Source organism: Ambystoma mexicanum, chromosome 8 (assembly GCF_040938575.1).
Source record: "Ambystoma mexicanum isolate Mex_15411 chromosome 8, UKY_AmexF1_1, whole genome shotgun sequence".
NCBI lineage: Eukaryota > Metazoa > Chordata > Amphibia > Caudata > Ambystomatidae > Ambystoma > Ambystoma mexicanum.
In genome coordinates, this window is record NC_090929.1 from 1,169,201,974 (window position 1) to 1,169,274,062 (window position 72,089).

Below are 72,089 nucleotides of genomic sequence, written 5' to 3' on the forward strand. Positions count from 1 at the left end.
TTGGAGAAGCGTCTGACCCTCAGAGAGTTGAAGGTGGAAGAGCAGAGAGCTCAAGAAGGAAGATATTTTGGAAGAAAAAGTTGGAGCTAGATTGGTCCCAGGCTCAGAAAGCCTAGTGGGCAATGCAGAGGGTCTTGAAGTTGATCCTTCCAGCCACAGGGAGCCAGTGAAGAGATTGAAGAGCCGGAGAGATATGATTCCTGGGCTTGAGGCCAAGGACAAGTCTTGCAGTCCTGTTCTGGATAAGTTGTATAGGTTGAAGAGTAGAAAAAGGAAGATTTAGAAAGAGTCTGTTGCAATAGTCTAGCCTAGAGACAACCAGAGTGGAGACACTGACCTTCTGGGGGAAAGTGAGAAAAGGTATACAGTGCTAGTGAACAGAAACGCTGAGTGGACTCCATTTAACTGTTGAAATTTTTAGCACACAATTGGTACACGGTGGACAGGGACAACATTCAGCACAGTCAACAGGAAGAGTTATATTTAGGACAATTTATTTCCATTGATGGTATGAGGGTCATGACTGAGCCTGCAGCACCCCACAGCCAGTCACAGTTAATGAAATGCAGAAATTCCTAGGGTTGTGGAATCACTACAGGGCATGGATCTTTGATTACACCATGTGCACAAGACCATTATTACAAGGACTGAAGGAGGCCCAAAAGGTACAAAGCCCCATCATATTTACAGAAGAGATGGCCACATGCTTCCAAGAACTTAGACATTATCTGTAATGCCCACTTTTTAGCAACCACCGACTACACACAATATTTTTGTTTTCCTATTCAAATGACAGCCGTGTTGAAACAGAAAAATACTATGTGTCACAAGCCCATGGACTATTATAGTGGGATGTTGAACTCAGTGATGCAAGATCAGTTCCCATGTGAGCAGACTTTGGCGGTGGAGGCTTTCACCATTGATTGATCAGCCATGATTATGATGTGTTGCTCAGTACCTCTATATGTGGAACATACAGTATTCGCAAATCTTGAGCGTTGCACATCCACACTGACTACACAGAGAGCTTCCGCATACGAAGTGATTTGATCAAGCTCATCCATTCACATTGTTAGGTGTAGAACTGTCAATCCAGCAACTTTTCTCACTGAACCAATTAATGAGCGTGACAAAGTTCATGCTGCGCTACCGGACCCCGAGGATGACATACCTAAGGTGAGGGACTATGTTCCTAAGGAGGGGGAAGTATTTTTCATGTATTAATCAGCAACCACAGACCAAGAGACGGGAAAAAGGCACCGGGGCGGCAGTGGTCCGGCTAGTAGATGGAGAGTGTGCAATATTGGTTCAGAAGAGCTTGCCCATGCATTACTCTGACCACGCTACAGAGTTCATTGCCCTAATTGAACCGCTGAAAGCATCCCAAGGGTGCCGATTGACAAATCACTCTGATTCAGCATATGTCACCAGCACTGTACATTCAGGATTATCTCGATGGAAGAGGAGAGGGTTCCGCAGGGCTGATGGGTCCCCTGTGCAGCATGCAGCACTATTAGACAGATTGATGTATTCCCTCTTGCGGCCCACACTTGTCACTGTGGTCAAGTGTGCCACCCATACTAACAATACAGACCCAATTTATCTCTGCAACGAGGCAGCAGATCAGACAGCCAAAGCATCAGCGTACCTCCCAGTGCCAGACACTGTAATCTATCCAATAGTAGCAAGTTTGCAAGTACAATTATTAGTTCCATATACTGCTGTACCAGTCACTAATATTATTGAACTACAGGGGCAGCCATTCCAGGAAAAGAAAGAGTTGTGGCCAAAAAGGGGATTTATGCATTGTCTACTGATCTTATCTGGAGACATGTCATCAGAAGTAAAGTAGTGATGCCCAAATAGTTGTTAATGGTCGCTTTTGATCAACTGCATCACCCAGTGCACGTGTCTAAGCAGCATATTACTGCAGACCTTCAGGAGGATTGGTTTGTTCTGCACCTGCAGGAATTATTGAATGTCTTTGAAGCTAATTGTACAACATGTCACATTACCCCGAGCAAGTGGACCATTCCGTGAGCTCTATATAGATTTTGTTGACATGGGGGAAAGATGCAACACCTACAGATACCTCATAGTCATTGTGTACCTATTCTCTCGGTAGGTTGAGGCAAAGCCATATGCACATCTGGATGCTAAATCAGCAGCCACATTTTTAGTTTGAGGATTCTTCCCCACTGGGGAGTATGCAAAGTACTTAAACCTCCCAATGGAACTCACTTCAACAAGCTATTCAAGGAGATTGCTGCATTGTAAGGCATTTACCATCCTCAAGTCAATAGGACTGTTGAACGGATGATCACACTTCTTAAGGGGAAATTGTCTAAGTTGTGTTAAGAAGAACTAGGTCCACTGTTTCCCCTGGCTTTGCTCAGTTTGAGAACACAGCCCTGTAAAGATTATCAGCTCTTGCCTCGCAAAATTGTGACAGGGTGGAGAATGTACATGCCACTTTGAGCTACAAGTAGTGCATCAGATGCACACAAGTCTGCAAGTATTTTGGGGAGTAGTTTCGGGATATTTTCATCAGTTAAACAGATGCATGTATGTTCTCTCTTAATAGATACACCAAAAAGAGAAGAGCTGGAGGACAACACAGCACCCAACAATGTAAGCTCACCACCCCTCCAGCTCCTGCCTGTAGACACCATCTATGTCAGGAACCTTGTCCAGCCTTGGAGTAAACCAAGATGTAACTGGCCCTATCCTATCATGTATGCAACACAATGTTCTGTCAAGTTAAAGGAGCTGCAGTATTGGGTTCACCTTTCTGATCTCCAGAAGGCACCTCATATAGCTCTCCCTTTCCAGTTCCACAGGAGCTCTCAGAATAAAGATATAACTATTTTAGTATGACTGCCAGCAATTGATGTTTTAAAGCAAGCATTTCAAGTAGAGAATGTGTTCTTCTTTCAGGAATGTGTATTCATTCAATTGTATAATACATTAGTTTGAGTGGTAAGGAGGCATGAAGAATACTGTGATCACTGCATGGTTGTCTCCTTCTCTTTCTTTGCAGGTTTCAAACCACAAGCACTGTGTAACAGTTCGCAGTGTATTGTGTATATACTTTGGGTCCGTTTATATGGTGGGAACATATAAAGGGGGGAGTAGAGGGTGTAGGAATATAAGCATCCCCGTACAGATTGGTGATGGATTTCATTCAAATATTGTGGGTATTGATATTAGCAAAAATGGGAGAGGGGGGTAGGTACACCCAATCTAGTTGCAGAGTCTTGATTTATTATGCACATATATTCAAGTGTTAAACTTGGCACATTTGGTGCTGGTCACATGGGAAAAAAGCCAACACGTGATTCGACCGTAGTATTTATCAAGGTTATGCATGTGTGGTGATATGCAAGTGTAAGTTTACATGTAGGTACATGGTTCTAAATCACGGCAGACCAATTTGAATACAAGAATGCATTGGTGAACCCATACATGTAACATATATGCATAGTGAGAGTGAGGTGAAAGTGATGTAACAGTAAGGTGTGTACATAGCCAATCATTCATCATTTAGGCAGATTGAATAACGTCCTTTTGGTTAATTACATACATAGTAATGTTGTTCGCACCAAAGATGAGAGGGACTGAGGGAAGAGAAAAATGGAAGAGGTGGTTAGTTCGAATTAACTATACTGGGACAGTCCTAGTAAGTAGTAAGACTATGGTTCTTACCGGAGTAAGGATGGTTGACGGTCCTTCAGTAAGGAAGCTGGATAGCCACTGTAAGAATGGGAAGGTAATACCAATTAGGTATCACATGTATACTGGGTCTACGTCAAGATTTTTTTTAAACATGTGTGCGTGTTGAAAGCTGGTGTTGCAAGTATCCAGAGGGTCTGGGTTGGCTAGGATGCTAGACAGCGTGAGAAGGCCTTTAAATGGTGATCTCATGGTGTCTGGGTGGTGTCTCAGTGTACTTGTGGTGTCGGTGGCAGGCTGGTGTAGTGACCGGCTGGTGGTGTGCTATGATGTGGCTTAGCGTGGTCAGGCATTTGGTTAGACTCTACACTGGTAAGACAAGTAGTCATTGCATACAGTGGTGAGGTGGCAGGGTATGGTGGGTAGCATTGCTGGCTACACAGCATGGGCACAGCTGGGACAGTGTGCCATTGAGGCAGCTGCGGATGGTTGAGGTATCAAGGACAGCTATGTATATAGGGTGAATGTCACACCATAAATAGTGCGTGTGAATGCAAGATGGGCCTGACCCCAGTGTTACAGGGATATTTGTGCCCCATGCCGGTGGCCTAGTCTCAGCGATGGTAAGACTCAATTATAGTAAGACAGGTAGTCATTGCACATGGTGGTGTTGTGTTGGGGGGTGGTGGGTGGCAGTGCTGGCTGTAAGGAAAAGGAGCAGCTACGAGAGTGTGCTGCTCGCAAGCGGCTTTGGCAGGTTCAGGTAGCAATTTCCAGCGTATATACACAAGGTGATTGTTTGACTGTCAATAATGTGTGTGCATGCAAAAAGGTCAGACCGCAGGGTTGCAGGAATTGACATGCCTGTGCTAATGGCATGACTTAGGTCCGCTATGCACAATTGGTGTGTTAATGTTGAAGGGCAACAGGTGGTGTTGGCTGTGGTCTGAGCAGCCATGCTCTGTTTGATAACGGGCTGGTGTAAGTATGGAATCAGTTGGGAGAGAGACCAGAGCCACAGGGGGGAAGCTTGTTTGCATTATTGGCTTGCCCCGTGGTCTAGTCCGGTCCGGTATGTGTTGCAATTTCCACAGAATGTGGTGTCAGATTGCCGGCATAAACACAAGAGCTCGGCTGAAACGCATAGTGTAAGTTCGGCCATGTGGAGATTCGGAACTGGGGTAAGTCGGACAGAGGGACGGTGAGTCTGTGCCCAAGCTGCTCAAGGCTAGCAGCATGGGGGCATGGTAGGGCTTACCTGGGTAGCCGTGTGAGTAATTGTGAAAGTGCTCTGCAATACGGCAATCTTTTGACAACTAGAACTAATATCAGTAGAAGCCATGGTTACAATCGTTTAGATCAAATTCAATGATACAAAAAGGGGACCCGCACAACAAGTCAAGAGTGCGTACACTCCAGGAGCCTGCAGCGGACACCATGCCCATGAGAAGAGAAACAAGAGGTACGAGAGGCAGGAATAAGAAACGTGACAGACGAATATGATAGTGCTCTAAGACTAACATGGTCACAACCGAACTACAACAGAGACAACACAGACACTGAATCTAGTACTCAACCCATCCAGTCATCCACAAACCAACATGGATACACGCATGCTCAACAAAGGGCTCTCTTTCGCCCGACAGCTTCAGCCGACCTTATTGAAGCACGAATAAGACCTCAATACAAGTCCAGCGGTAACCCTGCTGGTGCTACTGGCGGATTGCTTCTGGACTTGTAATATTTACCAGTGCCTAGCCTGCCAGAATCACTGGGAGATTACAACCCCAGCGTTTCAGGAAGTCAGGCACCAGTAAATGTTAATCCCCATTTCAGTCCCATAGGACTGAATGGGAATGGGGACCACGGAAGCACTGGCACCATTAACAAGTCTGGTGCTTCCGTGAAACTCTGCAGGTTGGTGTTGTTCATCCCACCAGGTCTGACCCTGGCCGGGAGAGTTGTACTATGCTGTTCCAGTAACAACTGTGCCAATAAGCTTACCGGCACCATTGTTACCAGACCAGCATACTTGGAATGAATATACAAGGAAATTCAAACTTTTTTGCAAAAAAAAAAATCAATTGCCGTTCTGACAACAAGACCCAAACACCAATCAGCAACATTGACATGGAAAACCTTGACCTAACGCACTTGCGTTTTAACTTGGAGAATGATGAGGGCTCAGCTATGTAAGTGATTTCAATCAGGCACACACCCAAGTCTCGCCCAGCATATAGTGCGCAAATGAATCCGGTATTTATTTTTATCTATAAGTTCAATATTCTGAATGATATACTCATATCACACCCTTCTCAAAATACCCCCAACTTACACTGAACCAGGAATCAGGCTAGTTGTACAGGTATTTATTTGTTTTTTTACTTAGAATTTAAAGCACAATATATATTTTAATAGATAACAACAATCACCAAAGGGGTGAAAGGAACAATTAATAATATATTTAATGCACTAGGAATCAAGTAATCAACACAAAAGAATGCAGCCAAGAAAGGAATATTTTTGGGTTGGTTTAGAACAGGTAGCACTATGGTTAGGGCTTCCCCCTGCAACACCACTCAACCCACCAATAGGCAATCTAAATAGATGTGAGGAGAGAACAGGTATTCAGAAATAATGCAGACCAAACAGAATATCACTCCCACCTCCCCCCCCCTTTAACACAAGAGAAAAACGGATTTGACTTTTCAACTGTCAGGATGACTTTGAAATTGACTGAGCAAAAACACACAATATGTTAATAAATGCTTCAATTATTATAAATTCCTATGGGAGCCACTTTGAACAGATGCAAGCAAACAAAAACAATGATTTAATCAAATGAAAACAATTGGAAACTCAAAGTCAAAGTGGGAAATAATTTAAAGCTATTCAAACATGTAAAACTTTTGTTAAAGGTAAATTCATGGCAAACTTTTACTTATGCAATTTTTGACATAACGGGTCAACCACACTGTCGCACACTGTAGAATTGTGAATGTAGCTCAGAATGTCAGGTACAAGTGGGAGTTGAAATGTCGCTTCTATCTCAAAAACTGAGGGAGTTATGGAGGTTTTAGTGAGAGGTGTTTTTCGAAAATAAAGACACAAATTTGGAAAAGGACTTCAGTTTTGAATCAGAAAATATAGCTTATGCTTTTACTCAAGGCTATAGCGTTCAGGCTAGGCAACCAAGTTGGGACAAAGAAAGCTCTGTGACTGATTCATGATTTCAGTAACAGATCCCCATCACCTTCCCTGGCGGCACCAGTCCAGAGACTCAAAGTGGGACTTATGGATCAGAGTTACACAAATAAAGATGACTATGAAAATGGCGCTTTAGCAACTAGACAGAATAATATACCACTAAAGATTTTGACACTGTTACTGGTTAGGAAAGTAGGGATAGTTCAGATATCAGAATGGAACAAGATAATGCAAGATATACAATAGTTCTCTAGCGTCCTATTAATACTCACAATCCACTGGGATTTAAGATTTTGGACAGTCTCGGTTCTGGTCAATGTATTGGGTCTGTCAAGGAAAGACAGCACATCAGGCACAGGCCGGTCACCGGAACTGCACAGGATCTGCCCTTCTTGAGTTTCAGGATGCTAGTTTCAGGATGCTTTCTCACACCACAGCGCTTCACTGGGTTGTGAGGATAAGTTTGAACATTGAGGCTCTGCTGACAATGGTTCAGCTACTGCTTGGCCTGGTCCTTGTCATCTGGATCTGGAGGATGTTAAATGCTGAATGTTGAATGCTTGATCAGAGTGCTTTGCTGGAATCAGAAGAGTGAGTGCCTATGTGTTGTCAGCTTTCTCTATTTATCCTTTCAAATGACATCACAAAAATGGGTGTATGGGACGGCTTAACTAAACTCGCCCCTGTAAATCGGGATTGGATCAGAGCGTCATCTCCGCCTTGCATTCCAGTGATTGGATCCAAGACAGATGATGTCACATTTATGGTTTGGCTTTTACCATCCTTAGAAACCTCCCCTAGCCACTAGTATCAAAACCAAATTTTGTCCTAAATACATATTTATACATTTGTAACCTCTATGAAAATTACATGCAAGGATTCCATATTTTATGGAGTACCTGTTCATCAAAATCCCGCAGCTGTGAGATCTTGTTTCGCCTTTCCGCAGCATTTTGTCCATTTCACCATGAAAACATTTTTCAAACTTTCTCCAAATTTCCACAAATATATGTGTTTACCATAGGAATGTGTGTGCAAAGCTTAACAATTCTAGCATAAATACAGTTCCCATAAAACCACATGTATTGCCATTCCTGTTCTGAATATGCTACACAGCTCCATCACATCTTGAAATGTAGCACCAAAAATTAGACTAACATATTTTTATATTTTTCACCATTCCTGATAACAAGTAATGAGTCTCTAAAAATTGATCATTATATGTTCTTAGAAGCAAATGGTCTGTCTTTTGTCTCTCCCTGGAGCTCAAAAAGTAGCCCCCACCTTTGGGAACCTTCTGCAAGCAAAGTTTACATCCTCTTCACATGTCCATTTCCTGGCCTGGAGAATCTGCCATTGTTCAGTCTCTGGCTACAGACAAAAGTCTGTCCTACCCCACAATTATCATATGCCAGAGAGTATCTGCTGAGAGGAAGGCCTTCACCTTGGGTGGAAAAACCTGTTTTTCAACTTCTGGCAGGCCCAGTCAGGCTGATTTATTCTTAGTTTCTTGACTTAAAATCCAGCATAAAACAAACGTGTTGCATCAGATGACCTAGATAAATTACTTTCTTAAATTTAAACCTGTGGGATCAAAAACAACTGATATCTGTGTTTCTTTCAGCAACAATCCTTTATGTTTGCTAATCTGGCAGGCTTTTAGTTTAGGTAACTTTAAAGTAAAGTCTAATCAGGAGAGCCCATTTGTGCTGCACTCAGATTTTTGACAGGAGCTGTCATTCACAGGTAGCCCAGGGTACTGCACACAGATTTTTGACAGGAACTGTCATTCACAGGCAATCCAGTTTTGCTGAAAAATGTTTTGCTCTTAACCTTTCAGGACTTTGGGCCTCATTACACGGAAGGCGGTAATCCAGGGTGCTATTAGCACCCTGGACCATGCCGGTAAATTACCGGCACCGCCTTGGCGGAAAGGGGATTTACCGCCCCATTCCAAGGTTGGAGGGGCGGTAAATCCCCCTTCCGCCATTGCCCTTCCCCATTCCCATTTCTGCCCCATAGGGCTCTATGGGAATGGGGAAGGCGCTAATTACGGCACCGCAATATTGCGGTGCCGTAATTAGCTCCGAGGTCCCTTAGCGGGTTGGTACTTAACGCCTGCAAGAAGCAGGCGTTGATTCCTCCAACCCGCAAAGGGACCTCGTAGTACGGCGGTAAGGGTTAACGGTCACCGTTGCCATTAACGGTGACCGTTAACCCTTACCGCCGTCCGTGTAATGAGGCCCTTTGTACATTCACAGTGCATCCTTAAGTTAAATGAATTTTAGCGCCAAGCAAGATTTTGAGTGTTGAGAAGTGTTGTGTACAGGCATTTTGGAGTTTTAACAACAAAGTAAATGTCATTTACTGGTGAATTTTGGAGTTTCACTTGCAAAGCGCTGCTTTTCCATCTGCACTCCATGTTCCTTGTCATGGGTCCCACTGGCACTTTTTCTAAAGCATGTGCTCTGTTCCACCGCACATGCACCATGAATGGCAGGTTGTGCAGCCATCTCTTTGTGTGTTGAAACACGGTTTTGGAGGTTTTGGCATGCACAAAGGTTTTGCTGCCATTTTAATGTTTCTTGCACCATAGATAACAGAGTGATGCCACATAGGATAGCGGAGTGGGTCAATACATCCCACAGGTACCCACTCCAAAAGAGATATTTTGAAAGTCCTTAACATTGAGGAACATAATCTCAAAATGCACAAACTTAAGAAGAAATCCAAATTCACGCCAAACTTACAAGGTGATAATACCATCGATATATTCCAACAAGCAGTCACCCGGGACTTACATACCTTGGAGGACAAAATTAGATTCAAACATGATACTAGACAGGGCAACCTCGCGACAGAAGAATACCAAGCTTTGAAACTAAAGTGACAGAACATGGCTATCATAATCAAGGAGGCCGATAAGGGTGGAAACATAGTATTTCTGTACAGATGTGACTATATTATGATGGCACAAGCACACCTGTCAACTCCCAAGCAACCCAACAAACAATATTGCCAAATTAGCCAATGATTTTCTCAAGAAATGGCATACACATGGGCTCCTAACAGGCAAGGAGCACACGTACCTCCAGCCCAAGCACCCCAGAATGCCCACTATCTACTTCCTGCCCAAAGTACATAAAACATTCACCAATATGCCTAAAGGGCGAGCGATACTTTGTGCAATTAGATGGATAACAGACCCCTTCGGCAAATATATAAATAACATTCTTGCCCCAGAAGTTCAGAAAATACCAACATATCTGAGAGACACAATGCATACCCTACTCATCTCCAGAAGGTTATCTGGGAACCACGCTATTTACTAGTGATGCTGGATGTCAAAGCATTGTATACAGCTATTGATCACAACCTAGCCATCAGGGCCATAGACTTTACCTTTGCCAAAGCATCTGCTTCATTCTTCTCACTTGGAAGTTGCAAAATAATTCCTTGAATTCTCATTGATGAACACAATTTACCTTTTCAACCAAATGTACCATAGACATACTAACGGAATAGCAATGGGAGCAACATATGCTCCCGTCATGGCAAATCTCTTTATGAATCAGTATGAATAAGTCCATGCCCTTTCAAATTCATACTTCAACCACCTAATCTACAAATGGCAACCTTACATTGATGACATCCTCATGATTTTGACAGGTACACTGGACTAGCGGAACCATTACAAAGAATACCTCAATAACAACAACTTTAGACTGGAACTAACAGGCACCTCCAGCAATAGCTCCATTGACTTTTTGGATATTAATATTGGCAGTGACAACACTGAATTGACAACCACGACTTAAAGAAAACCCACCAAGGTTAACTCTGTTCGTTTTGCCACCAGATGTCATCACACATCATAAATCATAACATCCTCAAGGGCGAATTCATTCGAGCCAAACGGAACTGTAGCAAAAATGAAAGCTTTGTCACTGAATGCAAACTTCTGCACCACAGATTTTTGGAAAGGGTATACACAGAACAAGCAATTGACTCTGCAATTACCATGGCAACCAAGAGAGCACGCAGCACCCTACTGATGCCAAAAACCACTCCAACAAATGATGTTCCTGATGAAAAAAATCAGATCCATTACAAGATACCAGGACAACCATCGGGTTCAGAGAATATTACAAAAACACTGGCTCCTCCACAATATAGATATGGATATCAAGCAGTGTATAGCTGCATAGGTCACTTCTAACATTCACCAGGGCACCCACCTTCAGGACATTGCGAAGTCCATCATACATGGCACCTATCACACCTACCAAACAATCCTGGCTCAATTCCAAGAAGCTAACTGACTTTCACAAATGTGGAACTTTCAATATGTGTCCCCATGTGAGGAACTCTAAAACACTTTTTTTCAATGACACCATGGAACACCAAGTCACAGAATTAATTAATTGTAAATCAACAGTTGTTTTTGATGATATCATCTGCACTTGCAACCATAAATACATGGACACCACGATACGTGAATTGAGGACGAGGATCAGAGAACACCTTGGATTACTCTATTCACAAGATGTGAGATAACCTCTAGCCCTACATTTGCAAGAAAGACACCAGATCGACAAAAAGGATGACATCAAATTCATGGGACTCAAAACTATCCAGCCTGATCCTAGAGGAGGTGACAGAGAACTTAAACTGAGGCAACGTGAAGCAAAACGTATCTGCAGATACAGATGTGTCAGCTTGGGCTTGAACTCTGATCACAAACTGAATGTATTTCTCTAAAAATGACCATACGTGTCCCTGTAATCATTCGCCTTCCTACTTCCGTACCATAATGCTGGTCCCATACTGTCCCAGCACTGTCAATTCTAATGCCATTACTATGTGTTCAGCCATGGCCTCCGTAAACATGGTTCAGGTTAATTACTCAAGACACTAGTGCAACATCTAGCACTTCTTTAGTCAAATAAATCACCTCCACCATGTCAGACCTTTCGCAATTAGCAACCAAATGGCAAATTATTATGCAACTTCTTAAGGAACCAGTGCCCGACCAGGTCTTACCTTAGCCCAATACCTTAGCCCAATTCACGCCTTCAGCCATTAGAATCATGGCCTCCAGTCAACTAACGGCCAACACCTCCTTGGCCCTATTCAACCCTGCAGTAAGCCTGCTTCCGGTACATATCTCTATGACATCAGCTCCATCATTGACTCTCCCATTCTCCCACCCCTTTCCTGTGTGGCCTATGACTTCTGCTATTCTGTACACTTGTACAATTCCTATTGAAGTGGTCACTTCTATCACTTGGAGCTAATACATTCTCTATGTTACCAATTCGACCCATGACACCTGCTTTTCTGTACACGGTGTAGATTCCTGTTGAAGAGGTTACTTTTCTCACATGAAGCTAATACTTTGGCTATATCACCTAGACACCAGAAAAATTCCCATGGTGGCGAACCAGCAAACATTGTGCATCAAGCAACCCTAAGAGCAACCTAACCTGGCCCCTGTTATTGAGAGGTCCACGGTTACAGCCTATCCTTGCCCCTGCACGAGCAAGCAGCCAATCAATGGCACACACTTTGAAGCCAATTGGATGCACACCAATCTAAAACACTTCCTCACACTTCAAACCGAATTGATTGATTGCTGTATAGCAGAGCTTGTCCAACATAGACCATGCGGCTACCCAGGTAAGCCCTACCATGCCCCCATGCTGCTAGCCTTGAGCAGCTTGGCCACAGACTCATCGTCCCTCTGCCTGACTTACCCCTGTTCCAACTCACACTATGCGTTTCAGCTGAGCCTTTGTGTTTTATGCCTTCAATCTGACTCCACATTCTGTGGTAATTGCAACACGTACCGGACTAGACCACAAGGCCAGCCAATAACATATACAGGCTTCCCCCCTGTGGCACCGGTCTCTCACACAAATGATTATGTACTTATACCAGTCCGTTATCACACGGAACACGGCTGATCAGACCACAGCCAACACCACTTGGTGGCCCTCAACATTAACACATCAATTGTGCACAGTAGACCCATTTATTTATTTATTTATTTATTGTTTAGTATTTATAAAGTGCACAGCAACCCATGGGCATTGTGGCGCTGTTCCAACAGAGAACTTGGATTGCATGTGCATACATGATACATGTGAGATTATGGTACAAACTTAGTTACATTTCATTACAGAAGCAGAAGTTAGTTAAAATGAGTGGTTTTAAGAGTTTTGCGAAAAAAAGCTGTGAGGGATGTCTCTGCTCTGAGTGTTAGGGAGGGAGTTCCAGAGATTAGGTGCAATGTGGGGGAAACCAATGCCTCCTGCTTTAGCTCTGTGAATGTTGGGGATGTATAGTTTATTGGCATGGTCAGATCTTTTAGGATGAGACAAGATGTCTCTGGCAATGGTTTCTGAGAGGCAGGGAGGGGCGGTGAGGTAGAGGCATTTGTGCGTTAAGGTAAGGGTCTTTAAGGTGATCCTTTCTTTAACGGGAAGCCAGTGGGCATCTCTCCTGGCTTTTGAGATATGGTCTCTCTTTGGGATTCTGAGGGCAGCTCTGAGAGCGTTTATTTTTTACAGTTGGAAAGCGGTTCAAATTTTTTGCGGAGGTGCTAGCCAGGAGGACATGCCAATAGACTAGTCTTGCCCCAAGGGTGGCTCTAGCTAACGATAAACAGTTGTGGTTTGAGAGGAAAGGAGCTAAAACGTTAATGAGTTTGATGCTGTGAGTAGATGCAGAGGCAATGGCGCTAACTTGCCTGGACAAGCAAAGTGTGTAGTCTAGCTAGACCCCCAACGTTTTGACGTTGATAGTGGAGTTGTGAATGGAGAAGTTGCAATATTGTTGGTTGAGTTTGGCTAGTGTTTCTTTTTGGCCCAGAATGATTATCTCTGTTTTGTCTCCATTAAGGCACAGATCATTGGCTGCCATCCAGGCTTGGATGATGGAGTAGATCCTGGAGAGTCCTGTGGAGTCTTGGTCATAAGAACCTGAAATAGAGTCAGGAGTACTTGCGTATCATCGGCATAGTTTGTGTAATCTATGCCGAAGGAGTCTAGTTTGCCAAAAAGGGGTTTGGTGAATAAGTTGTAGAGTGTCGGGGCTGTGCAAGAACCATGTGGGACTCCACAGTTGATGGTGGAGAGTTCTGTGTTGGCTAGGTCAGAGAAGACCTTCATGGCTTTGCCTTCCAGGAAGGAGGTGATCCATGAAGAGGCATTGTTGGAAAAGTGTGCGGCCTGGGTGAGGTGTGTGGTGAGAGTTTTGTGATATAGAAGGTCAAAGGCGGCCGAGATGTCCAAGAGAAGGAGGAGAGCTGGTTTGCCTTTGTCCATAATAGTGGTAATTAATTAATGAATGCCATTGACACCGGGCATGGCAATTCCTGCAACCCTGCGGTCTGATCATCTTGCGTGCACATGTACTATTGAGAGTCAAACAATCACCTTATGTATATAAACTGAAAATTGCTACCTGAACCTGCCAAAGCCGCCTGTGAGCAGCACACTCTCCTAGCTGTACCTTTTCCTTACAGCCAGCACTGCTGCCCACCACATCCCAACACCACACCACCACGTGCAATGACTATCTGTCTTACTATATTTGAGACTATGCCACCGGAACAGGGCACATATATCCCTGTATCCCTAGGGTCTCACTATCTTGCCTTTATTTATGTTGGGACATTCACCCTATGTATGTAGCTGGCCTTGCTACCTCAACCATCCGTACCCGCCTCACTGGCACACTGTCCCAGCTGCGCCCATGCTGTATAGCCAGCACTGTTGCCCACCACACCCTGCCACCTCACCACTGGGTGCAATGACTGCTTGTCCTACCAGTGTAGAGTCTAACCAAATGCCTGACCACATTGCTCACATCATAGCACACCACCAGCTGGCCACTACACCAGCATGCCACTGACACCACAAGTATCATTGAGACATCACCCAGACACCATGAGATCACCATATACAGGCCTTCTCATGCCGTCTAGCATCCTAGCCAACCCAGCCCATCTGGATTCTTGCAACACAAGCTTGCAAAATGCACACAACATGTTTCCAATGTTTTCTTTACATAGACCCAACATCCCTGTGATACCTAATCGGTACTTACCTTCCCATTCTTACAGTGGCTAACCAGCTTCTTTACTGAAGGACCATCAACTTTCCTTACACCGGTAAGAACCATAGTCTTACAACTTACTAGGACTGTCCTAGTATAGTTCATCTGATCTAACCACCTCTTCTATTTTTCTCTTCCCTCATTTCCCTCTCATCCTTGGTGCAAGTAACTTTACTATGTATGTAATTAACCAATGGGGACTTCATTCAGTATGCATATATGTTACATGTATGGGTTCACCAATGCATTCTTGTATTCAAATTGGTGTGCCGTGATGAACAGCCATGTATCTACATGTCACCCTACACTTGCACATCACAACACATGCACAGCCTTGATAAAGACTATGGTTGAAACACGTGTTGGCTTTTTTCCCATGTGACCAGCAGCAAATGTGCCAAGTTTACCACTTGAACTTATGTGCAAAATAAATCATGTCTCTGCAACTAGATTTGGTGTAACTACCCCCTCTACCTTTTTTCAACCATCGATACCCACAATATGTGAATGAAATCCAGCACCAATCTGTATGGGGTTGCCTATTTTCCTACCTTTGACTACATTTGGGAATCAGTGAGCTTGTCCCAAGCAAACCCTGTACCCGGGAGCAGGACCAAAATCTGCCCTAAATTTAGACCTTGCATAGCACAAGGGTCTGCCTTTCCTCCTAGCTCACAACCTCCGGTAACAGGTGTAGTGGGTGTTCACAAAATGATATACCACCATCATGGAGAGGCATTTGTTCACTAATTCCCCTGCATTCAGCTGCCTTAGTGCTTCCTGATGCACACTTGACTCTAGTAAATATGCCAAGAACACAGTCATTCCAACCCCCACAAGTAAGGCAAAAGAAATGCCCAATCAGAAGAAGCTGCCACAAACAATTTAATTACCTGTCTGAAGAATTTTCCAAACTGCTTAAAGCAATTCCAGGCAAGTATAGCCTCTATACAAAGACAGAAACATTATTTGCCTCCCTTTTGTTGCCAGGTATCCAGGATGCAACCAACACCAAATCGTTCCAGATAGTGCAGTGGGAAATGGTCCAAATGATGAATGATACAGAATCGGTACATGATGGACTTGTTGTCGACCATGGAAGGGGATGTCTGTGCACAAATAGGCTTGTCGTGTTGCATGTATCTTCCCCCCAAATGATGCAGACACAGGGTCTTTATCCCACACAATAGGGCCCTAAACAAGTTGTAGACAGGAATGGAGACAGAAGAAGTACTGGAAGCTGATGATTAGTTCGACACCATGTTATATGATATGATATGATATGATATGGCATTTGTAACACGCCTATACACAAGTGTTTCAAGGCGCGACGAGGCAGGGAGGGGGAACAAGGGGAAGATAGACAGAGATCCTACTAGGCCAGGTGTCATTTAGATTGAGCAAGTGCAGGGGTAGGGGGAAGGGAGAAGTGCAAGGGGAAGGGGAGGGGGGAAGTGCAGTACAGAGTAAGTAGAATAAAAAAATAAATAATAGGGCCAGCTGGTGGCAAGTGCAAGGTAAGTGCAGACAAGTTCTGGGGAGGGGGGGCTGTAGGGATACAGAGACAGTCCCGCAGTGCAGGGGTTGCCAGGGAGGCAGTGCAAGTGGAGAGTGGCTGGGCCAAGGACCGAGGTCAGAGAGAGTGGCCCAGCTGCAGATTCAGTGCAGTTTGAGTGAAGAATTTAGCAGGGGAGAGGGAGAGAGAAAGCAGAAGCAAAGAGGAAGGTTTTGAGGTGCTTGCGGAACCGGAGATGGTTCTCCTGGGCCCAAACTTGGCTAGGAATAGCAATGAAGATATTGGACCCTATCATAGTGTTACTGCTGCTAATTGTATGGATGTGCCAGATGGTCCGTTGATGTTGCACCAAGAATCTTCAAAACAGTGCCATGATGATGGTATCGACAAGAGCACATGGAGCATCTCCTATTACAAAATGCCAGTATGCACAAACAGACTGTCCAGCTAGACCGTGCATGGTGAGAATTGAACATTCTATAGATGCCACCAATGGCATTAACTTCACCGCCACCGGATCTGAAAAATTATGTGGACCACTGGGTCGGATTAGCTGGGTATAGTGATTCTATTTACCTTACTTGTACCCCAGAGAAATATGCCCAAGATGGGGAAGTGTATGTCATGTGCGCAAAGTATGGGTTCCCAAGGATGATGATAATAGAAGGGAAGCTTCTGCGTTAGTTTATGGAGCATTAACTAAAGTGGGGGAATGTTTGATTGCACATACAGCTCCCACCCACAGCCAAATGATTCAGGCTAAGAAACATCTATTGGCACTCGAGAAAGTGAAGGTGTGTGGCTGCAGGGGATGGGGAACATAGTTCGAAGCAACACATGTATTCCTAAAATAGTTACAGAGGTTTCTGCAGGCCCATGTATAGGGCATGGGTGATACTGTGTGGCAGTAGCTAAATATAATGTGTAACGATGATGATGTAGACACGGTACTAGGGTACATGAAATACTGAAGTATTGCCATATTGGAAGTGTGGCCTGCCATTTTTAATTCCCTATTGGAGGTGTATCAGTTTGGCATAACAAATAGTTTGAATCATTTTCCCTTTTCCAAATATCAGAAGTGAAGCTGACAATAGTGGCATTGTTTAATTGTATCCAGCTGTAGGCCTGTGGAACCAGAATGGAATGTGAACGGCAGAGCGAAAGTAGGGCTGCACCCTTCCAGAAGGACATATCCATGTGAACCAGGGTAGAGGTCTCTAACTACCAACATGCTTGGTTTGGATTTAGGGACCTATTCCCCCCCACCCCCCAGGACCATGGCTGTCCTATTTGAACTGCCAGGTGGCAGGAAAATCGAGTGCATAAATCTATCAACATTGGGCCAGTTAATGTGGTCCCAGAGAGATCAAGGAGGTGTACCGTGGGTGGGCATCTGATAATGGGGGAGCGATGAGCTGAACATCCTGTGATTTGTGATACCAAAACCAAGAGGTGATGCCATGGCTGGAACGCCTATGTGTATGGCATCAAGAGAATCACACTATTATTTAAAACAGCCAATTTGGGAGGGGGTGCTGTTGCCCACGGGAGAAGATGGCCGCTCCTGTGTGAGCTCCGGAGTGAACCAGGGCCGTAATGCAAATATAACTGTTCAACGGGTCCAGTTTGTCTTCTATGAAACATTGATTGAATGGCAATCACTACTGAACGGGACTGCGAAACCTGGAAGCCAATGGTGAACGACTCTCCGAGATAAAGCATTATACGAACTCCACGGAAAGCGGGGAACGGAGCCTGAGGTCGAGCCAGAACTCAAGGGGAGGAGCCCGGCGGAAGTAGGCACGCTCCGCGCCCAGGACATCGGACGCCCATTGTTATCGGGGCCTGTTGCGTGTGCTCTGCTCCTCGTAGAGTGCCTGCCCGGACCCCCCGCTGGCTTCTGCCATCCCCCCCTTCAGGCACCGCTGAACAGCCGGTGCTCGGCCCGTACCCGGCGATGAGGATCCACCAACGAACTGCTGGAGCGGTACCCCCTCGGCGAGAACAACGCAGATAAGTGGGACGGTGATAGGTAGGTGGCAGCACTGCACTAGGTACGAACCCCCCGGCCCCCGCAATATATTTGGGGTGAATTACAAACATACATGGCAGACAGAAACATTTAGAAATAATTTTGGTTGGTGCGTGGTGTACAGTGTATACGAAGGCGCGAAGTGAGGCCTTTCAGGGACACTCCAGAGCAGTATCCTCACAACTAGTGACCAGGGGGCTTTTGCGACAGACCGGATCGAGCTCCTAGCACAGCACTGGTGCCGCGACACCGAATACGCACTACCTGCAACAAGCATGTTGACATCGACCCCCCACCACTGATAAGACTTGCCGCGAAGCGAGTGCTGTGTTAACCTGATCAGGCCTGCTGTGGGCTGTGCAAACCAGGAGCCACGACCACACATTGTAATTGCGGCCATACGCCGATCAGAGAAGGCAGAGCCTGTTAATCCTGCTGAACAACTGATCAAAAAAGGGGATAATGCCCAAGAATTTTGGTCATAAGAAGAACAAGGGGGCTATCGACAAATACACCACGACTATCCAGAAGGATCCAACACCCGAGATGGAGGAGGTAACGATCCCGCTCGACCAGCAGGCTCCGCCAACCACATTGATGGACCCGCAAGCGGTCTTCCTCGCAATGCAACAGGGTTTCGCAGCACTGAACGACAAACTTGATGGGATCACCGCAAACGTGGCGTCCATTAAAACAAAATTGGACAAAACGACAACACGTATAACGGAAGCAGAAACAAGAATATCGGGCACTGAAGATGCCCTTGAAGCCCTGAAAAGTACGGTATCCACGATGGTGATCGAACTAGGAACGGTGAAGACTAAATGCGAGGACTTAGAAGCGAGGTCAAGACGCAACAATATTCGCATAGTGGGTGTGCCGGAGGAAGCGATGAAGGGCTCCATGGAAAAGGGAGTTGAGGCCCTCCTGTGCACACTGCTGGGGGACCCTGGGTGGTCACCAATGTTCATTATTTAGCGGGCTCATAGGTCTCTGGCCCCGAAACCGAAGCCGGGAGCATACCCTAGACCAATCATAGCCGTGTAATGAACTACAGGGACAGGGACCTGATACTGAGGGCAGCAAGGGAAAAGCAGGAGCTGAGATGGGAAGCCAATGTTATACGGATCTTTCCAGACTTTTTACTGGTGGTGCAACAAGAAAGGAAGCAATTCAATGGGGTTAAGAAACTGCTCCGGGAACGGCAGGTTCAGTACGCCATGCTTTACCCGGCAAGACTTAAAATTCAATATCAAAACAAGATCCACTTCTTCATCTTTCCTGAGGAAGCCGCCAGCTTCATAGAGACACATATCCCCACTACTTCGAGGAACACTGAAGTTAATGAACAGGAATAGCCTTCACAGGTGCACATTAACAGAATGTTCAACTAATGATGCATGAGTCCTGTAACATCGGCTCCCCCATTTGGGGGCAGCTCTACGTGGGGGCGGGAATGTCTCATTAAGTGTGATATGCTGCATTGCAATGTCCCCCGCTGACAATAACAAGTGTGAGAGCAACATATGGAACCGGTTACCCTTATTCAAGGTTTAGAAAGGCATAGGTCCTGGGAATTGCTGCATGCCCCCCTGTAGCAGGTGCACATGCAGTTGGAGGGGGGGAAAGGTTGGGATCCTAAAAGCACAGTTGAAGTTAGGGGAACTGTGAGGGTGGCGGGAGGGGGAAAGTTTGACACGTTGGGCGGGAGTTATGTTATGGTGGGGAAGAAAGTAAAAAGCACGCAGGTAATGTACACTGGAAACTTTGAAAGTATTGTAAAGCAATATTCGCAAACACACATTCACAATCATTTTGTGTGTAATGGCTGAAACAGGCATTGATGATATTAAAGTAATGAGCTGGAATGTTCGAGGTCTAGGCTCCAGAGTTAAGAAATGGAAAATTATAGTATACATTAACAGACAGACTCCCAAGATTCTCTTCCTACAAGAGACGCACATTGGGCCACAACAGGAAGGGCAGCTGGTTCCAAATTGGGGAACACACCAATATTACACAACTTACTCGAAAAGAGCTAGAGGTACAGCAATCTTGTTACACAAGACCTTGCGGTTCACGTGCAGAAAAGTGGAATGTGATTCTGGGGGGAGATATGTGTTAGTACATGGTACTCTACGAGATAAAGAGATAGTCCTCCTTAACATATACGGGCCGAACATAGATGACCCGGAATTCTACTCTAAATCTTCGGGAAACTGGCAAACTACCCCACAGCCCATTTGATATGCGGGGGGGACTTTAACATGATTCTTGATGTGAATATCGACCGTACTTCGACACAATGAGAGCACTGTCCAAAGCAGCACAGACAATTATCACTCACATGGCAGATTTGAGACTGAAGGATGCATGGAGGACACTACACCCCTCTGTGAGAGGGTACACATATTACTCGACAGTACACGACATGCACTCCAGGATAGATGTTTGATTGGTGGATAACACAGTATTATCATGGGTCACAGACACACAGAAACTCCCCAGGACATACTCAGATCATTCCCCCATACTAATGGCATTGCGAATACCCGGCGCCGCGGTAGGCAGGCCCCCATGGCGATTCAAACCGGCTGCGCTATGAGATCTGGTCTATAGAAATGCAATGGACCAGCACATACAAGTATACTTTGATCTCAATGAGAACTCTGTGTCCTCTCTCGCGATATTGTGGCAAGCATTTAAGGTGTATATAAGGGGCGCATCCATATCAAAAGAAAGTGGCATCCTCAAAGACATTAGGAATAGATTGCAACGACTAGAAGCGCAAATAGCATCAATTCAAGCCCAATATGTGCTTACTCCAACACCGCAACTCACTTTAGATATAAAGAACAAGCTAGACGAATATACGGACAGAGCGGACCAAGAAATCTGCTACTTTGACAAACCGGCGGCTGCACGCCGCTACGAAGAGAGCGAACGCCCGAGGAGGTTGTTAGCCAGAGCACTGAGGGGAGAAAGGGGATCAACAGATATCCCATGTATACAAACAGCGGACGGCTTGGTCACCACCGATCAGGGTAAGATACTTGACACATTTCACGCATTCTATGAAGAATTTTACTCACCTCAATCCGACGCTACGGATGCAGAGATTGAACATTACCTCTCCCAGATCCCAACGACATTACTGGTGGAGGATACCAGGGCGTTGTTGGAGACTCCGATAACTGAGGCGGAAGTTGTGGAGGCAATTGAGGCACTCCCCAACGGGAAGGCCCCTGGCACCGATGGCCTTAGTGCAGAGTTCTACAAGGAGTTTAAACATCTGTTAGTACCCAGACTACTGGCGATGTGGCCCTAGGCCCTAGATAGGGGAGAGCTCCCCGAGACCACAAGAGAAGCAGTAATAACGCTACTGCTTATATCAGGGAAGCCCCCGGATGACTGCGGGTGTTACAGACCTCTATCATTAATTAATTTGGATGCAAAGGTCTTGGCAAAGATACTCGCCACTAGGTTAACACCTTTGATGCCATATATGGTCCATGAGGATCAGGCAGGGTTCATTCTTGGCAGGTCCACGGCCACTAACATCAGAAGATGCCATGAGATCCTGACTACAACACCCTCAGATCAGCAAGCCATAGCTGTGTCACAAGGTATGTGCAAAGCATTTGATACGGTATCCTGGCCCTTCCCGTTCGGGGTCTTACGAAATTATGGGTTTGGTCTAAACTTCCTGAAATGGATACAATTACTATACACAGGCCCTCCCAGGCCAGAGTTAGAGTTAATGGCAGCCTAACAGAAAAACTCAAACTACGAGGGGGCACTAGACAGGGTTGCCCATTGTCACTATTACTGTTCGCCCTAATAATAGAACCACTGGCGGACATATTGAGGACTCGTTACAGCGCATACGGGCTAAGGATAGGGAGTAAACTACACATTATAAATCTATATGCAGACGATATTTTGCTGTACCTAAAAAACTCAGACAGAACATTGGGGAGGGTCCTGGCAGAAGTAGAACGATTTGGTAGATTCTCAGGCCTACGACTTAAACCCAAGAAATCAGAAGTGTTCCCCATTACTGAAAACACGAGTAAACCCCAGGACCTGCATGGAGCACTAAACTATAACCTGCTGGCAGACGCTCTATGTATGAAGTTAAAGCGCTGGAGTGCTCTCCCCATTTCCTTGATGGGTAGGATTGCTTTAGTGAAAATGATAATTCTCCCAAAGCTTTTTTATTTATTTAGTACGGTACCGGTGTGGCCGGGGCGGGCCTTATTTACCAAGATGTCTAGTGCATGTGTCTCATTTGTGTGGGGTGGTCACCCTAGGGTGACCTGGAGGGTACTAACTGATGACTACTCAAAGGGTGGTTTGATGGCACCGGACCTCGAACTATACTATCTGTCTGCACAGGCACAACTTGCCGCCCAGTAGGCTACAATATTTTTTAACTCAGTGGGCCCTGTACCGACCCAGCCTGAAAAAGAGGCCGTATTGGCGCTCCACCAACTTACGAGGCCAACTCCCAAGCATTATAACACCCTGAAACCATCAAAGGTGGTGACTACGGCATGGGCCAAAATAGTTGAGGTATTTGACACGGATAAGATATACCACCCGAGTACGCGACTTTGGGGTGACCCCCAGACACCCTTCAATACAGTGGGGGAAGTAGCCCGCCATTGGTCCTCCAGGGGCATATCACAATTGGGTCAACTGTTCACGGATGGGCACTTTATTCAGTGGGATGATATCAAGGACGTAGTGGGGAATACCCACGGGACCAGACAACAATATTCCCGTATACGAGCAGCCATACAAAGTATATGTCCGACCTTTACTAATGAACCAACACAGAACATGGGATTGGGATATATGTTCATGGGGGGATCTCAAAAGATAATGGCGTCAGCACTGTATAAGATTATACTCCAAACACGCCCGATAGAGCAACGCACAACTAAGGCCAAGTGGGAACAAGACTTGTGAGAGCAAATTGAAGACGATGAATGGTCCCGACACTGTGCACTCACCAAACAGATTTCATGTAATTCTAGATGCAGGTTAATTCACTATAAGATAATACAAAGAACACACTACACTCCTATGAAGCTCAAACGCATATATCTGACCATGACTGGGAGCTGCCCGAGATGCAATGCTGAAAATGCAAACGTTTACCATATGTTATGGGCGTGTGTAAAACTGAGGGGATATTGGGAGGAGGTGTGTCTGGCATTCGATGGGATGGCAGATCAACCAGTGGAATGACCCCATGGATGTGCCTGTTGGGGTAGTCGAGAAAATGACCCCGATATGGCGGAAACTGTTGAACTTAAGTCTGCTCCTAGCCAAGAGGGCGATTCTGCTCAAATGGAAAAGTGCAAATCCCCCAACAAAGGCGGACTGGGACAGAGACATGGCATGGGCAAACGATATGGAGGAACTATACATAGACTCGGTACTGCCTGTTTCCCGGCCAAAGAATATATGGGAAAGATACAAACTGTACCTACTTGAAAAGACCGAGCAAGAACACTCTGACTCTGAACATTAATTGAAATTGTACAATGCATGAACATATCAGTATTACAACTAAGTGTTTGTATTAACTGTGTGCAACAAAAATAAAGAATTACAAAAAAAAACAGCCAATTTGACCTCAGCATTGTCGCTTGAGCTCATGCTACTGACCAGGTGCAGACCATGTTCTTGCCTGGTTTTCATCCTATCTGTCAACCGTACCTTTGACGTTTCCTGGGGCGATCACACCTCTCCTTACTTTCCTCTCACCCACAGTGTCCCCCAAGGCTCAGTTCTTGGTCCTTTTCTATTTTCTTTGTACACCTCTTTTCTAGATCCCATTATCTCATCCTTTGGAGTTTCACACCACTTCTATGCTGACAACACTCTGTTTTTTCTTTCCTTTTCATCTTTCACCTCTGACATTAATCACACTCTCTCTCTTACTGCCATTTGTAAGGATATTTGGTGTGTTACAGCACAGAGTACAGCAGTACTGCACAGGTGGCATTTTTATGCAGCACCACTACATGGGTGTGGTGCATTGCTATATGTGTTGCCAGAGTAACATGGACATGTAAGTAAAGACAGGCTATTCAGTCAAAAAACGATTTTTACATATAAGATACAAATCCATTTTTACAGTTAAAAGCACACATCTGCACATTGAAAATGCACACTATTTTTCACCTGAAATGCCTATGTTGCAACAGACACATTTGAAAATTAATAACTAACATTATTAATAACTAACCTGACTAATAAAACTTCATTTAACATAATCCACTAATAAAAATGTGTCTCCGCTGCAGAATTAGGCCTACTCTGAAAGTGAACTTTTAAACGCACATTCATTTTTTTTCTCTGATGCTCTGTCCACATAACTACAGGAAGCAAAGAGCTCGAAGGAACAGGAAATCAGTTTGCTTTCCCAATGGAAGTGGCCGAAAGTTTCGATTTTACAAGTCACTTAAAAACCATAAAATAAAACAACTAACTAAAACAAATAATTAACATAAAAGATTAAAATAAATAATTAAAATAATAAATACGTGGAACTCCATATGTCAGGACTCTTGTCTGCCTCTGATATGTCCTGACCAGCGATGTCACATCATTTGGTTCATTCGAGTACTCTTTCATCTTGGCAATCTTGGATCCATAGGAGTCATCTCATCTTTTTTGGCATTCTGGTTATCTTGTCTTCACCTCCACCTGGAGGCAGGCATCTTTTGGTCTTCATCCAGGGGACTCCAGGACTCCATTGTCTCCCGTGACCTCCGGTATAAATAGTTAATGTTCTAAATTTAATAGAAAAGAAACAAATTAAGTACATAGCACAATACTAACTTCACCCCTTTGCCAAAAATAAAACATGCTTGGTAAAACATTTCGTTTTTTTTTTTTTCCTGAAATTAAACACAAGTTAAAAATAAAACAAGCATATATAAAACAGCATTCAATATTTAATACATTTTCTCTCTGCACACCAACCATGAGCTTTCATTATATATATATTTTTATTTATTTATTTATTTACTTATTTCATATTATATATATTTACATATATTACAGTGTTTATGTGCCATTATAACAATCAACTTTTTAACTTCTCTGTCACATCCTCCTGATTGTACCCATTTATTTTCTCTTTTTGTGTTCAAGGGACTTTATGTTGTATTGTGTGCATCAGTGAGTAGTAGCCCCAGGGCTTTCTGTTTCTACATGCTCAAGCCGCCTGATCTCGTGTCTGGGATGGCATGGCTTGATCTGATTTACATGGACAAACTGCTCTATCGCCGTTTCACCTTCATTTTTCAAAATTTTATAAACCACAGGAGAGACCTTATTTATAATTCAAAATGGCCCCTGCCAGGCTGCTAGAAATTTAGAATTTTTCTGTTTACTTTTCCCAAAATGAAACTTGTACACCTGATCCCCAACACTGTATTCTCTCACTGATGTTATTTTATCATAGTATGTTTTAGCCCTGTCAGCAGCCCTTTCCAGATTTATCTGCACAAAAGCAAATGCATGTTGCAAATGCTTCCTCAGTTCATCAATGTACTCATGAACTGTGGATGCACTCACAAGTGTCTGCTCATGTGTTCTGTATAGTAGGTGTTGTGGTAACACCATTTTCCTACCTGTCAAGACCTCATGGGGGCTAACACCTGTTGCTTTGGCAGGAGTTGATCTGATTGCCATCAAAACCAACGGTAAACGTAAATCCCAGCTGGAACCTGCTTCTGCCAGGAATTTCTTTAAAATATCCACAACAGACCTATAGCTCCGTTCAACTCCACCTGAAGAGGCCGCCCGATATGCAATATGTAGTTTTCTTTTCACACCCAGTATTTGCCATACCTTACTCATTAGAGTACTTGTGAAATGACTTCCTCTGCCTGACTCAATTCTTTGTGGCAACCCAAACCTTGAAAACACATGGTTCACCAGCAATGCGGCTGCTGTTTGCGCACTACAATCTGGTGCAGGAATGCATTCAATCCACTTTGACATCAAACATACCACACTTAAAATATAACGGTTTCCTCTGCTCGACCTTTTTAAAGGCCCTACATAGTCTATTTGCAAATCTGACCATGGAAGAGTTAGGCCTCTTTTCATTAATGGGCTCTAGTATATAATTCCACATCTTGGGACATATGTGGCCAGTAAGCATAATATTTTAGTATTTCCAATGTTTTTTGTGAACCTCTATGGCCTGCAGTTATGGCATCATGTGCATGGTGTAGCATTAGCCCTCTGAATGAAAGGGCTACCACCCACTGTATTTGTCCTGTTATGGACTCTCTAATCATGAGTCCATCCTGTAATCTAATTCGTGTTTTGTTCTTTAATAGCACCCTCAACTCTTCTTTTAACATACAATAATTTTCTGTTAAAGGATTTTGTTCAGGATCTATCAAATGATTATAATAGATTCCCAAAATTCGATCATTCTTTTGTGCCTCAATCAAATCTTGGTCTGGCGTGTCATGACTCCACTGTACCACTGGTTGATCTACCTCCTTTGGTGCTTTAGAACGTGTTACTGCATCAATTTGTATTTCACCCATTAAATAATCAATAGGTAGCAATTCTCCCATCACAGCCCCAATCTTAGCCAGGTGGTCTGCCTTATCATTTCCCTCCTTATCCTCTCCTGGTGTTTTTAAATGCCCACAATTTTTTCTCCAGTATATTGTTAAATTATTCTCTGACACCAATTGGTTTATGGCTTGTATCATTTTTCCATGTTTAAGTGGCTTTTTGTTGTATGTAACCATGCCTCTTGCTTTCCAACAAGGCAAATACTCCACAAAGCTATTCCGTGCATAGTCAGAATCAGTCACCAGGACAATTTCGCTGAACTTTTTATCAACTGCAGTAGCAATTGCTTTATAAATGGCTGCCAATTCCGCCACCTGACTGCTCCTAGCTCCAATCCTCATCCCTATACTGGGGATGCCTTCAGATTTCAACCAGACATTTCCTATTCCTGCCACTACAATTGGCCTAGCACATGTCTTATTTCATCAAAATGGCTTTTCAGGCCCTCACTTTTTATCAGGACATCGTCCACGTAAACTATTGTTCCTCTTTCCGCTGCATCCGGCATGGCCTTTCTCAAAAATATGCCAAATTCACTCCCACTATTGATGTACCCGAACGGAGCTCTAAGCCAGGCACATTGAGTCCTGTCAAATGTAAAGGAAAATAAATTCTGTATCTCCTCTGCCAATGGCACGCACCAATATCCAGAGGTGAGATCTAATGTGGTAAATACATTTGCACCATGTACCTGAGCTAGGCCCTGATCAATGAATGGCAGTGGCCATCTAGATACTGGTAGTCTTTTATTTAACTCTCTCAAGTCTGCACATAGCCGCCATTGACCATTTGGCTTTAACACACCTAAAATAGGTGTATTGGATGTGCTGTGAATGGGCCTGATGATTCTCCGCGATTCCAAATTTTTTATAATCTCTGCCAATGATTCTAAACATGCCAGCGGTAGTCTATACTGGCGTACAAACACTGGACTTCTGCTACACCCTTCTGGTAGTGTGGCCACGTGTAAATCAGTTAAACCACAATCATAAGCATCTTTTGCAAATACATCCTTAAACTCCATAAATATCTCCCTCAGATTGTTCCTATCCTCATTGCTGTCACACGCATCCACTAAGGAGATCTGCTCTTCTACCATTTTGGAAAATTCTGGAAAATCTTATGGTAAGGGAATCTCGGCGCTTTCCTCTAACTGTGTGGCTGTGTCTTTTTGTAAAGCTGCCACTTTTAAATATTTTGGCATATCAGCTTCCACTTCAATGGGCTGATTTTATGTTTCATTTTCATTTAAATTAAATATTATGCAATCCTCTTGATGGCAGCACACTGTCTCATTTGAATCATAGGATACACAGAATGAATTTTAAATATTCCTTTGGGCTGAGAGTCCAGGTGTTCTGGCAACTCACCCTTGGCATCTACATACTTTTCAGGGATATTTCCAATCACCATGTTATTTAAATCTGCCGCATAATGTGATTTTTGTATGGCCATTCCTAATGGGGAGTTTTCCTCTAAATGAATATCCTGACAACCTTTATTATTTACCATAATTTTTACAGATCCTTCACCAATATCTACCAATGGAATGTATTCATAATACAGGCCTTGCAGTTTTATGGATTCATTCAGGCATACAAATGCATCAGAGTCTTTCATCTGCTGTCCATTTTTGCATTTCAGTGTTATTGCAAACTGTTTTGTAAATGCAGGAATAGTAGTATCTTTCCTCATTTGTAATTCGATTGCATAAGGAACCAGTTGTGCACAATGATAAGCCCTTCTTTTGTCTTCAAATTCAGGTGCCGGACCACCTAGGCGTGACCATATTTTTTGATTAAGGAAATCTAACACCATACACATTCTGTGCATGACGTCATTGCCCATGTAAAATTCATTTTGTGCTCCACTCACTATCCATACATTATGGTAAACTGTTTTCTGCCCAATGCTAATTTTAAGCATGCATCTGCCTACAATTCGGTGTTCAAAGTCTGGACTGTCCAACCCAGAAACATATTGGTTTTTAATCCTAAATTTCGGGCTTTCTTCCCTCTCCATTATTTTTTGCAACAATTTTGCATTAATGAAACTCCTTTCATGTCCAAGCGCTAAAGTGGTTTTATTGTTTTAAAATAGTCATTTATACCAACATGAACCCATGGATGCTCATCTTCCATGTGTATTTCTGCCAGAGTGGTAATGTGTTTTTCTGAATCTGTTTTAGGAGCAATATTCTGTTTGCATGTTTTCTCTTTTAAATAAAAACGTAATGTGTGCTCATCTATGGCAGTCTGCCAATTTTTCCTTGGGTCCAAGTATATTTGTACAGGTAGTTTTTCATTGTCGCTCTGCATTTTGTCTTGACACATTAATATAACAGTGACACTAGGTATGCAACTATTCTGGAGATATACCTCCACAGCATCATTTGTTTTGGCAACAGTGTGACATTAATTTATGTTGCTGTTTTGTGATTTTAGTTTCTTAGGCCTCAATGTTTTTTTGGTTAAGGACCACAGCACTCCATTAACCCCATCTATGAGAGGAGACAATCTTTTCAGGCAATCTGTCCCCATCAGAAATGGAATTTCACAAATAGATGTGATCAATACCTCTTGTTTCATTCTGTGCTTTCCTATTTTTATGCCAACCTCAGTTACACCTATGATGGGCACCTCCTCCCCATTAAAGTTATGCACTGGACCTTGATTTTCCTTCACTGTGATCTGACTCTGTGGGGGTCTCCCTTCATTGATACTCTTTAAAAGCTCCTTGGACATAATTGTGGCCTGTGCGCCAGTGTCAATCATAGCAAAGGTGTGGCATTTTTCTTCTACAGTGATGGGTGCATAATATCTGTCCTCAACTTCCTCTAATACACAAAAGAAGTGTGAATTCTTACTGATTTCAGGGCTCACCTTTCTCAGGCCTTTTTCACTTTTGGCTAAGCACATTGGTAAATGGAAAGACATTTTCCCTCCTTTTTACCCATTTCTGCGCGAGAGACTTTATTCATTTCTCCATGATCAGAGGTTTTTTGGAGTGTGGCCACTGTTCGCCCATCCATCTGGGTAACATCAGAGACCACATTACAACCTTCCAACTGAACATGTGTAACAACATCATTCAGCAATTTTTCATTTTTTTTATTCTCTGCATTTGTGATCATTTAGTGTGATACCAGCCCTTTCAGCCTCTTCAAAAATATGTGGCTCAAAGAATTCTTCAGGTGATTGACTTGTACCCTCCTTTTGAGTATTTCCTTTTTCTGCCTGTGTTTGGTCATTGTTTTGCTTGCCCAGGGAAGGAGCTATAGCATCCCCACTTACTCCCTGTTCACTGGTATTCCCCATGCATGAGTCATTTTTCTTAAATCTGTCTCTTTGTTCTTTTGGAATTCCTAATGTTTCTTTTTCATTTGTGCAAATCTTTACTGTTTTATTTAGCTCTAGGTTAAACCTTACCTCTTTTTTAGAAGTATTTGCACTTTCTGTCACATGTTCATTTACTGGCACTTTCATTATTAATTCATTAGGCATCTCAGAGTCGTTATGCAAAATTATATCAGAGCAATCTGTCATTTTGGCAGTGCAGTTATTATGAGTACTTAGTCACTTTTCGGAAGGCCCCCGGTCATTGCTATGGCCATCAGCCCCCTCTTTGGAAGGTTGTTTTTGCGCTGTATAGAGCTTTCCTATTTGCTCAGCTAACATTTTCACTTGGGCCTCAAGGCACTGGAACCTTTCCATCTCTCTAGAATCCTCTTTCTCTGGCCTAGGTCGATATTGATTGTTTTCCCCCTGATTGGATCTATTCTGATACCTCTCAGGTGATTGATGTCGGTAGGGATGGTTTCTGAACTCTTGATTCATTTGTGGAGGGGAGCGGGTTGCACCCATCCTTTGATTATAGTCCCCTGGTGGGGAATCATTGTACTGACGTGGATTGTAGTTCATGTTTTGCCTCATGTCCTGTCTCTCAGATTGTGGGTACTGGCCCCTATGTTGATTTCCATTATCAGTAAATCGATCCACATATCGGGGTCTATCCTTATTACCATATATCATGGTGTTGGGATCAAATCTGCACTGTGTCCCCAATGACTGGTAGGGACCATCATTTCTTTGATCTTGATTTTGTCTCTGGTTATTGTTCATACCTGCCATATCAGGCCGATATCCTAGCCGGGGTCTGTCCCCTAAATACCTAGGGCTGATGTAGCTCTCCCTATTACTAGGATCATGTGATTGGAACATTGGTACAGGAAATGGCGAACTTTGTTGATTACCCCTTTGTTCAGGTGTCACATTATTTTTACCTTGGCTTTGAGCAGACTCAAGGGACATTTTGGCTGACCTGATTTCCATTACTGTGGCTGAGGGTTCTTTAGATTTAGGCCTAGTATCTTTCATTTTATCACTTTCTCTACCCTGACAATAGAGTACCTCATATAGTTTTGTGCTCTGATGTACAATCCATTCAAGGGACTTGCCACGGTCAAATTCACGGACCAATTGGGATATGATGTCTTTCTGTAGCCCATGGAAGTATGCAGTTTTAAACTCATTGGAATTTGGGTCAAAAGATACGTCAAAGCGAGAAAATGCTCTTTTTAAGTCTTGTAAAAATTGGCGAGGAGATGTATTAGGTCCAGCAGTGATTGTATAAGCGACTTTCTTTGCCTCCTGCAATGACTGAAAAGGAGAAAAATGACGCCTAATTTTTTTTTCAAACTCCACCCAGGTCATATTCTGCTGTTAATTTAATCCCCTTATGATGCGGGCGGTCGGGGCATCTAAAGTTAAATGAAAATATTGTCTGTACTGTTCCTTAGATATCTGGAGTGCTTTAAAAATGTCATGCACCGCTTCTAAGTGGTCCTCAATGCAGCATTCACCTCCCTTTTTAAATGGTTTGATCAGGGCTTTAATGGATTTCATTATTTTTATGGGGCTACTTGTTGCAATGCATGGAATTGCACTACTTTGTGATTCAATCCTGTGTTCAGGTGTATGAGATTGGTGGCTGCCCCCAATGGGAGTATCAAATCCCCCAAGGGCGCTGCAACCAAGTTCAGTCACCGGCCCAGTCACTGGGGCACTAGCTCTTTGGGCAGAACTAGGATTCACCTCCACTCCATTGAATGTGGTACCCTGCCGCCTCTCCTGGGACCTGGGAATGCACATTTGCTGTTCTAAGTCCTTACACTTTTTAAGGAGTCTGTTTGCTTCATTTTGCAAATAGTTGTTTTCATCACTCATTTTATTAATCACCTCCTGCATGTCACACATTTGCATTTGGCATTCATTGAACTCTTTATTTCTCATGTCTCTTTCTTGAGTCATTTTAATCATTTCTTGTTCTGCACTCTGGAGATCACATTCTTTTTCACAATGTTCTTTTTGTAAAATCTGCATTTCTAAAACAACCTCATCTTTATCCTGTCTAATGTGGTCCACTAAGGCTTTTAAGTGCACCAATTCTTGCTCACTATCCTCAAATTGTTTCTTGCTTTTGGATAGCTGAGCATCAAAGTCTCTGCATTTTAATTGTACGTCTTTTTGGCATACATCCAATTCTGCTCTTAACATTTCCTGATTTTTACTTGCCCCATCTAATTCAGTCTTTAACCTGTTAATTAGCTGGGTATCATTTTCCTGCATTTGCAGGGACTTATTTAAAATAAACCATATTTTGCCGCATAGCCGTATTAAACAGTCTTTCTCGGCTGCATTCAATAATCTTGTAAGTCAGACCTGAATTATGCTGCCTTCTTCAAAAATATTGTCTAGTTTTTCTTTCTGCACCTCACCCTGAATGCGGTCATGCCATTCTAAGGTGCTGTTCGACGAGCACGTCCCATGTGCAAACAACTTTGCCTCTAAATATTGCACTAGGTCTGAAAATGTGGTTTCCCTTTGTGACATTCTGAAATTCGTTTTTAGTGGCACACTGCTATTATAAAATGGGTTCCCCTTAATGTGCAAATGGCAGTGTGAGACACGCTTGCCACGCCCAGTAGGTACTCTATTATCACTTTCCCGGCCTGCAACACACCATAAATATGTTGGGTATTTTGTGGATATTTGGGGCTTTGCGGTATTTTCTTACCGCCAAAATACCTTTAGCAATAATCACTCTCTATATTCATATTGGGTCACACATGACAATAATACATTGCATTCTTTCAGAATTCAGACCTATTTAGATGATATGCGCGGTAGTTTGCGTGGTTGGTTGTTATAGTGGTTGGTTTATTTGTGGCCCCAATATCCAACATCCCTTGTTTTTTATCTAGATTGTTCTTGATCACTAGAGAGACCTCGGGCCTACATTTTAGGGATACCACATTTTCAGTGTTAGTGTTGTGTGCCACCATGGGCTATTGTGGTATTTTTGTGGTAATTTCCACTACCTTATATACGGTAGGGAACTATGTCCAGAGAGTCTCTCTTCCCATTGACTCATGAACCTCCAACAGGCTATGCTACAAACAGTCACTCACAACTGTCCATACTGAATAGAATCATGCACACATCTGCTTTAAAATGACAATTGCACTGTTTAAAAATCTACCCATGTTTAAACCTTTCCCCATGCAAAATAAAAGAGGGAAATAATACACACTAGCTATCTGTTTTCAAATATTTTTGTATTACAGAAATTTCTTTTAAACACAGTTTAACTTTTTTTTACAGAAATAAATGAAATGGTACAACATTATTTGTGATAAAATGAACAGAGAGCTGCGAGAATATATTCAATTGGTAACATTAAATATGCTGATAAGAGACTGAGACTCCCTCGAATACACTGACTAAACAGTTTCGCACACTTTCGCACAGCTCCCACTCGCTTCTTTAATTACCTTATCTGTTCAGCATGAGTTTTCTCCGGCTATTCTCTTTCTGAATTTGGCTCCCTTGAAGATCAACCCCAGTGAGAACAAGCGTCTGCCGTTCTCAAACCGGGGTTATTGCCTGGAACTCTCAGCTTTTGCAGCAGGAATGCCCCAGCCAGGAAAAAGATCCTTCTCCCAGCTCTGCCAGATGTCGCCTGCCTTCCCCCTCTTCTCAAGCTTCTCCAGCAAAGTTCTAATCACAGCCTCTAGCATGATACTTGCTATGACGCTGCTCCAATCAGAATCAATCATGTCATCTCCTCCCTCACTACACAATGGCTCACTTCTACAGTGGCAATTGTAACAAACTGATTTCCTGTTCCTTCGAGCTCTTTGCTTCCTGTAGTTATGTGGACAGAGCAGCAGAGAAAAAAAATGAATGTGCGTTTAAAAGTTCACTTTCAGAGTAGGCCTAATTCTGCAGTGGAGACACATATTTATTAGTGGGTTATGTTAAATGAAGTTTTATTAGTCAGGTTAGTTATTAATAAGGTTAGTTATTAATTTTCAAATGTGTCTCTTGCAACATAGGCATTTCAGGTGAAAAATAGTGTGCATTTTGAATGTGCAGATGTGTGCTTTTAACTGTAAAAATGGATTTGCATCTTATATGTAAAAATCGTTTTTTTACTGAATAGCCTGTCTTTACTTATATGTCCATGTTACTCTGGCAACACATATAGCAATGCACCACACCCATGTAGTGGTGCTGCATAAAAATGCTACCTGTGCAGTAGTGCTGTACTCTGTGCTGTAACACGCCAAATATCCTTACACATTAAATCCTGGATGGCCTCTCACTTTGTTACTCTGAAAGCTGGTAAAACAGAAGTTCTATTCTTTCCTGCTAATGTTCTTCCACCCCCGGCTTCTCCTCCTCCCATTTTATTTCCTCCTTCCTATCTCCCTATCTCTCTTACTGCTCGCAATCATGGTCTTTACTTTGACGCTAATCTCTCCTTCACTCACCATATCACTCTTACTTCTCGCTCCTGTCGCTTTCATCTCTAAAATATTCACAAAATTCACCCTTTTCTTACTTTTCACACCACAAAGCTTCTAGTACCTTCCTTAGTCTTCCCTTGACTTTTCTTCTGCTCTGTTCTCTTCTTTGGTCTTCCTTTCTCACGTCTTGCTCCTCTTAAAACAATCTATCATTCTTCCATCCTTTCTCTCTGTCTTCTCACCCGTCGGGACTCAATTTCTTCATCTCCTGCCTCACTTGGATGGCTTTCTTTTTACTGTCAACTCAAGTACAACTTCCTCTGTCTTGTCTTCAAATCTCTGTATGGGATTGCCCCTAACTATCTAGCATCTCCCCTCTCATTCTATTCTCCTTCTCGTTCCCTCCGCTCTGATGATCACTTTTGACTTAATGTCCCTCGTGCCCTTTGTGCACAATCCCGTTTTCAATCTTTCCAACTTTGTGCTCCGTTTCACTGGAACCTTCTTCCTCTCTCTCTCCGTTCCATTACCTCCTATTCCCTGTCCCGCTCTTCCTTAAAAACGCATTTACTTCTGTCATCTGTTTGATTGTAACTAGCTGATCATGAACACCGATTTCCATTGCTTATTTTAATGTAGAGTTAATTGTTCTTTGTAAAGCGCTTTGGTGAAAGGCGCTATATAAAACATAATAAATACAAATACAAATACCATGTGAATAGGCCGATATGGTGGGTAATATTTCAGGTAAACTTGCCTCTCCAGTAGCGGGAAACAAGGTAATTAAATAGGGAAACCACATGTTAGAGGGTGGGGTAGATTAGGATGTGGCCAATCAGTCAAGGGACTATAGCGGACTGGTAGTATGTATACAGGTGGTAGCCAATGAGATTGGGGGATTAACACAGTATATTTTTCATGTCATGAGTGACACATTCTTTCTTTAAAAACGTTTTACTTGCTTTGAACTAACAGAGAGCTTTGTGTCAGTTTGGTTCTGCTGGAACTTTTGCCACCTTTTTCCTTTTTGGATCCAAAATAAATCTTATTTTCCTTGCAAAATGATGAACCGAGCCTTTATCCCTAGAGGACTGTTTTTATTGTCTGGTCGTCTGGATGTCTTGCCTTACACCGTTGCTTCCTCCATACACATGGTGAACACTCACCACTGCACTGATGATATATTAGAGCCCTCTGCATTCAGATCCCTCGTAAGTGCTCCCAGTTTGTGCAAGTAAGTTAAAAGTCCCTTTTATTAGGAATGTATTGCGTCGAGTCAAATAATGCAGAGAATACAGAAATCACATGCAGTACTGCTGAATTGGCTAAACATAGAATGAGCGGGTAAAGAGAGACAACATTTAAAGAATCACAGTTATAAAACCTGCAAATGGTATAACCTGTACTAGACACCCAGACCGAACCTTCACCCCATTACGGCATATCCCCTAAAAACATCCTACCCCGAGCTGCACTTCCTCTTGTCCCAAACCCAAACGGGATGCTCCATTCCCAGTGAGGCCTTGCATGCATGATCACCAACCCAGTATCTTCCTCTAGAAACCTTCCTTATGATATGATATGATCAGTTATTTATAACATACCTAGAGGTTTCTAAGTGCAGACCAGGGGATCGAATCGGTGGTGCTCCGTGTTGTCTTGCATCCAAGGCAAGCATGTTGTCCCTGAGCCATCCTCCCGGGATAGCTATTTTTCAATGTAGATCTACTACCTTATTGTTGTGAGTGCTCATGGGGGTGTCCAGGAGGAGGTCCTTAGAGTCTTGCTGCGTTGTGTGACAGTCTGAGTCGCAGTCACAATTTATTGCAGCAAATAGAAATAAGAGTAAGAAGTCTGGAAGCAAATGCACAGATAAGGTCCCATTTATTCAGACTTGCATGTAAACAATTGGGCAGCATCACACTGCACCAAACCAAATGAGCCAACCCAATCTCCCCCAACTCAAATGGGGTTTTATTACTCTCATGGTCAGACCCCCTCTAGAACAGGTCACTGCTGGTTGATCTACCCTGCCCGTAATACAACAATAGGCCTCTTTGTTACTCATCAGAGTCTATCTACCATTCCTGGCTTATTTCAAGCAGTCCACATGATGTTCTTCTTCCGGATTAACAGTACTGCACTGACTACATCCGGTATCCACCTCCTCTATAGAGGGGCATTGAACCACCGACTCCCTATGCACATCTGCTGCGGAGTAAGGATCCACTATCTCAACTAGTACTGAATGTCCAAATCCACAAATGGCCAGTGGATGATGATCATCCATTGCAATCGTGAGCCCCAAAAATCATCACTGCCTCAGCAGTCCTAAAGCACATGTTCTTCAGAGAACCCTCATATGCAACCATTGTCTAAAATCCAGAGGTGGGATTAACCCACCAATGTCCGCTATAATAAAAAGGAAAAAACAAAAACTTGGGCTTAAATGACACTTATATCAGGTTCATATATTTGTGGTTTGATGAGGTAGCCCACACATAAAACAGACTTTCCTTCATCCATCTTCAGCATTTACCTACAGAACAACTGCACATTATATGTTGCCTTTATGACAATACCACCTCACAGATCCACTTTCCCCTCACCCGTGGACTTCAGACTTTAACAAAGGTTAGGAAGGTGATCGGAAGAGGAAGGGGTTCTGTTAAAGACTCCAATCAAGCAGTCCCACTAAGTAAGTGCCTTGTCTGGGATTGCTCAAGGGAAGCCCTTATTTATATATTTTTATGTCCAGTTCGTGTACTCTGGATGACAACCCTTATATAACACCCCTCTCTTAGAATCCCCCTGACCCCACTGAGCCAAGGAGTAAGTTTGTTTTGCAAATTTAAAAGGTTTATTTGAGAATTAAACAATATATATATATATATTGCACTTTTATAATAAATTAATAATTGATATCACACTTAGACATATGACAGTGAGTGATCAACAATGGATGATGTGATACTAGCACGCTGGTTTAATTACTTAGGAGTAGTATAGAGGATACGGTAGCTGAGAATGCTTTATATGGTACAAGGAAATGCAAGGGGGAAAAGAAGCAACACAGGAATAAACTTGATATGATTTCAGCAAAACATAATATAATCACTTTTCCCCTCTATGCAATGTAAGGAGGTGGAAGTAACACGCACAGTCTTCAGGAATACAATCACAGTACAATCCGAATTCAGTTCCCCCCTAGCAAGCTTAGATCACAAGGATGAATTTAAACACAGGCAAAGTACTTTAAATGTGGTATGCAAAGAAGGGAAAAATATGCTAAAATGATTTTAATTCCCTCTAGGAGGTCCAGGGTGAGTGAGAGATAATTTGAATCAGTTCAGGCCACTTTAGCAATGCTCTATGAATGATTATCAGGTTGCAAACGAATTTCAGCAAAGGAAAGCAAGACGCTGCTATTTTGACACGTGAAGAAATTTGAGCCAAATCGCAAATCGCTGCACTTTTTCTGAGTGCGTCGAGTGCGATTACGGAAAAACTATAAGGAGTAGCAAGTCGGTTTTAGGTTCGTAGGAAAGCTTAGAATCTTAGCTTTAAAATGACAGTTAAATTCCTAGGACAAACGGTTCCGGAGATCCGGACGATTTTGTGAAGTTAGATTCTGAAAATGAAATTTTAAAGCTCAGAATGACAGATGACAGTTTTTCAGCTTTGAATCAAAAGAAGGGACACAATTTCTTTGATGCAGTTCTCAATAGGTCAAAATAGTTTGAATTAGATTATTTTAACTAAGAGATTGGGTTTTACACAGTCCTGGCTGAGTACTCACACTATAATTTTGAAAGGAATGGGCCTCTGTCCCCGATCTGGTCAGGTTTGGCTGGACTCCGGTACTGGTTCTGCGCACAGCGATCTGGGTCAGCTCTCAGCACTGCACAGCGATCTGGCCTGGGTCTGGTCTCTCTGGATAATTCTGCCACTGGGTCTGCTACCGGTTCAGGCAAAAGTTCTTGTCCCTGGAGATTGATGGATTTGAAGTCTGGAGTCTCTGGATGTGAAGTCGTCTGTCAGCGTGCTCCACAAGGAAATTGAAATTGAAAAGTCCCTACCTGGCTTCCAGTGGCTCTTTTTATGTGTTTTGAAAATGGGTGGGTCGGCTAATTCTGCATGCCCAACCCTCTCAAGATTTGATAGGTCAAAGGATTCTTTGGTCCCTGATTTGAGAAAGGATAGTGTGTTAGAGTGATGTCAGCCATTTACGATCTATCGAAGAAACGCCCCTTTGCTTTTACCTTAGAAATCATTTTTCATAACTACACATATTTCCCAGATACACAGTTGTTTGACATTACATGTACATATTACAGATTACCTATGGTCCATGCTTGTTCAACTCTGATCTTCCTAAGAGCTTGCATTCAAAAATGACAACTTATTTTCATTTTTAGTTGATTTACCAATATCGGACGTTTACCAAAATGGCACACATGTACACCACCTTTCTACCCATATTCCAGTAAATTTTCATTTTTCTAGCGTGAACCCCGTGTCTACAATCTCCATAATTCATGGGGTTTTGCCTCAGAACATCGTACGGAATTGAGTTTAGACTCAAATTGTAGGTTCAAATCCATTTTAAGGATCTCCAAATTGTACATTCCTGTCATCTGGTTACAATTAGTTATCAGTGTTTTTATAAAACATATATTTGCCTTCAATTCAATTCACTTCAGTCTTTGGGTCCACCCCCAGAAACTTGGGAGTCAGGGATCACATGTCTCTTCTGCCAGGCAGAGCTCTGTTTACATTCCACACCCAAATTGACCTACCCCATTCAATTGCAAGAGTCTCTTGTGTCGGCTGAGGTCAGCAGGCCAGGGGGCCACTCTGCATTTGGTTAGCATGTCCATGTGATCTCCTGGCTTCTTGTGTGGAGTTCTGAGGTGAGAAGGTTTCCCAGCCTCTTGGACTGTTAATTGAATCAGCCTGTCTTCTGTGAACCACAGGTGTTCATGAATTTTGATTAACCAAAAGGCTTTGAAGTTTCCAGCTGGCTCAGGATCCTTTGGCAACTCCTGAAGTACAGTTCTACTGTCAGAGTTTAGACCGCTAGCGCCGGCTTGTGTCCAAAGCTGGTACTGCACCCATTTTTTTTTTTTTAGGAGTTGTCTTGAATTTGACAGGAGGATTTTGCTTGACAGCTCTAATCCTTGCTGCCATTGTTTTGATGGGCATCCTTACAGTAAAGTGGTGATGTGGAACCCCCCACAAGAAGGTTAAATCTTTAGAGTGGTCTTGTGCCCATGATTTTAGCAACTTGTTGACATCAATTAAAAACGGATTTTGAACAAATTGAATTGGACATTTTGAGCTTGCACTTCAGAGAAACAGCAGTGATTTCAAGGCGCTTTTGATCTAACAGGCACTGCTATTTTTCCTTTGGCGTCACCTTTCACCCCTGGCGCTTCCGGTCCATCACGCTTGCACTGGTGGGTGGCAGGTTAGGCGACCATTTTGGTGTGCGCAAAACTGCACGGTTCTCCTGGTTCTGGGATAGAATGATGGGCGGCGACAGCTCATCGCCACATCTACCCAGTCTATTGATTTAGTTTTGTTCTGGGATAGAATGATGGGCGGCGACAGCTCATCCCCACATCTACCCAGTCTATTGATTCAGTTTTTGTTGTCGCCTAATAATTCAACATGGGTCTGCGCTTTGATTTCGAGTCGAGGGGGAGTCGGGTGCAAGGATGTTGTGATCCACGCGCTGGTAAATCCGCATCATCTTCTTCCAATTCCGTAGATGGCACAGTTCAGCATCTTTTCCTCCCTCCAGTTGGATCGATCGGTTTTCCTTGCTTGTCTTGATGGGAATATTGGGCGGTACCTTGGGCCCCTCGGATCTTTGCTCCCGGTCCCTGGGTCGTTCTCCTTGGTCAGTCTCCATGGTTTCATCTCTCAAAGGATGATAAAGCAAAAGCGCCAATACCTATTCGTTGACATTTCTCCCCCCCTATTGATATAGTGGGGAGGCATATACATTTTATAGTAAAAAACATGAATATATACATTTTTTTAAATCAGGAGGCAAGAACATGTTCAAGAATCATAGAATTTTATAGGCTATATGTGGAATATTTTAGGGTGGAACTGAATTAATCTGGAGCGGTCCCCTCTGGTATTGCAGGGGAATCCTCCAGTTGCTGCAGAGTCTGCCTGGGATGGCAACACTTTAGCTGATTTATATGGACCCACTTGTCTTCCCCTTCCACCAGACTACCTTTGGGGATGAATATCTTATAAGCTACTGGGGAGATCTTGTCTATAATTTCAAACGGTCCCTTCCATGTAGGCAAACATTTTCGCTGTGTGGCCTGGTTCCTTTGGAAATTGTATAGATAGACCCGATCTCCCACATTATATTCCTTCCTGGTTGTCTTCAGGTCGTAATGGGTCTTCATGCTATCAGCTGATCTTTCTAGATTCCGCTGAGCATAGGCAAAAGCATGTTGAAGGTGTTTCCTTAAATTCTCCACATACTCATGAGTTGTGGAGGCATTTATCAACGTCTGCTCTTGGGTCCTGTAGAGCAAATGCTGGGAAAGCACCATCTTGCATCCAGTCATCAGCTCAAACAGTGACATTTTAGTTGCAGATGAAGGGATAGATCTGATGGCCATTAGGACCAGAGGTAATCGGATATCCCAACTTGGCCGAGAATCTGCCACAAACATTTTTAATATGCTCACAATGGTTCGGTTGTATCTCTCTACTGCTCCAGAAGAAGCTGGCCGGTAAGCAATATGTAGCTTCCTTTTGATCCCCAGTATCTCCCACATCTTTGTCATCACTTCACTAGTGAAGTGGCTACCTCTCTCTGACTCAATCCTTTGAGGTAGACCAAAATGGAAAAGATGTGGTTAATCATCAGGGCAGCTCCTGTTTCTGCCTTGCAGTTTGGGGCCGGGAGACATTCCATCCTCTCGGTAAACAAGCATGTGACCGTCAGCATGTACTTGTTTCCTCTAGACGAGCGAATCACAGGGCCTAAAAAGTCGATTTGCAAATCTGACAATGGCAATGTCATCCCCCTCTTTTGGAGAGGCGCCCGGTGTGTGAGGGATGTTGGCTGAAATTGTGCACACACAAGACACCCCTTCAAGTATTGGTTGAGGTCCTGCCCCATGTGTGGCCAGTATGCAACCTCTCTTAAGATTTCCAGTGTTGTGTGAAACCCCCTATGACCTGCGGTGGCCGCATCATGGGCGTGACTTAACATAAGGCTTCAGAATGAGGTTGGAAACACCCACTGATCATGGCCAGCTTGGGATTTCCTTACCAACAAACCGTCTTGGATTCGGAACATCTTTGGACATTTCATCAACACTCTAAGGTCCTCCTTCCCAATGCAATCGGTATCCATCAGGGGAATGTTCTCAGGGTCCTCAATGTGTTGGTAAAACTTACCAATTATTGGATCCCCCTTTTGAGCCGTAATTTAATCAGCATCAGGGGTCTCCTTACTCCATTGTGCAGTTGAAAGATCATTGTGAGCATTTGTCTGGGACCTAGTGATAGCGGTGACCTGGATTTCCCCCAACAGGGACTCAATCTCTATTAGATCCCCTTGGATGGCCCTGGTTTTAGCCAGCTGATCAGCTAAGTCATTTCCAGTTTTGTCTGGTCCCTCTACTTTGGAATGACCCTTGATCTTCTTCCAGTAGATGGTCATCCCATTCGATGTGACCAGATCATCAATATTTTGGATCAAATTCCCATGTTTCAAGGGTTTGTTGTTAGCACATAGCATGCATCTGGTTTTCTAATTAACCAGGTGCTCCACAAACCTGTTCCTTACATAATCTGAATCTGTAATTATGACCAGTTTGTGGAGTTGATGTTGGACAGCAGTGAGGATGGCTTGATGCACAGCCATCAACTCTGCTACCTGACTACTTCGGGGACCAATTTTGTACCCAGCGGAGGGTTCTGGGGACTCATTCACCCATGCATTCCCTACGCCAGCCACCAGTTCTTTTTCCCTGTTGTTGTCAACATGGTAAGAGTATCCATCCACATAGACAGTGGGCATTCCCTCACACTTGTCTTCTTCAAAGACTTTGTGTGGGGAATTAAGGTATGCCTCCATGTTGTCCTTGAGTTTTAGACTTTCATCCTCGAGACAGTTTTCTCTGGCACAATCATGCAAGTCAGCCAGACCTTGCACGAGGGGACTCTTCTTGTTTTGGCCATATCTGACCTCCACAGGAAAGCCTTGCAATGACAGAATCCAGGAAGTAATTCGGGAATTACTCACATTTCCGGCCCGGATTCTGTCACTTTGGAGGTATTGCAGAGGCTGGTGTTGAGTCTCCACTATGATGTGTTCCCCCTGGATGAACGGGCAGTAATTCTTCAATGCCCACACCGTTGCCAGGAGTGCCTTTTCACAATCGTTGAATTTTTACTCCACAGAGGATAAAGTTTTGCTCGCATAGGAGATTACTTTATTGACCTTGTCATGCTTTTGGTATAATACTGCCGTCAAGCACGTATTAGAGAACCCTGTCTCCAGGAAGAACTCCTTGTTTCTGACAGGGTAAGCTAGGCAAGGCGCTTGTGAGAGGCTTCTTTTGAGTTGTTTTACTGCCTCGGATTGTTCTGGACCCCATTCCCCCTTGACCCCCCCCTTCAAAAGATGAATCAGGGGTCTGGTGATCTCTGCGTAGCCCTCAATGAACTTTCTGCTGTAATTAGTCAGTCCAAGGAGGCTCCTTAGTTCCCGCAGAGTTGTGGGATCCTTCAGTTTCTGAAGTGCTTCCACTTTCTTTTCCTGGGGACAGAGACCCTGAGGAGTAATCTCATGCCCCAAGAAATTAACACGGGTTCTACACCACTGTGCTTTCTGAAAGGAACGTTTTGCTCCGGCGGCTCTCAACTGTGTCAGAACATAACGGATCTCCGCTATGTGTTCTTCCACAGATCTTTGATGAGGACATCATCTACATAAGCCAGGTTACCCCTCACACCCAGGTCGGGCATGGCCTTATGTAGGAAAATGTTGAATTCATTGCCGGAGTTGAGGTATCCGAAGAGAGTCCGGGTCCATGTGTATGCTGGCCCCCAAAGGTAAAAGCCAGTTTGTATTGGTCCTCCCTACTGACAGGCACGGTCCAGTATCCATTGGTCAGGTCTATTGCAGTAAATACCTGTGACCACTGAATCTGGGCCAGCCCTTGGTCAATGTAGGAAAGAGGCCATCGGGAAGTATGGACCCGTTTGTTGAGCTCCCTAAGGTCGGCACAGAGTCTCCACTGGCCGTTTGGATTCAATATTCCCAGCACCGGATTATTGAAGGTGCTGTGTATTGGACGGATTATTCCCGGGGCTCAAGGTTCCTAATTATTTCAGTAAGGGACTCAATGGATGCGAGAGGCAAACGATATTGCTTCACAAACACTGAAATATAATCCAGGGTCCAGGGGAATTGTTGTTGTGTGGATGTCGGTGCGACCACAGTCATATGAGTCTACCGCAAACAGATCTTGGAAATCCAAGAAAACTTGTTTCAACTTTTGCTTCTGTTCCAGAGTCACACAGGCATCAGCTAGGTTGACTCTCTCTTCCACCATCTGCCTGAAACCTGGAAAGACTTCTGGTTTTGCTATCTCAGCAGCCTCCTCCAGCTAGGTGGAGAAGTCCCTGGTCAGAGTGCTGATTTGGACTGGAGGCTTCAGGTGGGAAAGACAGCCCTCATGGACCTGGAAAATCACCTCATCCCCTCTAAAGTCACAAGTCACATCTTCCTTACCATAAGGGCAAGAAGTGTACACCAGGAAGTTCCCCCCATGCCGGGTAAAGATCCTGTCTGGTGTTGTATTGTCATCACTGTCACTGTCAAAACAGTCCTTGGGGATTGGTCCTAACAGTTCATTTCCTAAATCAATGGAGAAATGTCAGTCATCAACCGCCATTCCAATAATGGTGCCTGCGGCTAGAGTAATACTCTTTAAGTCGCTGTTATCCACCTCTATTGGAATGGTGCCATGTTCTATGTTGACTAATGGTGTTGGGTTTACCCCTAACCCTTGCTGTTGGAGAGAAGCATTTAGATGTATATAAGCATCAGGGTTTTTCAATTTTTGCCCTCTTTTAACTCTCACTTCCAGGGAGAATTGTCGGGTCCTTTCTGGGATGGTGACTTCCTCTTTAATCTGAATTTCAACTGCATAAGGTAGCAATTGAGCTGACCTAAATGCTTTTTCTGGATCATCAAAGCCCATGGAATTATCCGCTAATTGGGACCAAGCTTTGAAGTTTATTAGGTCCAAACTAATGGCAAAGCGATTGAGAATGTCACCGCCTAAGTAAAAGGCGGCAGTGACGTCTCGCACGACCCAACAATTATGGACTATGCTCTTGTTGCCAATGGAGATTTTGAGCATACACCTGCTTGGCAGGAGATGTTTGGAATTGGGTGCTAATATGTTTAAATAGGTATAAAGAATCCTATTAACATGAAAACATCCTACTCCACCAACGGGGATATAGATATATGTATCAGGACTAGTGATGCTGGAAAACCTTATAGAGTTCCTGTGTGAGGGGGTTGGAGGCAAGTAAACAACACGTATCATCTTGCTCTTTATTGTATTACATATATGGAATTGGGTGCTTCCAGGTCCATTTCCCATTTGTCTATCAGTTTGAATGTGGGAATGGCTGGATCTTTTGGGAGTTGGCGGAACATGGCTTCGCTGATGAAGCTCTTACCGTTGTTCACACACACTCGGGCAAGAACAGAGTCCTTCCCATCATTTAACTGAACAGGGATGAACAACTGCTCTCCAATTTGCTGAATATCAGCCAGGCTCTGAGCTGATTTCACATCTTTCTGGACTATAGGAGTGGGAGTGTCTGATTGTGGATTGGTAAAGAATTTCAGAGTATTTCCTTTCAGTGTGGAATACCACCTTAAACTGGAAGGAAGGTTGATTTTCAGAAATAGAGAGGACCCCCCATCACCAGTCTGTTGTCCTACTGCTATTACTGTCACATCTGGAATTTGGTTGTTCTGGAAGTGAAATTCTACTTAGTCAGATTTTTGTTCCACCATGTGGCAGATGCTGTTTAAACTAACATAGTTGACACTCTGTTTTAGTCTGGGTCCAGAGGACATTGTTTACACAATCTATTAGGGGTGACAACCTTCTCAGGAGGTCATTCCCTAGTAAATAAGGGGTGCCCTCTGGAGTCACTACTATGACCGGGTGTTTCACCTTGTGTCGTCCAATTTTAATGTCCAAGTATGCAGTCCCCTTGACGGGAATTTCCTTCCCATCAAAGTTCTGGAGTTGTCCAGGAAGAGAGGTGAGAGGAATACGGTAATTCTCCCCCCTTCCTGCATTGAGTTCATCAAAGGCCCTTTTGGACAGAAGGGTAGCTTGGGATCTAGTGTCCACCAGTGCCAAAATTGTACCCTGCCCCTGTACTTGTACCGGGGCATAGTATCTTCCCTCCTTCTCAAGGGGGCACAGATAATGCACATTTTTGGACAACTGGTTGGCTAATTTTCTGGTTTTGGACATTGCTAGCGAAGAGATTTGGGCAGAATTCTGTGGAGGGCCTGGGGAATCTGAAAGAAAAAGTTGGCAACTGGATATTGATGCGGTTTTTGGTTCCCCTGGTTCCAGTTCTGGGCCGCCCCCCCTTTTTGGAGGCAGTCACCTGGATGGGTTTGAACCAGGGGTTTTCGGTCTTGTTGGTTCTGGGATAGAATGATGGGCGGCGACAGCTCAATCCCCGCATCTACTCAGTCTAGGTTGGAATCCCTTGGGACTCATTTTTCCTTGGGAGGAGTTCCCCCATCTCTGAAGGAGAAAATACTTTTCCGAGGATCCTCTGAGGATCCCTCTCTCTCAAATTGGAAGACCTGTACCTCGTCCAAAAAATGGGTCTGTTTGGGTCCTTTGTTTCTCCTACCTCCTCTTTGCTCCTTGGGTGGCAGACTTTCAGGGGTAGGAGATTTTGTTTTCGGTTCCTGGTTTTCCAGGGGCTGTTTACAAGTTGGGAAGGAAGCTTCCTCCAAGGCTTTACACCCCCCTTCCCCTTGTGCCTCCTCCCTGGGAACCGGTGGGTTATCGGGGTGCTGCCCCCGTCATTGTTCTGGAGCACCAGGCCCAGAGTTTGGGGCATTCTGTGGTGGCATGCTCATCTGAGGGTTCTGTTGAGCCCTCAGTATGTGACCCAGATCCCGGGCCATAGTTTGGACTTGGCGCTCAAGCTGGGAAACCCGCTCAGGCTGATACGGGGTTCTGTTTTCTCCCCTGGACTGATCCCGGGAAGGGTAGCTATCCCTTCTCTGGTAGTACTCTGGGTTGGGAAGATTTGGGTACCCCTCCACCCTTGGCCTCCCCTCTCCCGGATTAGGTTGTCTGGGCTCAGGAAAGTGGGGAAAGAATGATGGATGATTTTGGGGCTGGAAGTTGGGTGGATGCCTGGGAAAAAAGTTCTGCCCAGTGTTTGGGGAAGTTCTGCCCTACTGTGGGAAGTTAGGAGGGAAGTTTCCTGGGTCAGGTGCTTGGCTGCATCCCCCCCTTGGGCTGGAGGAGTCCACACATAACCCAGGATTGGTCTGTTTCCCTTGTAGCGGGGACTTACATAGTCAGGGGAGCGAGGGACTCCATTTGTGGGACTACCTCCTTGACTCCCTGTCTGTGACTGGCCCGGGGGCTTTCTGGGCTGTGAATTATTTGGTGCAGGCAGGTTTTTAGGCCCCCCCATCTCCAAATCTAAAACGGGGGCAACCTTTACATCTGCCACCTTGGCAACAGCAGGGGTGCTGTTGGTTTTGGGGTTTTTGGGCTGATTCTTATTTTCCACCGGTTTTTGCACCTCATAGATGCGGGTGGCTTGCTCAATGACCCAATCTAAAGATCTTTTCTCATGAAAATCTCTCTCGAGCTGGGTCATTATGTATTTGGGGAGTGCATGGAAAAATGTGTTGATGAATTCTCTGCTGTCCGTGCGCACCCTTCTGGTGGTCTGCGCAAAGGCACGCTTCAAATCTTGCACGAATTCTTGTGGGGCCTGATCCTCCCCACATTGCAAATTGTAGGCTGCCTTGCGAGCCTCTTGGGGATTCCGGTGAACAGAAAAATGTTTCAAGATGGCCGCCCTATATGTGGACCATCTTGAATGGTTTTGGTCCTCCAGCCCAGCAAAGAAACTCGAGTATTCTGGGGAGAATGTCCATTTGACATACTGAATGCAGCTACTGCTGTCCTTCAAATGGAAAGTCTCCATCATTTGCTCCAAGTGTTCCCAAACAGAATACTTGGCGTTCTTGTGATAAGGGGTGATGACACTCCTTATTGCCTTGATCTGCTTTAAGGGGTCCTTAAGCAAGGCCCTTTTTGCCTTATTGGCCTTTTTGGTTCGGGTAACCCTGGTCCACTCATCCTCTGACTCATAATCACTTCTCCCAGAGGTGCCCGTCTGATCTTCCAGGTTTTCCCAGATTCTGCGAGCCTGGGAATGGCTGGCAGACTGTGGGGACCTGGTCTCCTGTATCCTGTGATGCTCAGAGGAGTCTTCAGATCCCTTCTTGCTACCAGGATGTGCTGGGTACCCCCCCCAATGACCTAACTGGGCAGAGGTTTTCAGGATGCCCTTAGTGGACCTACTCTCCTGGGGTTCCCCACTAAATTGCACTGTGCTTGGGTGCCCATACCCGGATGCCCGCCCATCCATTCCTGGGTGGTACTGGCCTATGAGCCCCATCCTTTTGGCTGGATAGTAATCTGCCATCTCTGTAGCCCTGTGCTCATGTGCGCCAGGGGACATGAGGGTGGCAGAGTCCAGGGACTGGGAGAGATGAAGGCCTCTGGTACTAGGGCTCCTGAGGTTATGCTCAGGTGTTTCCCTTTCCCAGTGAACTTCATCTCTATCAGCCCCTGCTCCTGGTTGCAGTGGAAGAGCCTGGGCTTTCAGATCCTCAACCATGGCCTTACTAGACTCTATCAGTCTCTCCTGCATGGCTACCTGTTGCTGGAGCTTATCATTGTGCTGACAGAGAGCCTCATTCTCTCTCTGTGCCTCCTGATTGGTCCTGGAGTACTGGGCCAGTCTTTGCTGCAGGAGGGTTACCTCCTGAGTCCCATCCCTACTGGCCTGCTCCTTTCTTGCCAGAGCATCTTCCACTCTCCTGGTGTGCTCTAACAAGTTGTGATGCTCTTTTTGGAGGTCACCCAGCCCCTGGAGGGCCAGGTGATTTCCTTCAATTTTTTCTTTTAATTGGCAGACTTCCTGGCCTAAGGTATCCCTTTCCTGAGTAAGAGCCTGCATCTGTGCCGCCAGGTCGTCCCCCTGCCGTTGAAGGGCATCAGCTTTCTAGCGCTCTTCATCAAACTCTGCCTGGGTATCCAGGTCTTTCAAAATCATGTTATTGTTTTCCTCTTTCTCTCTGTCTAATTGGATGTGCAGGGTGGCTACCTGCTCTGTGCATGCCCTGTTGAAATCTATATGTTGCTCCAGCTTTTTCTGGCACTGCAGTAAGGAGTCCAAATTGTCTTGGTTCTCCTTCTGGAAAGCCAGAATTCTGCTATCCTGGTCAGCCTTTTCCTGTTGCAGGAAATCCATATCCTGCTTTATTTTAATGATGTACTGTCTACTATAATTTTCTGACTCCTGGCTCCTGTGCAGCCTCTGGTCAGATTGGGCCTTCTCTAATGCCATCAGTTGCCTATTTGCCAGATCTTGGCCTTCAGCACATTTGTCCTGTATGGCTCTCATATATAGATACACATATGCCGCTATCCTGGCAATCTTATTGTGTTCATCATTGGCTTTAGGAGCCATATATAGTTCACTCAGGGCCACATGTAAGGGACCCTGATCTCTCCACATATCTGACCCAGTTGTAGTGACCTGTTGTGTGATCGCCTGCAACCATACATTTTGGTCCTGTTCAGACCATTCACCTCTCACAAACAGTTTATGTAAGAGGTGCTCCCTAGCTATCTTCATATCTACCAAGGTCGTCATTCTGGAACTTGATTTCCTTCCTGATTTACAGAAGTTTGTATTTTATTTTTCAAAACAGACCGTTTCCTTAGAGCGTTCCTTTGAGGGGTGTTTTTACAGTGTAACACGGCGTGGTGATCCGACAGAATTTATATATTCTGTCAGTTAGCACACTGTATTAATCTGCACAAGTGATAGACCTAATCCAGAATCCCCGGCTACGAGCCCCCACTTTATTAAAGACTCCAATCAAGCAGTCCCACTAGATCAGTGCCTTGTCTGGGATTGCTCAAGGGAAGCCCTTATTTATATATTTTTATATCCAGTTTGTGTACTCTGGATGACAACCCTTATATAACACCCCTCTCTTAGAATCCCCCTGACCCCACTGAGCCAAAAAGTAAGTTTGTTTTGCAAATTTAAAAGGTTTATTTGAGAATTAAACAATATATATATAAATATCACACTTTTATAATAAATTAATAATTGATATCACACTTAGACATATGACAGTGAGTGATCAACAATGGATGATGTGATACTAGCACGCTGGTTTAATTACGTAGGAGTAGTATAGAGGATAAGGTAGCTGAGAATACTTTATATGGTACAAGGAAATGCAAGGGGGAAAAGAAGCAACACAGGAATAAACTTGATATGATTTCAGCAAAACATAATATAATCACTTTTCCCCTTTTGGCAATTCACCCCCCCTCTATGCATTGTAAGGAGGTGGAAGTAACACACACAGTCTTCAGGAATACAATCACAGTACAATCCGAATTCAGTTCCCCCCTAGCAAGCTTAGATCACAAGGATGATTTTAAACACAGGCAAAGTACTTTAAATGTGGTATGCAAAGAAGGGAAAAATATGCTACAATGATTTTAATTCCCTCTAGGAGGTTCAGGGTGAGTGAGAGATACTTTAAATCAGTTCAGGCCACTTTAGCAATGCTCTATGAATGATTATCAGGTTGCAAACGAATTTCAGCAAAGGAAAGCAAGACGCTGCTATTTTGACACGTGAAGACATTTGAGCCAAATCGCAAATTGTGGCACTTTTCCGAGTGCGTCGAGCGCGATTATGGAAAAACTATAAGGAGTAGCAGGTTTTAGGTTCTAAGGAAAGCTTAGAATCTTAGCTTTAAAATGACAGTTAAATTCCGTTCCTAGGACAAACGGTTCCGGAGATCCGGACGATTTTGTGAAGGTAGATTCTCAAAATGAAATTTTAAAGTTCAGAATGACAGATGACAGTTTTGCAGCTTTGAATCAAAAGAAGGAACACAATTTCTATGATGCAGTTCTCAATAGGTCAAAATAGTTTGGATTAGATTATTTTAACTAAGAGATTGGGTTTGGCACAGTCCTGGCTGAGTACTCACACTATAATTTTGAAAGGAATGGGCCTCCGTCCCCGATCTGGTCAGGTTTGGCTGGACTCCGATACTGGTTCCGCGCAGAGCGATCTGGGTCAGCTCTCAGCACTGCACAGCGATCTGGCCTGGGTCTGGTCTCTCTGGACAATTCTGCCTTCTGGGTCATCTACCGGTTCTGGCAAAAGTTCTTGTCTCTGGAGATTGATGTATTTGAAGTCTGGAGTCTCTGGATGTGAAGTCGTCTGTCAGCGTGCTCCGCAAGGAAATGGAAATTGAAAAGTCCCTACCCGGCTTCCAGTGGCTCTTTTTATGTGTTTTGAAAATGGGTGGGTCGGCTAATTCTGCATGCCCAACCCTCTCAAGATTTGATAGGTCCAAGGATTCTTTGGTCCCTGATTTGAGAAAGGATAATGTGTCAGAGTGATGTCAGCCATTTACGATCTATTGAAGAAACACCCCTTTGCTTTTACCTTAGAAATCATTTTTCATAACTACACATATTTCCCAGATACACAGTTGTTTGACATTACATGTACATATTACAGATTACTTATGGTCCATGCTTGTTCAACTCTGATCTTCCTAAGAGCTTGCATTAAAAAATGACAACTTATTTTCATTTTTAGTTGATTTACCAATATTGGACGTTTACCAAAAATGGCACACATGTACACCGCATTTCTTCCCATATTCCAGTAAATTTTCATTTTTCTAGCGTGAACCCCGTGTCTGCAATCTCCATAATTCATGGGGTTTTTCCTCAGAACATCGTACGGAATTGAGTTTAGACTCAATTGTAGGTACAATTTCCATTTTAAAGATCTCCAAATTGTACATTCCTGTCATCTGGTTACAATTAGTTATCAGTGTTTTTATAAAACATATATTTGCCTTCAATTCAATTCACTTCAGTCTTTGGGTCCGCCCCCAGAAACTTGGGAGTCAGGGATCACATGTCTCTTCTGCCAGGCAGAGCTCTGTTTACAGTCCACACTCAAATTAACATACCCCATTCAATTGCAAGAGTCCAATGTGTCGGCTGAGGTCAGCAGGCCTGGGGGCCACTCTGTATTTGGTTAGCATGTCCATGTGATCTCCTGGCTTCTTGTGTGGAGTTCTGAGGTGAGAAGGTTTCCTAGCCTCTTGGACTGTTAATTGAATCAGCCTGTCTTCTGTGAACCGCAGGTGTTCATGAATTTTGATTAACCAAAAGGCTTTGAAGTTTCCAGCTGGCTCAGGATCCTTTGTCAACTCCTGAAGTACAGTTCTACTGTCAGAGTTTAGACCGCTAGCGCGGGCTTGTGTCCAAAGCTGGTACTGCACCCATTTTTTTTTTTTTAGGAGTTGTCTTGAATTTGACAGGAGTATTTTGCTTGACAGCTCTAATCCTTGCTGCCATTGTTTTGATGGGCATCCTTACAGTAGAGTGGTGATGTGGAACCCCCCACAAGAAGGTTGAATCTTTAGAGTGGTCTTGTGCCCATGATTTTAGCAACTTGTTAACATCAATTAAAAACAGATTTTGAACAAATTGAAATGGACATTTTGAGCTTGCACTTCAGAGAAACAGCAGTGATTTCAAGGCGCTTTTGATCTAACAGGCACTGCTATTTTTCCTTTGGCACCACCTTTCAGCCCTGGCGCTTCCGGTCCATCACGCTTGCACTGGTGGGTGGCAGGTTAGGCGACCTCTTTGGTGTGCGCAAAACTGCACGGTTCTCCTGGTTCTGGGATAGAATGATGGGCGGCGACAGCTCATCGCCACATCTACCCAGTCTATTGATTTAGTTTTGTTCTGGGATAGAATGATGGGCGGCGACAGCTCATCCCCACATCTACCCAGTCTATTGATTCAGTTTTTGTTGTCGCCTAATAATTCAACATGGGTCAAAACCCTTGACAATTCATGCACCATGGCGGACGATGGGAGTGGGGAAAATTGTTTTAATGATGCCTATACAACAATTTGCCTGTATCAGGCAGGCAGAAAGCTTTCATTTCATAGGGACAGTGAAGGTTTAGGAGGACATAAATAATGCAGATTCCTATTAGTAATAGCCAGTTATGCAATACAATTTGGAAATGAAGAATTTATCAAACGCTATCAGAAATGGGGAATCATCATTTGTTGAGATAAATACCTATGTTATTTGAAAACACAGTGGCAGGTATTCCAGGCCTGAATGGGTAGCTTGTCCATACTGGGCGATGGAGGGCTGAACCACTACGAATTACGAATGACCAAAACCATCTGAGGCGAAGCACTGAGGTCTCTCTCAGCTACCATAAGCTTCCCCATCTTACATGGTCCATTGGGAATGCAAAAGGAGGGGACCTGCACCCCCCCTTCAGAGGGGCTGGGATGGCTTGATGGAGCTGCTCCTGCTCCAGCACATATTTTCAGAAACCAGGAACCTCTGGCTGGTTCCTATTCATACTGTGTGGTACTTGAAAGGCATTCAAGGCAGGTGGGATGGGCCTGACCAGTGCGTTGTGCATAATTGTGTGTGTGTGAGTGAGTGAGTGAGTGAGTGAGTGAGTGAGTGAGTGAGTGAGTGAGTGAGTGAGTGAGTGAGTGAGTGAGTGAGTGAGTGAGTGAGTGAGTGAGTGAGTGAGTGAATGTATCCGTGATGGGTGCATGGGTACATTATAGAAAGTATGTATGGTGTATGTGTGAGCATGTGAATGAGCGAGTGCATGCTGTACGGGTGCACAGGCGAGGGAGAGAGCTTATGCATGCTGTATTGGGATGCCTGTGAAAGAGCATGTGTCTACTATATGAATGTGTGTGCTTGCATTGCTCATGTTTGGGTTGGGTTGGGGGACTCTGTTTTCGGAGGGACGGGGTTCCAGCTTTGTGCAGCAGCTAGTCTGGATATGTTCTCCTACTGTGCCATGGCATTTTTTTTTATCAATGGTAAAGCAAACATAAATGTTATTAGATGGCTTGACTGCCCTACTTTGATGCAACACTTCTGTATGTATTTCCTTACTGTGGCATTGCATCTTTTGTATAGGTTCAATCTAAAACGATAAGTGTAAATAGGTGGCTATAATAGTGAACATTGGTTCAGTCAGGGTGTATTTTCTTACTGAGGCATGTCATGTTTTACTGGGCATCAAGGAAAAGCAAACATAATAAATGTTGTCTTGTGGCTAGACTGATCGACATTGGTGCAGCCAATCTGGTCGTGTTTTGTTAATGTTGCATGGCATATTTTACTGATTTTCAAGAGTAAAGCAAACATGCTGTACTCTGTCGATAGCAATCAGTTTGGGCTGGACTGCCCCATTTGGGGTGAGACCAAGCCTGATTTGCATATGGTTTTTCCCCTTCTGTAATGGCCTGGCAGGTGAAGAACACTGGTCTGGAGTATTACCCAGAGGAATGCCAGGGGTTAGGATTAATTCCAAATCTTTCAGCCATCACCTCTTTTGTTTTGCTTAAGTTACCCCGAGTGTGATGGGTGTGCCCAGATGTGGGTCCCGTGTCTGTTGGGCCTAGAGTCCTAAGCTACTCCTCAATGATGAGGCCCAACAAGGCCGAAACATGTTTGGGGATGCTTGTGGTCTCAAGCAGCAGGAATGTGACCAAGCAGTTCGGGTTGGAAAGCCCCTTTTGGGGTGGGGTCATACCTGATTTGCATATGGTCTTTCCCCTTCCGTAATGACTTTGCAGGTGAAGAACGATGGTCTGGTGAGTTGCCCAGAGCAATACCAGAGGTTACGATTAATACCAAACCTTCCAGCCATCACCTCTTGTTTTGCTTCTGTGGATAGATTGGCTACATTGGATATATTTTCTTACAGTGGCATAGATTTTTTACTGCCCATCAATGGTAACTCAAACATAAGTGTTATTACGTGGCTAGACTGGATATATTTTGTTATTACGACATACCAGTTTTCCTGGGCATTAAGAGTAAAGCAAAGGTACAGTGAGCAAAAAGCGTGTGCTGCAAACTCTCATCTCAGAACAGGTTATCATGCCATGTTCTTTCTGGAGAGGAGCGCCTGCTACCTTTTTTGAAATATTTGCAAGGAACTTGGGGTTGGTCACCCTGAGTTACCTGGGGGAAACCAGACGTGGACTCCCTGCTCACTGTGCTCAGAGAGGCACAGCTTGACCTCACTGATGAGGCCCAACAAGGCTGAAACACGTGTATGGGGTTACTGTTGGTACTCTTGTTCAGAGAGGAATTGCCATAGCATTTTGGTGCTGGACTGCCCATGTGTGCGGGACAAAGACTGATATGCAAATTGGTTTTCCCATCTCTGAAAGGTACAGTGAGCAAAAAGCGTGTGCTGCAAACTCTCATCTCAGAACAGGTTATCATGCCATGTTCTTTCTGGAGAGGAGCGCCTGCTACCTTTTTTGAAGTAAAGCAAAGATGATAAGCGTTATTTTGTGGCTTCATTGGTGCAACTGTTCTGGACATGCTTTCTTAATGTGAGATGGATTTCTTTACTGGCAAAGCCGACAGGTGTTTGTTTTTATGTGGGGATACTGGCATATATTGTGAGAGCAAGCATGGACATGCTTTCCTATAGTAAGATGGGAATACTGGCATATATTGGTGTGCTCTTGCTGCAGCAGCTGAACTTTCAGGAAAACGAACGTGCGTTCGCATTTGCAAAATCTTTACCTGCCCTGCACTGCGAGTCAGGAGACTCTTGCAGTTCTACGTCCGTTCCCCGGAGGGGGCGGAGACTGCCGCCGGTCACGTGCTCATCACGTGACTCTGAATCACCTCAAAGGCCAGACACAGTCTGCCGAGCTGTGTGCTCTTGCTGCAGCAGCTGAACTTTCAGGAAAACGAACGTGCGTTCGCATTTGCAAAATCTTTACCTGCCCTGCACTGCGAGTCAGGAGACTCTTGCAGTTCTACGTCCGTTCCCTGGAGGGGGCGGAGACTGCCGCCGGTCACGTGCTCATCACGTGACTCTGAATCACCTCAAAGGCCAGACATAGTCACCCTCGCGGCGTTAAGCCCGGTGGTGTCAAGGCCGCTTGCTGTGCTGTTTTGCTGCTGTTTGGCTCTGGGAGGCGGTAATCATCGAGTCGAGCTCATCGACATTCCTGTTTGGCCACTGGATCCACAAGTAAGTGTCTTATTGTGCTAATCCGCAACCTACTGAGATCAAAGGCACAGGAACATCTAGACATAATCAGTGCTTGATAGCACGAACACATTAATAACATCCGCACACACAACTCTAACTTCCTATAATTTACGTGCAGAGAAACTGCATTGTAGGTTGGGAGATTATAAGGATGACGACAAAACAAGGTCCACAGACAAGGACAAAAACCATACAACAGCGTCGACAAACAAATCCTTGGTCGCTAGCAAAGGCAGGAGCAGAAATCCAAAAAGCCATCACTCATATTGTCGGAGATATGGCTGTAGACCTCGAAACAGACTCTATGGTGACAGGCAATGACAACATAAGACACGGTGAGCAACCCCCCTTGCCCCTTCAAATAGACTCTGTTCCATCGGACGACGAGAGAAATATTGAAGCCTCCCCACCAAATGGCCATTTACAACAGAGCGAAACACATGAAAAAGACAGCGACACGAACCAGAAAAAAACGCTTGAAACAAATCCACACCTGGAGAGCGTCATTGACTTAATCTCATCAAAAGGTTTACCTAAGGAAAGCGGGAACGAACTTAAGGCTCCATTGTCCTTGTTCGATCTAGTGCCGATCCCGCATGACATCAGTGAGACTGACAAAGTTCAAAGTGTTGAATGCATAGAAGATTTTGTCACCCCCTTTGAAATCCCTAACGTGGACTTACTAGGAGCCTCACTCCCCGAGTCAATAATGGAGATCTCTCAAAACACACAAACAACGAACATAAAGCAAATAACTCAATCAACTGATACCCAATATCAAAACTCTAAGGAGCATAATAATCAAATGGAACCTGGGAAAAGTCCTAACCATGTCAATAGTAAACTAGTGTCAAATGCAAACATCATCCCCACACAAGAAAAAACTATTTTGAAAAGTGCCTTGATAAACGGATTTGAACAGGGATCCGTAATGCTGGACGAAGCAACAGTGGATGCTACTTCACAAATCGCTGTACGCCTAGGGAAAATTAACTCCCAAAGGCCGACCCCTGTGGGATCAAAAAACATAATAAACAAGGAACCTTCAAAATCAAACGGGACATCAAACAAAATTCATCAGTCCTTAACCATCAATGAAAATAGCGATAAACAAGGAAACAAAGCAAGTACACCAAGATGGCACGCAAGAACACCTGTGCTGGAAAAATCGAAACAACGACAACCTATGGAATTGAATATTCCCCTGACCCATATGAATGTAGACTCACCGAATTCACAAACAACGCCAAGGAGGGATTCTAGCGAGACAGCCACGAAATCAAGCCTTTCGGCAGCGGCTGCCATGCAAATACATAACAATGTACTAGCCGCATCATCTTTAGCTATGATCCCCTTCGTAAAATTATACGAATCTCTAAATGAAACCATTAAAGATCAAGGCGCAATGCTAACTAATCTAATGGAAAAGATAGAACAACTGTCCGGTTTCACAACTTTTATCCAGAGTCAAATGGAGAAAGAGGCAGACGTATCTGCAAATTGGCAGATGCGCCTTGGCGACCTAGCAGCAAGATATCACCGCGACAACGACAACTTGTCCATAGGACTGCTAGAAGCAGTAAAATGGATGAGACACGAACGACATCAGTCTACTTTAGCAACTCCACACGAAGTACAGGGAAAGCTCCAGGAAATAAGAGCCAAAAATGATAAGTTACAACAAAACGTACATGCACCTGATTGCGAGCAAACGACCCTAGAAGCATCACAGAACAGGACAAACACCCGGCAACTAAATAAACAAAAAGAACTGACGACAGAAACATCTCAAGATCACCCTCAGATCATTCTTGGTGAAGTTACTAAACAATCAGCCTTTAAAATCTTCAATGGTGTACATGAAGAAATAACAAAAGCTTCAAAAAATCAATCTAAAGAAATCACAACAAATGATGTTCCCAAGGTCCCACTTTTTTCCGCAACCAACCTTGACAGGAATAAGTGGAAAAGAACAGCAAATACAAAAAAATGTATAAGAAATATGCCATTACCAACCCGACCAGCAATATTCACACGAACGGAGAAGGCAAATCGAAAACCAACAACGCCAGAAAAGCAAGTCAACTCCAAAAACACCGAAAAGAGGAGCCCATGTAGAAAACGCATGCGGAGAGAAACTTCAGGAACAAGCACAGCACAAATCATCTCAACCTCGTCAACAGAGCTCTGCAATCTGTCAACATACTCGCATAACAGCGACGGAAATGATGACGCGGCTGTGTTTGAAAATGTATGGCAAGACGAGGCTCAACCAAAACAAAATTTTCCAATAAGTGTTCCAATTCGACGAACCAACGAAAATAATACAAAGCCTCAAATGATGGGAAAATCCAATTCAGAGAAAGAAGGAATTAGAGCACAAGCGGCAAACAAACTAAATCCAAAATTAACAATAAATCAAAGGAAACAAACTGTGCATTATATATCAAAAACACAACAGTATCAGAAAAAGAAAAATGGCAACCAAATCACAAAACTTCGACTTCAAAACATCCATACAGATGAACACGAGATGAATTTAAATCGGACAAATGTGCTGAAGCTATTCCAATGTATACCCTCCTTACGGACCATTCATACGGATGACATCAAAATAGTGGAATACGCTTCTGAAAACTCCACTGATCAGGTACTACTGCACATTACCTCAAATGCAGTGCGATCCACAATTCTACATGCCTTAGATGAACTTCTGGTATTTGGCTTTGACTTGACGGTAGAACCTCTAGAAAGCTCTAAACAGGAAAGAAGCCAATATGACGAGCAGGACACTCTCACAATGGAATCTAAAATCAATGCATTACGTCACTCACTGGCTAATACTCAAACTAAGCAAGGATTACAAAGACAACCAAATTAGCAATGATTGAAAAGACAAGAGGGACAAGGAAACCTCTTATCGTGGAACACACGTGGATTTACACACTTGTTTGAAGATTTCCCTGTTTCGTCCGAAAAAACAATATTCATTTGTTTGCAGGAAACTTGGTTATATAATAAACCATCAAAAGATGGTTTTAGCATATTCCTCAATCCTGCTGGGAAAAACAGAACTGGTCGCCCCTTTTCGGGACTTTTGACGATGATTCGAATCAACGAAAGATGGACACCAGTACAATCCCTAAACCCAAATCTCTTTGTTCAAGGAACATTAATAAAATACCTCCTACCAAACAAAGAGCAATGTGAATACATGCTAATAATTAATTGTTATTGGAATCCAGCCAAAATTACAACTGACAAATTCATAAATTCAGTGCTGGAGCTCATAGACAATGTTATTCTAAATTACAGGAAAGTATGGATCATCTGCTGTGGAGACTTGAACTGTGCATGGTTCAAATGGGACCAAAACTTAGAAACTAATCTAAGAATTCCAAAAAACCAACTATGCAAAAGAGCAAATGCCTGGCAAAATATGATGTCAAATCGAGATCTGTGTATGATTAATGGAAACATCAAAGGAGACATCCCGGCAAAATGCACTTGGAGAGGCATCTTCAAAGGTGCAGCCAAAACCCTAGACTACATCTGGACGTCAGCAGAGATGTATGGAAAACTAACTAACTTAGAAGTGATTACAACAAGAAAGAGTGATCACGAGATGATACGTCTAAATTGGCGGGTTTTTTGGAAAAAGAGCGAACCAACAACAACCCAGTTAACAGTAAACTCGACTGGTAACAGACTGAGAATAACTAGCCCGCAGATACGACAAGTCACTGAAATTTTCTGCAAAAACGAGGACCAAGGCACATGTGAATATGCTCCGTTATTACCAAACCTTGTAAAAAACCATTTAAGTACGACTGGTAAAACACATAAACATAATTTCAGTAAAGTGATTCAAGACGCTAAAAAAGCATTAAGAAGTGACGTGAGAAAACTGAAAAAAGATCACAAAACGGGTAATGTTCGAGCAAGAATAAAAGTTCGGCGCAATCAATATAGGAACTGGATTAGATCACAGAAAGCAATCATTGATCAAGATCGTGCGGAAAACATTATGAAACTTATGATAAAGAAAAATTCCAGAGACATATGGTCAATATTAAATGCAGGATCCCTGAAATTCCAACCAACAATTGTAAATGGTCTAGCAGGAAACATTTGGGTTGACCATTTTACAAAAGTATATAAAAGCTCCCATTGGGATCCACCAATAGAACTCAACACTAGAATGAACGATTGGGACTTAAAAATAGATGCACACGAGATTGCATATGCAATAACCAAACTAAAAAATTCCCGCGCGCCAGGTCCAGACCTGATCACAAACATAATGTTAAAACAAAACGTTGTGGAATGGTCAGTCTTTATGGAAATTCTCTTTGCTCGAATAGCTATAACTAAACAAATACCTGAATCTTGGTCAAAAGCCATAGTGGTGCCAATTCATAAAAAGGGCGACCGGGACGACCCAAACAATTATCGTCCAATCGCTCTTTTAGACACCATAGGCAAGGTTTGTGGATCTTTCTTGAGAAAGAAACTCGCGAAATGGGCAAATGAAGAGATGATTGTAGACCCAAGACAAACGGGATTTACTGCTGGCGTCGGAGTGGACGCAAATCTTTGCATTCTAAGCATATTAAAAATGGAAACCATCAAAGCAGGCCAACGGATGTTTCTAGCTTTTGTCGACATGAAACAGGCCTTCGACGGAATAAATCGCAGAAGGCTATGGCAGAAACTTAGTCTATGGGGATGCCCGGCTAACCTGCTTGAACCTATCATAGCACTCCACACTAACACATCAATACGTGTGCGATTAAGCAATAATGGAGAAATGTCAGAAACCATTAAAACTGAGAAGGGGGTAAAACAAGGGTGTCCTCTTGCATCAGAGCTATTTAAATTGTTTATAGCAGATCTACCAACTCACTTGAGAAACGTCAACGCATTTCCTCCAAAATTGAATAACACACCAATTTCCTGCATAACATATGCCGACGACATAGTACTATTAGATCGTACACAAGTCGGACTGCAACGACTGTTAAGCAAATTGTATGATTACCTGACAATGAATGATCTCGAAATAAACACGGCCAAAACCAAGATCTTAGAAATTGGCTCCAAAGGTAACAGAAAAGACCGAAATTTTTCATGGTCCATAAATGGTGAAAACATAGAAAGAGTAACCTCCATAAAATATCTAGGAATACGCTTCAATAATTCCATCAATGAAGGACCATGGATCGAAGATCTAAAAAACCGTATGAAAAAGCTGGCGCTGCAAGGAGCAAAACTAGAGAGAGAATACGGTAAATTCTCGTTGGCTCCTGTTATATTGTTCTATGCACAAAAAGTGATACCAACAATAACCTTCGGAGCTGAAGCTGGGTGGAACATCTCAGAAACAACATGGCATCTGCTGGAAAGCATATTTTGGCGCAGAGTGTTGAATCTACCCAAAAATGTCCCCGCTGCCGCAGTAAGGCACGAATTATCACTGAATTCATTACACTCGAAAGTTATATGGAAATCGCTTATAACATGGAGGAAAATGAATCTGAACCCCCCAATCCCAGCATACGAGATTTTCAAGACAGAATCTGGAACTCAAATAAATCTAACAACTAAATGGAACTCCAAACTAATGGGAATCCTAACCACAGCCGACATTAAAGAAACAGAACTGCTGAACACACCTCAAATTGCAAAAAAAAAATTTGAACGATGGTCCTGGATAATTAACAAAGAAATGCGAGATTCACTCAAATCAACGGCAAGTCTAGGGCCAATTGAAAACAAATTAAACACGCCAGCTCGATTCCTGACACGATGCCCTTCAAAGTATTATCGTATGCAGTTTCTAAGATTGAAACTAAACATATTAAGAACAAAAGAAACACTAAGGAGACAAAAAAACACAAAAATAAAAGACAGTTCCTGCAGATTCTGTAAAGATGGGCTTGAAACCATCAAACATCTTATAACAGAGTGCACAGGTACAATCCCTCAGCGTAAAACACACCTGGAAAAGTTCACTCCGTTAGAGAATGATATCGAAAGATGGTGGAAAAATCTATTATCAGGCGAAAACATACAGCTAGTCTGTTCAGTAATTAATTACATGGACATGCTGTTGCCAACTCAGGATTCCTGGAACACAGATCAGAAAGTCGGCAAACCATAACCAAAGGCAAAGCAGCAGTAACAAGGAATAAGGATGAAGTGTGGAAGAATGTAACAAAAGCCTTGTCATAAAATATGTATAAGGCTGTAGTTTTACAATAAAAAAAAAAAAAAAAAAAAAAAAAAAAATATATTGCCTCTGCAACCATGGACATGTATGTGAACAACCAGCATGAATATGTTGTTTATACTAGCATATGTTGTGAAAAAAGGTATCACGAAAATGTTTTGTAAAATGCTCCTGTGCACTGTTGGTAACTTGCATCCATAGGATGTGTTCATATATAACCCCACAACACCAATTGCAAACTGGCTGGCATTTTACACAATTTTTCACAGTAGGTGCACTGTGCAACTCAGCATTTTAATCCATTATTGTAAAAAAAATGTTCTCTGGGAAAACACCCCATAATCCCCCGTGCGTGTTTCATTCAGACTCCTCGTGACGCTCAATCACTCCTGAATACTCTTGGAAAATATGTATGCCTCTCCAATTAAATAATTCACCAACCGCCACTGGGGGCTACCTCCACCTCTTCTGCCGGTGTTCTCTGTTTAATACAATTAAGTTGTTTGGTAAACGATGTATCCCTGAAGAAAAACTCAATTACTGTATTTTCCGCCATGCCTTTCTTTAATGCGTTGACAACTGTCAGTTGTGTTACAGGGACAGCTAACAACCCCATTAACTGCTATTGATTGAAAATGACGCATGCTATTTGGTTGCTAAAAGTGCCGATTATATGCATTCAAATGCAAAAGAAGGTGCTTATACGTAAGAATACCACATTTTGTGTGTGAAAATTAACAGTTCTGAACACCAAACCATGTTTTCAAAGCATTAGGTTTTAATTAGTAACACTTATGCTAATGTGCAAATAAGACATCAAATCCATGTGCGAGGTTATGTTAAAAGCTGTTTGATTCATTTCACGGATGCCGTTTGACGGGGTTAGTGCTCATTGCCCGCGCTCCAATGAAACGGACGTTGCTTTACATCAGATTACAGAATCATATGCGTACTCTTCTCAAATGTGTGTTAGTTACCGGCTGCTGTCATTTGCAGGATTTCAGCAAAGCATCTTGCCACCCACTCGGCGCTGCAATCCGATTAACCACATTACAAGTTTGCCATGTTCTTTGTCTGTTTCCATTCTGCTAATTGTACTTTCCGTTTTGTTGGGGCTGTATTCGACTGTATTAGTTATTAGAACTGTTTGCAGAAACCATAACTGTGTTTAAATTGAATTCGGTTTCAATTGAATTCGATTTAAATGCGCCAATATTTAAAATAAATATGGGGAAGCATGTGCAAGAAGGAGAAGTTAGGCTCATACCACAGAGATGGATTGCTAATGAAAGATTAAATGCTCAACAATGGAGCTGCGTGGGAAAGGCCGTCCTGCTGCACCCCACGCTTAACAATATTATGTAATATTATTATCCTGTCACACATATTATGCGAACATTTACCTAAAAAAAAAAAAAGACATGTTGGAAAATGTTATTGGAGCTCCAGTCCTGGCCTGTTAAACAAAACTCCACAACGTTATGGATGGAAAACTGTGAACGAATCATAACTACTAGCAATTACTTTGGATAACTCTGTATTCTAGCATACCCATAAGGATCAATGCATCATAATTTGCTATTTCTTGTCCATTCTAGATGAGAACTCGAGAAACCCAAGAGATGTGTCAGTCTTATTTGACAATATTGGTATGGCGTAGCATGGGATTGTACTCATAGTTAGACAATGAACAGCATCTTGGAATGCCTTTAATAGTGACTTAGTAACACTAGAAAGTGATGAGTGGAAAGTTTAATAAAAAGAACTGGTGATTTCCGAGGGCAGCCTTTTGTTACATTGTATTTTAATCAGTATTGTATTAGAGCAATTAGACTCATATATACATCAGTATTGGTCTGAACCAAAAAAAGGGACAGTCAATCGCAAATTGTTTGGTTAGTTCCCTCCTGCATGTGACCACAAGCAATCCCAGTGATTTCTCAGTGTCAATAGGTACAATCGGATGCGCCTTGTATCACTAGGAATAGCCTATGAATCACTTGTAGGACAAGGTATGCCAATCAGAGCAATTTTGCAACACTGACATTTGATGGGTGGGAAACTTGTATCGGATCCACTGGCAATTGCTCTGGACACGTGTATTCATTCCATCGTTCTAAAGAGCATGGGCACAACTCCAGAGGATTAATTTGATGAACAACTGGTAATGGCTCTGGGAAACTTTTCAGTCCATTGCTCTATAACCTCTTCTGCCCTTACAACAATTAACATACATATGCACATCAGTATTGCCCCAACCCCAAGGCTACCACAAGCAACTCCAGAGACATTTCAGTTTTAAGGGGTACAATGGGAATTCCAGTTGATGCTGCGACACTGTTGAATGGTGAAATTGAGGGAGACATCCCAGCAGCGGATACGTGGCAGCGAGGAGACACATCAAAAACCCTTGATTATATTTGGGCCTCCGAAAATCTTCACTCGCATATCACAACTCTAGTGATAAAGAAGAGTGAAAACAGTGACCATGATCCGCTAATACTGTCATGGGAGGATCCGCACAAAAAGCAGTTGCAAAGATATATTATTCCACTAGAAATAAATAATGCACAAAATCGAATTCGAATTAACAGCAAGCAAATTGACAAACTAACAATGGGATATACCCAAATGTAAAAAGTACAGAAGCAAGTGGAATGTATATCGTTATTAAAAAAGTTTTCCCACACAAACAATCCAAAAACAGGATGCATCTCAAATATACATCAATTCAGCCCTGCCTTAGATGAGGCAAAGAAACAGCTGTAAAAAGATCTTAAGCAGATAAGAAAAAAAGGTGGATCAAAAAAAGAGTCGCTTATGAAGAAAAGACGACAACGCTATCGTAATTGGCTAAAGTCATTTAATCACATACAATTTCAAGAACAAGTCGAACTGATCCTCCGTCTATTGATACAAAAAGATAGCCGTAACATCTGGCAAATTATAAATACTGGAAAATTGAAGAAGTCTGATATATTAGCCAATGGAGTAAATGCAACTAGTTGGGTAAATCACTTTACAACAGTATTTAATGATCAGGAAAGTGAGAAGTTAAATGATCCAAGGGTTGAAGCAGAAACATGGAACGTCATCGAAACCGTAGAAGATATTGAATTAGCAATTCAAAAATTGTCAACCTCGCGAGCACCCGGACCAGATGGCATTTAAAATTTAATGCTCAAAGCACATAAAGAAAATTGGGCGAAATGTATTAAAATACTAATTGAGCTTATTGCAACGACAAAACAGATACCCACATCTTGGACTAGCGCGGTGGTAGTTCGACTTTACCCGCTGCATTGCGGGTAAAGTCTTTGCCACATTCCTTCAAAAGAAAATTACCCAATGGGCGGAAAAACTGATTAATATCAGACCACAGACAAACAGGCTTCACCAAAGGTGTTGGAGTAGAATTGAATCTAGTGATATTGAATATAGCCAAACTGAACGCGCTAAAACAAAAAAAGAGGCTCTTTTTGGCATTCGTCGATTTAAAACAAGCTTTCGACAGTATCAACCGCCAACTCCTCTGGAACAAACTGAAAAATTGGGGATGTCCAAATCAACTACTGGCTCCACTAATGGCTCTTTATGCAAATACTAGCATTTGTGCATGTTTAAATAGAGAAGGGCATCTAACAGATGAAATATCAACTTCAAAGGGCGTGAAACAAGACTGTCCCCTAGCTATTATTTAAACTGTTCATTGCCGATCTCCCAGCTGTACCAAGACAAACAAGATGTTTTCCACCAAAAGTAAATGGAAATTAGATAAGCCATATAGTATATGCTGATGACATAGTACTACTAGATAGTACGGAAATAGGACTCCAAAGACTGTTATCGTCCTTGCAAGCTTATCTAACAGCAAATCACATGACAATAAATGTAAAGAAGTCGCAAGTCATTGCACTGGGACCAAAAACAAACAACAAGGCTAAAACATTCACGTGGAAAATAAATAATGAAGCGTTGTGCAAGGCAGATACAATTAGATATCTGGGAATTGTGTTCAATATCTCGATAAGGGAGTGGAGCTGGACAAACAAAGTGACTTCGAGAATGAAAATCTTAGCCCTACAAGGAACAAAATTACACGCGACCTATGGGAAATTTTCATTATTACCATTAATCACTTTCTATGCCCAAAAAGTGGTCCCAATATTATGTTTTGGAAGCGAAACAAGTTGGAATATTAATGCGAGCTTTTGGTCTCAAGTGGAAGGCAAATTCTGGCGCAAAGTTCTCAAACTTCCACAATGTACCCCAATGGTAAAAATCTGCAATGAGCTTGGACTAAACTCCTAGTATTCAGTAGTTTTATGGAAGTCAATATGTTTGCTCCGTAAAATGAGGTTAACACCGGGAGCAAAACAATATTTGATTTTAAATAACAAGAGTCAAGATCCGTCTGCAGAATTGCTAAACAAATGGGAAGAGAAATTGTTGGCCATTTTAGATGCGGCAGACATAAAAATGGAAATGGTAATGAATACTCCGCAATTGGCAAAAATCAAGTTCAACCAATGGAACTGGATCATAAATAACAACATGAAAGATGTATTACCGATGAATATTGATCCAGGTATGTCTTCAACTAAAGTAGGAGACCCACCGGAGTATTTTACCAGATTTCCATCACAATACCACAGAAACCAATTCTTAAGACTGCGGCTTAATCTTTACCACACTCGTGAGATCCTGATGAAAAGGAACGATCCAGCGACAACAAGTGCCATCTGTCACTATTGTCTGATAGAGATCGAATCATTAAAACATCTGATAATTGAATGCCCAAATATTGCCAACCAGCGTTCACTACATCTGTTGCGCTTTGCGCCAAAGAATGGAAACATGGCTGAATGGGTGGAGTTATGCTATATCAGGGATTAACACCAACTTGACATGCTCGCTCATCAATTCTGTTGATATGATACTTCCATGGCAACGAAAGCTGAGCGAGAACAAGACGTGAAGCGCTAAATTTAAGTAGGGGGAGCTGAAGAAGAGAATCGAGTAAGAAATTTGGGGAAAAAAAATGAGTTGAGTGGGACTATGACGACTAGAAGAAATAAACTATGGTGGAAAGCCAAAAAGGAGCAATCTGAGGGACACGCTCTTGTTTTGTTGTTTTTCTTGTCCATCATTAATGTACCTTTTTTTTTGCTCCCCCATTAGGAATTTGAAATGTAATGATGAAACTGTGACAAAAAAAAGTTTGTTTATTTTTTCAAACTAAAGTCAATAAACATTTTTTTTAAAAAAAGGGTACAATCAGCGAGGCGCATCATGTGTTCATAGAAACAACTTGGCACTGAATTCTGGTTCTAGGCATGCTATGTATAACAATTGTGCAGCATTACAATGTAATGGATGGAAAACCTTTATCACAGCCTGCCATGTTGGCAGGTATCCATTTCAACCTTCTTTAGCCTGCAGTGTTATTAGAGAAAGGGACACATCATATCAAATCAGCATTGAGCAGGTCACAGAGGATTTATCTGCATAGACAATTCACCATTGCCAAGTCCTGGCATCCCTTTGTGACACCCTTGCCCACTGTCAATCCAGCCTTTGCCTCCTTCCTCCCTCTGCCATCTCTCTCTACAACACCTTTTTACACTTTCCTTCCCACATCTTCTAATGCATTGAAAACTGTCATTATCACTGACAACTATTCTTCAACCCCTACTGACCTATTTGCCACATAAACAATCAAGGAGCTTGTACAGTAATCACCTCCTCCACTTATGCTTTCCCATGGGAGCTTCCCAGCCTGCTACTGAGTAGCACATGTCTTACCCATTGTGGTCAAGCCTTCGGGTGACCCCAATAATCCTGCTAATTCATGCCTGTATCTCTCCTCACCCATGATTATAACATCCTTAAACGTTTCACCTTTAACAGGATCTACTCCTTTTTGGCGGGCCCTCTCCCTGACCATCTGCAATCAGGATTTTGAAGCAGAAACATTTCAGAATCTGCCCCAATGCTCCGATCGCTGATTAACACTGAATACTATCCAATGTCCTAAGCCACCTGGACCTCTCAAGTGCCTTTCATGCAGTGAGCCATTCCTCAAATCGCCATGGCACTGCTGTGGGCAGTGTGGATTCCTTCCATTTGCACCACTCCTGTGTTATCTTAAAGAACATGGACACCTCCGAGACAACCACCATCCCAATGTGCTTCCCCAATGTGCATCTACACTTAGCCCCCTAATGCTCAACCTGTAAAGGTCCTCTCGCAATCAACTGATTGCCTCCATTCGGTTTTCCTACTACCTCCATATAGATGGCGTGCAAATCCTATTCAGCTTCTCTGCTTTTACTTCTCACGTGCGTGTGTTTATATCTGCGTGTCTCTATGCAATCCATAACTGGAAGTAACATTGTTGTCTTAAGCTTAATATCTCCGAAATAAAATGGCTGCCCTCTACTTCCTTTGCATAATTCGTTCACACCTGATTGACCATTTCTTTTCTGTAAGGCACCAACCTTTGTGGTTCCGTTTGATATTGACCTTAACCATCACCACATTATTGCTTCAATCTCTTCCTTTGCTTCCTAGATTAACCTGTTTGATATTATGAAAATGTAACCCCCCCCTCCTCGCTTATAAAGCTACGGAACCCCAATACTCACCTCGCTACTTAGATGCCCTGGCTAATGTGCCAGCCTGCTCATTTGACACCTATTCCAGTCCTTTCTCAGCTTGACAAACATCACCTTCACCACCCATACTTGCTACAATCATTCCTGCATTTCTCCCACCTTGAAACATTGCATCCATGCTGATTTAAATTCCTATTGTTTGTGTTCAAATCCCCGCTTTGAAATGCATCGTCTACCTAGCACCATTTTCTGCTACTCGCCTCGTTTCATCCTCCTCTCTAGTATGCTTCACTTTATTCCTAGCCCCTAACAACCCGTGCCTCCTCTCACAACTGCTTCTTTTCCTGCCTTGATCCACCCCACTAGAACATGTTTCCTAGCCAGGTTAAAACGTCCCTAGTCTTCATTCACATAAAACTGCACTAAACCTCCACCAGCTTAATGAAGAAGCAACCACTATTTACTCCCAACTTGCTCCCCTCCATACATTTCCATCTCCTTATCCCATGGTACATGGCATTCCTTATATGAACTTTATCATAGGGCCACTGCATGTTTCCCGTCTGTCTTGTCCGTGGTTTCTATACCATATGACTTCCATGGCACCAAGTAAACATTTAAAGGCCACAATAGACCATCCAGCACTCCTTGTGCTGACCCTCATTTTCCACAGTAGTTTCCTATGCTACCACTCCTACTACCCATCACGTTTTTGTTCATAGCTTGTCTCACAAGACCTCCAGCCAACTACTGCATATGCCGTGTTTCAGTGTTCTCTGCCTGCACGTCCTGACTTTCTCTGTTAAAGGGTATGACAGGGCTTGGATTGAGTGAGCTGGCAATGTGACTGGCACTGGGCTCAGGCATGATCAAAATGCTCGCTAAACTATCTAACCCCCTTTCGTAAATCATCATCATTACCTCACAATTTTCACTGTGCTGTCATTCCTGTCACTTAAAGGATAGTTCCGGGACTTTTTTTTAATTGTCCCTACGGTTCGGCCATGTGTTTTTAAGCATAAATCGGTAGATCGTAGAAAACTTTCCTATGGACCTTAGCCGACTTTTCGTCCATTAACGCACTCGAAATCAGCCGCCATTTTCTGATAATCCTATCATTTCCCCCCATCGCCCTGGCTCACCTGCTTTTGCGGCACTAAATCAAATCCCCCGCCCCTGAGCCTGACATCAGCAGACGCGTACCGCCCGTTTCCCAATGCCAAAGCACGTTTCGTGTCAACAATCGCTGCGCCTCAGCTAATGAAGTGTCGCCATGGAAATGGCAGGACTCCTCTTTCCTCTATAAGTATAAACACACCGTTTCACAACACACAGCAGCAGATTTTCGATTCCATTACTCTCTCTGTGTTACTTTGAGTATTCTGTGACTCGTTTCTGTGCTCTGGTCAGCTACCTTCGCCGCTTCTAGGCCTTGTGAACACCTGTACCATCTCTGTAAATTATTTTACTTTCTTTACCACACAATGGCTACAATAATGCCGTATATGTACGAGCCCGAGTACACCGAGCAAGAACAACTGTAAAGGCAAGCATGCGAAAACGATGGGGATTCGGACGGCAGTTGGGAGGACCAGTCAACGGATGAAGAGCCTGCACCATGTCGCATGGACGGCGTCTCCACCTGGTGCACGTGCAATCGGTGCAAGCTAATGCCAACTGAGGAGGAGAACTGCTGCTGCCGTGAAAATTCCCAGTGCTTGGCCTACATTTCGGAAGGCGAGCCAAGTCCGCAATGCATCACCGAGCTGCCAGAGTTCAGGGAAGCCTGCCTCTCACGGACCGTGTTGAGGATGATGATGGTGCTTATGCACGAACTTCGCGGCACTGTTCGTCCGCGTAATCCGAGTAACGAATAAGTATACTCTGGTTGTGATGTCAGTGATGCCACTACTATTTCATGGTCGTCTCCCACATATAAAATTACATCTACATATCATTCGAATGCATGTAAATTGGTTCCATATTGTGCATTTTCTAGATAGAATTTTTTTCAAAGCAGAATGACATTTTTTACCTGAATCGACAGTGATAAGAAAGTTTTGTCATTTTAATACAGTTTGCATCTTTCATTTTAACAGATGGTACAGGCTGGTGGCCTATCGTTGCTTCACTTGGTGGCTTCACGGGAGGCTCGGACACCGCGTTCGGAGAGTAATACCTGCCTGTGCGGTACTTGCCATTAGACAACATTTCCCCAGCGACAGTGGACAATACCGCGGATTTTCCCTGGATGTGCTGCAACCGGAACTTTACAATGTGTAATGTTTATTATTTATGTTCAATTGAAATTAAGATCTAAAATAAAACCCAACATATATTTTAACAATGGTTGTTTTGATTTTTTAAATGAATCTAGTGTGTCTCCATTGAATAGTCTTCCTGTGCCTTGTCTTGTCACACCACATGTCTCCGGCCAGCATCCTCCCTCACGCTGGCCGCCCATCTTCAATCCACATAACCGTTGAACCCATATGCAGCAGACATACATATGTTATTTTGCGGGTTGGCATCAAGCCTCCCGGCCTTGCCTCCTCCCCCAAAAATACTTACCACACCACTTTGTTCAAGGGTTGGCAATAAAAGGAAGGCCGTTGGATTTTATTGATACAAAACATGGTTATAGGTAAATAATCCATATGGTTGATCGTAATAAATCATCCTTTTGGGCACCGGGTACAGAGATGACCCCCTCTGGCCCGTGCCGCCTTGCCACCACAGGCCAGCCTGCTGCTGACTA